This window comes from Rhinolophus sinicus, chromosome 3 (assembly GCF_057876585.1).
Source record: "Rhinolophus sinicus isolate RSI-liver-muscle chromosome 3, RSI-T2T, whole genome shotgun sequence".
Taxonomy (NCBI): domain Eukaryota; kingdom Metazoa; phylum Chordata; class Mammalia; order Chiroptera; family Rhinolophidae; genus Rhinolophus; species Rhinolophus sinicus.
In genome coordinates, this window is record NC_142503.1 from 178,760,076 (window position 1) to 178,831,389 (window position 71,314).

Consider the following 71,314-nt stretch of genomic DNA (forward strand, 5'->3'; position numbering starts at 1 on the left):
AGGCATTAACCTTAAAAGATCTAGGTGAAAACCATGGAGACGACCATGAATGACAACCTGAGAGCCCAAGATAGCGGACAGGTCTGGGAGAGTCAGGGCTGGAAAATGGAGTCTGAGGAGATGCCCTGTTGCACCGAAACTTTGACCTATGAGAGGAAGGAAACGTAAGTCCCTCGGAAAGCTTTGTAAAGGACACTTGCCCCTGTGCCAGTGAGTAGGATGGGCTTGGGACGAGGCCTATTTGGCTGATTTGGCTCAGAGTTTCTGACAAGTAGAGGAAGGTTGGTTCCGATGGTTTCTTTACTGGTCTCATAACACCCTTTAATTCTCCTTTGCACACTTGTAATTAGTCACCAAAGAACTGGGCCAGCCTTGTTCATGATTGTATTGCCACAGCCCTACACATATAGATAATCAAATATTTGTTGAATGAACGTATAAGTCCGGTCCTGTGGTCTAAAGTATACTTTCAGCCAGAGTTCTTGGGGAGGGCTCTTGAAGGGGAGGGCACAAAAATAACAAGTTGGCATTTGAGGAAGTATTTGAAAGGAAGGGCAGGCTTTAAAAAGGAGGAAGGAGAGGATTAGGGAGGTGTATTTAAGAGATAGAGAAACACTGGCGGGAGGTGAGGGGAGGAAAATGTGGGCATAAAACCTGAAAGGGAGCCTGTGAGCCTGGCCAGGGCTACCAAAGAAGCCCTTGTCCAGAGGGGTCCCTGGGCAGGGAGCGTGGCCTCCCTCAGAGCCTCTTCCTGAGGCCAGCCCTGAGATGTCTCCTTATGTAGCAATGAGTTCTAATTGTGAACACTTTATCCTCATTGCCTGAGGAGAGCAGATGCTCCCCGGGTTCTGAGGGTGGGGAAGTTTTCCCGGTCCCTGGCCTGAGTTTCTGTGAGCCAGGCCTGGGGACGCCCCCAGCCCAGGTCCTGAGCTGGGAGAGTGGCGCTCTCTGGAAGGCACTCTTGGGCCATCTGAAGGCCTTGTGCTTAGAAAAGCAGGTGTCAAAACCTGGCCCGGATCGCCTAGAACTGGAAGAGCTTTCCTAGAAGTGCAAATCCCACCCCTCCCTCACCCACCCGGGCCCACACAACAGCCCAGTCATAGGGCCCCCTTGGCTCCTTCCCACACCTCTCTCTGCCACACCACCAAAATTGTTGAGTGTAAGAGGAAACGCCACCTCCCACAGAAAACCTGGGGGACTTTTTTTTCCCCCTTCAATAAACATTTGCTGAAATAACTTTTTATTGGTGGTTGTTTTAAAACACATAGCATAAAAAGAGCCCTGAGAATTAATCCCGTCATAACTTTTGTTCAGCTAGATGTGTGTCATCAATGTGAGCCTCAATTTCCTCATCCATAAAATATAGCTCCTTTCTCACTTCAGTATTCTACAAGTGTGTGCTGTACAAGAAGTGACTGATAATCATTATACATTCTGCTCAGCATCTGTTCAATGAATATTCCTTAAGTGCCAAGAGCCCAGACTGCTTTCGATATTATTGGAGACACAAAAGAAATTTCCTGGCCCCTGCCCATCATTTATTTAAGTGCCAACCAGTATATGGTAGGTGTTATAGGAATTTTAAAAAGGTAAAGTGTTGTCCCTACCTGTAAGGTAACTTCAAGCACATTGGAATGGCGATACATAGCTGAATAAAGAGAATAATTTAAAATAGCGTACAATTAATGTTAGATGGGCAGGGAAGTGCTACTTAAGGTTAGAAGAGGGAGAAATCATTGTGGGTTTGACAGATCTAAAAAGGCCACGTAATAGTAGGGCTTGAGATGGCTAAAATGCAATGTTGATGGTGATGATGATGATATGAAGAAGAATATAGCCAAATTTGGTGAACTCTTAGCATGTGGCAGGTACTGATATGGTGCTTTATAAGTATCACATTTAATCCTCACATCAACCCTCTAATGTAGGCATCGTTATTGTCCCCACTTAACAGATGAGGAAACTGAGGTCCAAACATTTTGTCAAGGAATCTGACCAATCCATAGTAACTCCTTTTGTGAGTGGAGTGGCAGGGATTCAGAAGAAAAGAAAGAGTGGAGAAGGGTCTTCCATCCCTCTAGAAGCAGCATTATGGGTGTGCTAGGTGGAAACAGCTTTGTAGCGTAATGTCTACATTTTCAGATTAAACTCCCTCTTTTAATAATGACTTCAGACCTTTTAAACATATATCCCTAGGGTTACAATGTACCTTCCAGATCTGAACAAATACAATGGACTCATCTCAGATCTTGTATTTCTCTGTGTTATATTTGACAATACTGACAACCTATTTTGGCTTCCATGGCAGTGGGGGAGCCCACCCTTGTGTTAAGAGAGAGGGGAAATGGAGGAGTCTTGAGATTCTGTGATTCTATGTCTGCGCCTTCCTTTCTTCTCTCTTCCAGGGGCACCCTTTGTCTGCTAACTTTTTTGCCTCCCCTTATTTCTCCAGTTTGTTATTTATCAGAATCTCCTAAGATTGAGTCCTAGACCAGCTTCTCTGTTCACTCATTAATTACTCAAAATTTATTTGTTAGTTACCCATGATTTGAAATTTAATATTTCTAACCATCATCTTTAACCTGAAGGAGTTTGGTGATTCTATCTACAATCCTGGTGTCAGCTTCGGGGAACACCTGCAGATGGATGACTTACATCCCCAGCAGGGATCTTTCATCTTCTCACCAGGTGTTTTCAGGACATATTTGGACACATAATATCCTGGAAGCAGAATGCATCAGGTTTTTCCTAGATCACTCAAGTCTTCATTTCCTCACTTTTATGAATATCATCTGTCTTCCTGGGCCTCTTGTCTATCACCCTTTATGGGCAGGGATGATATCTTTTTTTCCTTTGTTTCCTCAAATAGGGTGGCACATGGTACATGGCTCATAGCAAACATTCAAATAAGGCTGTCTGACTAAATTATTTAAATGACTAACTGAGCCTTGAGCTATGAGAAAGCAACTCAGGGCTGTTCTGTATTTAGTCTCAGATGGTGGAGTGGCGTTTGATGGATGAGGCAAGAATAGTAAGCAGATAAAATTCCATGGTGTCAGTTCAGCAGTCCTTTATAAGATTGACTTTGGCCCATTTTACTCATGTATTCTTCAGCCGTCTTTTGGTGGCAAGCGTCAGAAAAGTTAACTCAAACTATCTTAACAGAAGAAGAAAGGGGATGTACTGACTCCATCACTGTGAAGTCCAAAGACCTAATCAGCGTGTTCTCATGGCATGTTAAGTTCAGGGACTCAAATGATGATCGCATGGCTGTTTCTCTCTTTACAGGTCTTGACTCTCTTTTCCTCTGTGTGTTACTTTAATTCTCAGTCAGGGTCTTGTCATAGGGCAGGGAAAATGTCCATGGGAAGCCACAAACACTATCCTTACACAGGTGTTTTAAAGGAAAGATGTTCCCCTCTTCCTTAACATTCACATATCAAATCTTGGGGAAGACTCTGGCACTGTTTGGGTCATGGGCCCCTCCCTGAACCAATCACTGCAGCTTTGGAAATAGACCACTCTAATTGGTCATCCCAGGTCACATACCCACACTTGGCTGGGGATAATGGGGCACCAGGATTGGTACCCCCATTCACCCAGGGCCACAGGGAGAGGGAGAGTAGTGGTTTTCCAAAGAGAGACATGCTGAAAAAAGAAAGAGAGAGAGAGAGAGAGAGAGAGAGAGAGAGAGACAGAAACAAATGCTGAGGAGAACAACATACATCCACTACACCCCTCCTCTCCTTAACTCTAGTGGCCCAGCATTTTGACCAGAGAATTTACTATCTCTTCACCTTCCAAAGACTTACTGTGTTAGGAGATTAAAGAGAAGATAGTGTGCTTTCCCCAGAGATGGCTACCTTTCCCTGGGTGCTGATTTATTATTAAACCTTTAGACATGTTGTATGTTGTTTTATAAAATTCTCATTGGTGGTTATTGGAAGAGAAGCCTTCCCATTCCCAACTCACAAATTTTCTTCTCAAATATTTCAGACTTAAATATACATATCATTTAAAAATCCCCTTTAAATCAGACCCCTCCCTCCCCCAAATCACTACCATGCAACTTCTCCTCCCATGATGACTGATTTTTTTTCAAGATGCTCATTTCTCCTGGCCTCTCATGGTAGATGTATGATTAAACAAGGGAAGAGCAGGAGGAAGAAATCATCATAAACAGGTTCTGTAATTTGCAGAAACTATAACAGCTAGTCTCAACTTCTTGTTTGATTTTATGATACCATCCTGCCCTTCCCCTAAGAATTCTCTTTGCCAGTTTTTAAAATTAGCAAATCAAACAACTGTTTTTGAAAAAAATGGTGACAACTCCATGGATCACCAGGGACACCTGAAAGACTGACATTGAGATTGCCTTTGTCTACACCAGAAGCTGTAAAATCAAATGCCCCCAGGAGCTAGGCAGGCCATGTAAACGACCTGGCAGGCTGGGGAGAGACCCTGTCAAATTGGGACTTAAGTCCCCACTCAAGGGAGCAGCTTCCAGTGGGTTGCAGGCCTTTGTTGCCATCAGGTAGTACACGCTATGGCAGTTATTGATTGTTCACTAATACATGGCTCCCTTCTCTGTGGTGTACCAGAAGATTGAGCTGCTTTTCCCCTTTGAAATTAAGAAAGGCCATATGACTTGCTTTGGCCAATGAACATAAGCTCAAGTGACTTATGTCACTCCAGGAGGAAACATTTAATTGCTGGTGCCTTGCCATCTCTACTTCTCTCTCTGCCCCTGCCATTCTGAGCATGAATACACTTGTTGATATGGTGGTGCAATACTGAGACATCACCTGTAGGACAGACCTCCTAGACAGTCACCTCAATCCACAGTTGTCTTGTGTGGGTGAGAAATAAGCCTTTCTCATGTTAAGCCACGGAGTTTTGAGGATGTTTGCAACTGCAGCATAAACTATCTTAGCTTGACTATGACATTGCTTGACTGATTGTTTTCAAGACACGTTAGAAATTTAGATTTTTGTGTAAAATCTTTGATGTTAAAAAAAAAAAAAATTAAGGTTGAGCCAGCAAAGCCAAAATCAGCCTGCCAAGTATTAGTTTGCAATTTTTGGTCTACACTGTTTGAGTAGAGAGTGCAGCAATGAATGATTTCTCTACGTGCAGCAATCCTGTCTAAACTCCTACAGTGCTTATACTCTGTCACACATTAGCTCTTAGTTACTCTTGGTTCTGCTGTTCATTAGTGTTCAAGTCATTCTACCTAACCAGGTGGGAGGCAGGGACAGGTGAAGAATCATGTCTTAAACATTGTGTACCTCACAAGCACATAATAGAATTTCAATAAATACTAGTACAAAGACTAGCTGATTACTCAGAACTATCACTTCCTCCTTTGATATTGGAGGAGCACATCTGGGAAATTAATCATTTTGCCTTGCTGTTTCACTTCTCCCTGTTTGCAAAGAGCTTGGGATTCATCAATGTCCACTAAGCTTCAAAACATAATGGTCTAAATAAGTCAGAGATGCAAAACTCAGGGTGTTAATCAAGACTTTTCTACTTGCAAGTAATAGGACACCTAAATTCAAATTGCCTTAGGTAAGATATAATTTACTGATTCCTATAATTAAAAACTCCAGAGGTAGGGAGAATGTCAGGCTTGGCTGGATTCAGGAACTCACAATGCTATCTGAACTTGATCTGTCTTTCTTTCCCTTTGTTGTTTGGCTCTACTCTTCTTTGCATTAGCTTCACTTTCAGTAGGTAGACCCCCTACATGTGGCAGCTTCTGGCAATTTTAGGTCCAGCTTCTGGCAGCTTCTCTACCTAGCAGATCCAAAAAATTCCTAGTCTCACTGGACTAACTTGAGATACATGGCAATCTCTGCCCAGCCCATTTGCCAGGGCTGGGTGTATTAGTCAGGACTTTTCTAGTTGCAAGTGATAGGAAACCTAAATTCAAACAGCCTTGGGCTGGGTCACTTGTCCATTCCTACGAACCAGTGGTAGATGAGCTCCATGCAGCAAGGCAGGGACAAGCAGGCCAATGTCTACATAAATGGACCAGCTTATGGCCTCTCACTCCAGCTACTTCCAGAGGCAATGGCAATGTAGTGGGGCCGGGTGGGGGGCAATGTGGCAGAAATGGGGTCTTGAAGCTGAGTTCACATAGCATCCGATATAAAATTGAAAAACATCCACATCAAATAACGAAGGAGACTTGATGGACATTATAGGGAAATGGAGGGGCTAAAGGCCTCCAAGTTACCCTTTTGTGCCACTCGTGTAGTAGGTTTAATTTGTGGGAAAAGCAAAGGCTCAGGAGGAATACCAGTGGCCCAGCCAGATCCAAAGCAAGCCGTGGAGAGGACTGGCTCTACGCACACACACTAATTAGTAGTCCCCACACATAGATCAGTTTAGTTTATTCAGAGTCCCAAAGATGCACAAAGTAATATTGCCCCTGTTCAGTGTTTTCTTCCACATAAATGTCCAGATGTCAGTCTCACGGGGGAATCATTGTAAGGCAGTTTCATAGTAGCCAGCTTTGATCTTTACGCTGCAGTAAAGGTGTAGTTGGCCTTTCTGGGCCTGAGAGTCACGTTCTTCCACAAGACTATCAAATTATTACTAATTTTCCATTGTAGATTGTTTCAGGACTTTACTTTCTTTTTGCTTGCTAACATCAATGTTTTGAGAAAGAGTCTTGACTCCGAAGGTGAAAATGTTCAGGCAATGTCATCAGGATGTGATCTGTCTTTCCCTCCGTAAGATCAGTCCTCTTATCCAGAAAGATTTCGCTGAACTGGGGAGATAAGGAGAATAAAACCTCCTTGTATTTATACTGCAAAGACATGCTCATTCAGCTTTGCTCATTTGCTCCCATCTGTCTCAAGTCTTGTCTCTTTCACTCTGAGCATCTGCGCTCCAAGAAGGCATGAACTTTTTCTTTCACTTCCTTTCTTCTAAGGGTGATGACCTGATATCACTGAGAAGGAGGTTAAGGGTTACTGAATATAAACACTGTCACCTCTATCTGGCTTAGGCAGAAAGGTAGGCCATTGGTTGGCTGAGCGCCCAAGGATGTCTGGAAGTAGGAGATGCCAACCAGGGTGTCAAGGCCTCAGGTGCGACATGTGGGTTTGAGGGCTCTGTGTCTCTGGCCTTTACATACTGGAGGGCACCGTCGAGCACACATTTCCTCTGGAGTCACCCTTACTACCATGAGGATGGAAGTTGTAATGGGGAAGAAGGACATTTGGAGTGTGCAGAGGCATGGGGCTGCTGTCTCCATGAGTGGAAAGGAGAAACCTGCTGGAGTGGCACAAAAAGCCCAGGAGTCAAATTGCAAGCCATCCAGAAAGAAAAAGTGGTGGGCTCAGGGTGCAGCCCCGAGGAGGGCAGGCCTCTTGCAGTGAACCACCCTGGGGCTTAAGGGCCCCTGTGGTGGCCAGGTGGGCTAGTGGGTAGGGGTAAGAGCACCCATATGTCTTAATCTTCTGCCCATCCTTCTGCACGGGAAAAATAAAAACCAGCTTGCGAGATCATTTTCCTCACTGACTCAGTCGTGAAGTGTCCAACGATGAAAATGTGCTGAAATCCTCTCGCTCTGGGAAAAAGCGCTAAGGACTGAGGAAGACGGTTCAACATAGGCTGCTTATGCTTCAAGGGGCTTTTGACTTGTCCCGCCGCCGCCTTCTCATTTCTCTCTTGGAGCCGCAGCTCGTCTCCGGGGTGGGGGTGGCCGCCGGGTGGCTGTGCGCGGGGGATGCTCTTACATAACCGCTCGTCGCGTCCTGCTTTCTCGCGCGCTCCTGAGCCGCGGGGTGGGAGAGCCGGGGGACGCAATGGAGCTCGGGCTGGCGCGCCGGGGCCGGGGACGCCGGTGCGGGGAGAGGAGCGCGCGGAGCCGCGGGAGGAGGGCGCGAAAGGCGGCGGGGGAGGTGAAGGTCAGTGGGTGTGAAGCGCCGGATCCACACACCCCTCCTCCCCTGTCCCCTCCTTCCCTTCCTCTCCGTCCCCCTCTGACGTCTGGAGCTGGCAGCTCGGCGGGTTCCGCATTCCCGACCCCTCCCCGCCGCCCAGGGGCCGCTATATAGCCGGGGCTGATGCAACCGGTCCCGCCGCCCGCCACAGCCTGCGGGAGGGACGCTCAGCGGCCGCGACGGGGGGCGCTGGCGGACGCTGCAGCGGCGGCGGGGCTGGCGCCGCGGCTGCTCCCGGGCCGGGACGGGCCTGGGCACCGGGAGGAGCTCGGCAGCCGAGCGGCAGCGGCGCTGAGTGGGCACGGCGCCTGCAGCGGGGCCCCGGCCCCAGGGGCGCCGCCTCCGCCCGCGGCTTCTGCACGGTGGGTGCGAGCGCGCGCTGGGGGCGCCCGGGCCGGGCGGGGTGGGGCGCGCCGGCCGCAGGCACCTGGGACGACCGCCCCCGCGCGGGCGGAGCGTGCGGAGCCCCGGAACCCGCCGCCCCGCGGGGAGGCTCCCGCAGCCCCGGGACCCCAAGCAGCTCCAGCGAGGAGCGCTGCAGCTCGGTCCCCTCCCGCGAAGCGCCTGGGAGCCGGTGGCTTTCCTTTGGTTCCCGCCCTGGGACGGGAGGCTCGGTCCGTTCCTGGGGCAGCCAGGGCGCTCCCTCAGTCTCCCTCCCGCGCGCTCCTCCCCCGTCCGTTTGCTGGGAGGTGCTCTCTTCGGGCGGCGGGGAAGGCGGGTGAGTAGGGAGAAAACTGCCCGGGGAAGACGGGCTATGGGGGTGCAGATGGAGGGTTAAAGGTCAGGGAGGTGCAGGGTGCTGGTGGTGGAGGGATGACAGGGACCTGCTGGCGAGTGGTGCCACCCCCACTCACCTCGCAGGGAGGAAGCGCGGCTCCCTCAGGACCCGGAGAGGGGTAGTGAGAAGGGCTGGGGCTCTCCATCCAACGAAGAGGGCTTCTCTCAGGGCCATGCTGCGGGATTCTGGGCTGGGAGGGAGCCTAGGGGCGGCCCGGGTCCCCTTTGGGTTTCCACGGCTCCCAAGCCAGGTTACATAAGGAGGCAAGCCGGCTCATCTAGGTAACCGGCTCCTCCTCTCCTGACCAGGCCAGTTTAGAAGGCTCTCTTACTGCCCCTCCCCTCAGAGGAGGCTGAGAGATTTGGGCCTTAAGGCCTGGACCTGCGACCCTGGGGTGGTAGACCCAGGCTTTGCCTGAGTCAATGGGAGCGGCTGGGAAGATGGGGAGACCTTGGCTCTTCTGCAGGGATGGATGGGCCATGCATGCGCCTGGAGATGGAGAGGCTGGTGGAAGGGACATCAGCTCCACTTGCAAGGTTGCCTGACCCTTGCCAAGTGTGCTGCCCTCCCTACTGGCATCCAGGGCATCTGGCTGTGGCCTGACCACATGTGCTCAGGGCTGATGAGCCCAGGTCTGTGTCTCCACAAAGGACTTGCAGGCTGTGGGCATATATACCCAGGTTTAAACCTTAGTAGTCTTTCCTCAGGGTCTTAGTTTGAGGAGCAACAGAAGCTTTGAACCATGATTGGGTGCCTGTTTGTCCTTTAAGGCCTTTCTGTGAACTGTGTTCACCTATCATCTCCCTTCTCCCCAAATCTCTTCTCTGAAAGTTTTTAAAAACACCTCCCATTGCTTTCATCTTTCCAGCAAATCTGGCTGCAGCTTGGCTGATTGCCTTACTTTCCTTTGCAGGTTTCTAGGGAAGAGTTTAACCAGGTATCAGGTGTGAGCATGGCTCTGATTTTACATAAACCTGAGGACCAGGGAAGAGAAGCAAGGTCTATTCTCCTGCCTCTGGCTGGCTAAGGTTTTGCCTTATTTAAAACAGGGAGGATGGATTTCTCAAAGACTCTTCTGTTCCCCTTCTACTTTGGCTTTGGTTCAGAGCTGCAGGCTGCTCCAGAATCTTCCTGAAGAGCTGGGTGCTGTGAGATTTGAAGGGCTGCTGGAAAGCATGGACCTGGAGGCCTCTGACTTTTCTCCTAGGTTGTTTGCAGCCACCTCCAAGGAGATATGTTGATAAGTGGTAACAGTATCCCTTAGGGAAGGATTTAGACAAGGATCTCCTCACTCACTCCCTGCTTTGCTTTTGCAGCCACCAGCTTCTGCCTCCCCCACCTGTTTGCAGGATGTGTGGGCATCTTTTCCAACCTGCAGAACCCTTGGCAGGAGGAGAAAGGGCTAGGCTCTCCAGGCCTTGTTTGTTGTGGGGCTGCTGGTGTTGCAATGGGCTGGCTGTCTCTCGCACCAGTGTTTCTGTTTCCAGCTCCACTCTGGAAGAGAGGGGCCAATGCTGACTCTAGGTTGGCTTGCTCTGTATTCATTCAGCCCCAGCTCAACTTGAGCAATCAGAGCCAGGGCTGAGGGCAAGCAACATTCTTTTCTGCTTTTCTGCTGCAGAATGCAGTTTGCTTTTTTCCATGTGAATGAATTATGTTTGAAACTGAAATGGGAGGAAGAGAAAAATAGAGTGAGTGTATGAATATGTGTGTGCATATACCTATAGAGGCAGGGGGAGAGCAGCAGGCACATTATTTTTCCATTTTCCTTTAATTAAGGCTCTGTGGAGGTGTGTTTGAAAACAGAGGGTCTCCTATGCCTTTGAGGAGGGTGAGAACACTGTTTTGGCTGCGTCCCGGGCCATATGCAGCGTATGGTGGCCAATGAAACTGGGCCTGGCTCGTTCTGTTGCTTGTCTTGGCAGTCGGTTCCGTGGCTTGTGTTACCAGCTCTGGAACTTACGGGCTGCCAAGCTCCGTGTGCCTGTGCGTGAGTGTGTGTGTGTGTGTGTGTGTGTGTGTGCGCGTGCATGTGTGTGTGTACACTCTTGTGCGTGTGTGTGGTTTGGCCTCTCGAAGCTCGGCAGAGACAAATGCCTTAGCGACCCAGGGTTGGAATTTCAGCCTGTGTTTCTTTATACTCATTGCTGGCTGTGGGGGGCCCAGCCAGAGCCCACCGTTATAGGTGTTTTTTTTTAAGTCTGTTTTCTTGCTGCAGCCCATGGGATTCCAGTTGTGGAGCTTCATTTCCAAAGCTTTAGCTGGCCAATGGCATTTATTTTTAAAAAGGGCCGAAGGATTTATCACACACTCTGTGTATATGTCTGGGTAATGTATCATTCTGTGAACTCCTGACACGAAGGAACAGAGATGGGGTGGTGTGGGAAGAGAGGATAGAGGCTTGTTGGGGGGGCAGTACCTTCCCAGCTTCTTGCTGCTCGGGATAAGGATTCCTGGCAGAAGTGACTTAATGTGTATTCACTGAGCACCTACATTAGGCAGGGGAGACAGCTGTGTTTACAGGCAGGGCCTGGTCAAAAGCATTTCTCTGGTCTCTTAGGAAGAACCTTTCCTGGGGAGAGGTTCCAGTTTCTTGTATGGCTGGGATGGCTATGCAGGTATCATGCATGTCAGTGCCATGTGGGTGGCTTCTCCTGAGTCCTACCACCCCTCTTTTTCTTATGAAATCTGAGGAGTGACCCCTCCGAAGCAGTGCAGGGAGAGAGTAGATCGAAGGACACAGAAGATGCTGGCCCACTGCTTCTGGAGGCAGGGGTGGAAATCTAGCCAGTTGTGGTGCCTTGTTTCCAGTGATCTATGCAGCTGTGTTCTGGCCTGTAGGATGGAGGAGACCTTAGGAGAAACTGAGGCAAAGGTGGGTGCTGTGCTTCATTTCTGTACCTTTGTACCCAGCCCTGACCTGGCCCCTTCATTTGTATTCTGCATTAACTGCCTGGATACAGGATGGTCCTGGCCCCTTGGGGTTTAGAGCTAGAGAGTGGGACAGCAGAGACTCCTCTGGGGGAATCCTCTTCATGGCCTTAGGAAAAGGAGGTCACTTTTAGGTGGAAACCATACAGAAAGGACCTCGAGGGGTCATCCAGCACCAGTGTCGCTCCAGGAAGGAAGGCCTCATGGCTATACTGACTTTACATTCACTAGGGGCAGGCACCATTCCAGGTACTTTCCAAGTTTTCACTAATTTAATCCTCTCTGCACCCTTGCAGGGCAAATAACATTATCCCCACTTTACATCTCAGGAAAGTGAGGCACAGAAAGGATAGGGAACTTGCCCAAGGTCACAAGCTAGTAAGGGGCAGAGCTAGTTTTTACACTCAGGCAATCTGGCTCCAAACCTCCCACCCTTAACCTGCCTCCTTCTCCTGCTTGCAGAGCTGGGACAGCCATCTGGAGAGGAGCTTTTGCTGCTTGCCCCTGTTCTCAGTTTTGGTGCTTTCTCCCTCCTTTTGCGTCTTGCCGTCTGGATCTCTGTCTTTTCACAGCTAGCTGACCTACATCATTTCAGATTCCAGGAGAGAGATCATCCAAGATAATTCCTTAGCTCCAAGAACAGGTTTGGTGTTTAATTCTCCAAGATTCATGATAGTTACCGTGTTTCCCTGAAAATAAGACGTCCGGACAATCAGCTCTAATGTGTCTTTTGAAGCAAAAATTAATATAAGACCTGGTCTTATTTTACTATAATATAAGATCATGTATAATATAATATAATATAATATATAATATAATATAATACCAGGTCTTATATAACATATAAGACCCAGTCTTATTTTACTATAATATAAGACCAGGTCTAATATAATATAATATAATATAATATAATATAATATAATATAATACTGGGTCTTATGTTAATTTTTGCTCCAAAAAACACATTAGAGCTGATTGTCCGGCTAGGTCTTATTATCGGTGAAACATGGTAGTTCTGTGCTCTGTGATCACTGGCCTGGCACCTTTCTGTACTGTACCACCCCCCGCCCCACCCCAACTACCCCATATTCTACATATTTTCCTTCTGGGAATCTTCCCAGTCTCCAGCTCCCAAGACCTCCCACCCCCTCATGCTGATGCTCAGTTGCTGGCTGTCTGCTCTTGACTTCCCACCCCAGGAGCACTCCTGGAGCCTGACCCTGGGAACTCCCTCGCTCCTTGACCTGCCCTCACTCACCTCCACTTTCCCTTGGCACCACGCCTTGCAGCCTTAGGCTGCCTGCACTCACTTGCACACCGTTCCTGGCTCCTGATGCCAACCCAGGCCAGCTGTTTGCCTGGAGGGCAACTAACCTCCTGAAAGAGGCCCAGAGATTTTAAAGCCTCCCTTCAACTTTTGTTTCTATGGACAGGAAATTCATGACGCAGATCCTAGCTTTCTCTTAACCTGTCTTTGTTTTTTAATTCTGTCTTTGCCATTCTAGATGAAGATGCCGAGTCTTGGGCACTTTCTAATAAGAATAGCTCTTTATGAGTTTGACCCATTAAAGCAAAACTGTTATTTTTAGATACTCCTATTTAAAACAATTGTGGTACCTTACAGATTTCATACAATAAACAAGAGAAGAAAATAAAAGTGAAAAACTTAAATTATCTCTACCTTTTATCCTTTGGCTAAAATAATTTTTCATGTTAATATCTTCCGATAAGGCCCATTTTCAGGACTTGAAACGTTTCCTGGATTTTCTTCTACTTGTTCAAGGCAGCACCGTGTAACTACAAGTCCCTGAGGAAGTCAGAATAGATATAAGTATCAAATCTTTTCCTCAGGTTCTTTCCCCTTGGATCCATCTAGTCCCTGTTTCTTTTAAGCTAGCTTTGAGGAAGCTGCATCAAATCACCCATAATCTTCAGCTCAATAACAGTTTAGGGTCCACTGTGACCTCCTGAGTGCTTTCTTATTCCTGCCTTGCTTGTCAGGCCCATCTTGATCTGTGCATTACCCAGTTTTTCTGCATTGGCTAATTTCCAGGTTATTCCTGGTCAGTGTCCCAAATTGCCAAAGTGTTTTTGGATTCTGGGCCTGCCTTTTGAGGCACAGGCTTCATTTGCCAGTTTTGGTCTTCTGCCAGGGTATAGCGCTTGCTCTTTATTTATGCATCCTCGTTACTAATGGAGACATGGAGGGTGTTTATCTTCCTTTTGGACCTCCTGGGCCCTGAAGGGGAAAATCCTCTGGGTTCTTCCCCTAAAGCTTTTAGTGCATAGTTCTCCTTTCCCTACTAAATTGTTTCCGTATGGAACAAACAGTTGGGGAGATGATTTCACCTCTTGTCATCTTTCCTATGTCTTCCTTGAAGTGGGTAAATTCCTCCTGGATGTTATTGGTTCCCTGCCACGACCGCCTCCCCTTTTTATAGATCCCTAAATCACATCAAATTGTTTTTATTTTTCCAATCACCAAAGTTGCCTTTCAGCCTTGGATCGTTAGCCAGCTCTTTCCAGTTAATGAGGATCCAATTATGAAAGGCAGCCGATCCACCTCCTCCATCTTCTGCCCCCCTCCCCCCGCAGCCGAGCTGGTTAGGATGACTTCTCGCTGGTGAATGTCAGCTGTTGTGGTTGTCTCCTAGGAATGGCATGTATTAAGGACTTTGTGGTTTGTATTTGAGCAGTTAGGGGCGCCCTTGTGGTAGGGGGTGGGGGGAAGAGGGAGATTTTTGCTTCTGCAAAGGAGAGCCTGGAGTCTGATGCCCTGAGTGAGGCTTGTCATTGGGATGGGTTCACAGGGAAGCAGGAATGGCAAGAATTTATGGCGCTGCTGCTCCCAGGGGGTGGTTACTCCTCTTGGTGTGGGGGGGCTGCACAGTAGCAGATATTTTGGGATCATTTGTTAGTGTCTCATTTATACCATCTGTATGAAAATAAACAGAAGCCGCAAGCTGAGCCCATCATTCCCGGAATAGAGTGGGGTCTGGCTTCCGTCTCTCAGAGATGGCTTAAGCGGGGAAACACACACAGAAGTCTCTGGAGTATTTTTCTTGGGGTCTACTGTGGGAACGAATAATCTGGAGGTAGATAATGAGCATCTAAAATTCCAGAGACAGATCCTCACCCTGCTCACTGAATTTTGCTCTACCATGAATCTGTTATCATTTGTGCATTTATGCATTCATTTATTTATTAATTCAGTGAGTATTTGTCGATTACCCTTTTTTTGTGCCTGAAATGATGCTAAGCACTGGGGGCATATGGGGCAATAACCGGCCATGAAATCTCCCCTCCACTGGCTGAGTGGCCACGTGGCACATTTTGCCGCACAGGAATAAGTTCTTCCAGTTTAGGGAGGCTCTGGGGCTTTTGGCCAACGAGGGGATGTTGCTCTGTATTTTTGCTTCGCTTCATACGTGCGGTGTGGCACCCCAGCCTCTGTCCGGGATTTGTGTTCAGCTGAAGTACCAGGCCCGGAGCATTTCCCAGCCTCCCATCTCCTGTGTTTTGACCAGCTCAGTTAAGCATCCTTCTGGGGAGCTCTGACTCCTTGTAGCATCAGTGCAAGTCTAAAAGAGGGGATTTTGTAGGGTTTTCTCCTCTCCTGAGAAAGAGATGTGTTTCCTTTGTCCGTTTGATTCAGGTGGCCTGAAATCACCCCCTTTGCCTGCTGAGTGTCCACATGACTGGGCCCAGGCATCATTTTGCTACACAGGAATGAGTCCTCACACTGGCCCTGTTCTTGTTTTCCCTGGAGGAGGCCTGGGGAGACAGGCAGCTCATCGTCATGCCCTGGAGCAGCCTCCTGGTGTGGCATCCTGCAGCTTTCTCTGCATTGCAGACCCAGCTCTGGAAGGTGGAGGGGATAACTCTCTCCCTGACCCTGGACTCAAGTCCAGCTCAGGGTTAGGGAGGGTCACAGCACACCGACCAATCACATGTGACACATCTTGGGGGCCATTTCTATGTCTGGGCTCCCGTCCCAGCTGCCATGAGGTTATTCAGGGCACTTCCTAAACATGGATCTTTATGGGAAGCAGAGTAGAGGGTCCTTTGTGCAAGAGAATGATCCTCCACTATGGGCTTGTGTCGGCAAGTCTACTCTTAGAAAGTCATTCCTTCTGCCTTAACATCTCTTGGGGCCCAGGAGGGGAAACAAAAAGGGCAGGCTGAGAAAGCTTTGGTTCTAAAATCCAGGGACCAGAAATCCAACCCTGGCTCTTTCCCTCTCTAGCTGTGTGACCTTGGGTAAATCATTTAACCTTTCTGAGCTTCAGTTTACTCATGTGCAAAATGAGGATGTGGTTTAGATAAGCACGGGGCCTCTTCCAGCTCTAACACTACAACTTGGCGTGAATGAATCTCAGATCCTTTTCTAAGATGGCCTGGGGGACACTGGGTGCTAAGGAGGGGGAGAAAGGATGTGGGGTGGGAAGGAGGGTCTGAGGGGCCAGGTATGGAAGGAAGAGCAGGTACAGCATAGATGAAAGAGCCTGGAGCACCCAGTGTAAACTGGGTTCAAGGCAGGGCGCTATGTGCAAATAACTTCATGGACAGATAGGGCCAGTGTGCTGAGGATGAAATGATAGACCCACTGTCTTCTCACAAGCACCTTTCTTTAAAGAAAGTGATGTCCAGCGGAAACGTTTGTGGTTTGAGGGTGCAAATCACTCCCACGCCTTTCTCCCCAGAGTGCAGAATCTATTGAGAAAGGGACACAGGATTGACTAGGGAACCAAATTTCACCTTTGAAAGTGAAATGAAGATGGAGAATGTGGGGTGCACCTGTGGCCCAAACAGGCTCCCTCATATGCTCCTCTCTTGAAATCTAGACCTGAGAACCTGAGTGGGGGCAGGGGGTTGTGGGTCACCCTCCAGGGCCACTCTCATGGATGAGAGAGTCCAAGACAGTATGGCCATATGAGCACATTAACTCTGCCCCACAGAGAAGTGTGGTCCAATGGATGACACATCTCTCTCCTGTCTCGCCAAATGCATCCCTCTCCATGGGAAGAGACAGGTGAAGACGGAAGGCTAGGCCAAAGTTTCTCCCTCAGGATTTCTAAGACAGTGAGGTTTTGATTTTATGGCTTCATACAAAGAGGTGAGAAGGGGGAGGATTATTTTCTTTGCAGGACTGGAATCCAGAAGCAGCTTTGTACTAAAACGCTACTTACAAGGCTGCTTAGAAGCCAAGGCTATGTACATTTGATCCCCATATTCTCTGTGCCTCCTCGCTCATAGTAGGTGGTCAATAATTGGATGGGTGGGTGGATGGATGGGATCCCTGTAAGGGACCAGATAAGTCTGGGCTTATTGGCTGACAAGCTTTCTGCATTGCCATCTGTACCTTAAAGTGACCATTTCTTATCTATGAGCTTCTCCCCCTAAAGAGAAGGAAAAAAATAACAATTCTCTTGGCGTTGACCTGTCTAATTTATGTCTTTCTTTCATGCCTGAATCTGTCTTCCCTTGCAAAGTTTCTAGGTCTGGCAGAGCCTGAATATGTGTTTGCTTTGAGAAACAAGAGACCCTGGAGGACTTTTCTGGTACTGGGCTCCATTGGGAAAGCACATTCTAATTAATTCCGTCTCCTTTGCCTCAGTCTTTTCCTCATAGATACCAGATACACACACTTACACACACACTCAACTTTAGCTTCAATTTGTTTCATTTCATATTCAGGGTGTCTTAACAAGTATGCAGAACGGGATGTGTGATTTGAGGGGAGGCAGCATGCCAGACCAAAAATAGCTCTCTCTAAAACAGGTGCAAAGGTGCTTGAGATTCCACCGTTAGAGTAATCCATTCTCTTGGGAGGCAGTACATTTCGATTTAAATCCCACCTTCTCCAGTTTTAACTGTACAGTCTTGAACGAGTTATCTTTCTAAGCCTCGGCTTCTTCCTCTGCGTAATGGGCACTAACCCGGTCTTATGGGGCGAATGGAAGGATTACGCAGTGCCAAGCACATAGCAAATGCTGACTCCATGTGGCGTATGGTTGGGCTAAGTGTTACCTTAAGTGGCAGGAATAACCTTGGTGTGAATTAAGTAATTACGTTTCTTTATGACAGCATGGACTTAATGGCAGGAAGAGTAACTGGGTCGGGAAGGGGTTCAGGGGGACGTTGGTGAAAGGATGAGGTCCTGGCAAGACATGGGGCCTAAGCCTCATGGCACCTCTTCTGGCTGACAGCACTTGTCCTGCTCTTCTCCCACCCCCTCCAGGCTGGACTGCTGCTCCTCCTGCTATGATGCCTGGGCAGATCCCGGACCCTTCCGTGACTGCGGGCTCTCTGCCAGGGCTGGGCCCCCTGACTGGACTCCCCAGCTCGGCTCTGACTGCAGAGGAGCTGAAATACGCCGACATCCGCAACATTGGGGCCATGATTGCCCCTTTGCACTTCCTGGAGGTGAAATTGGGCAAGAGGCCCCAACCCGTGAAAAGTGAGGTGAGCGAGCCTTGTTCTCCCAGGCCGAAGCCAAGGGGAGGATGCCTGGGTCAGAGTTCCATGCCTAGCCCTGCACTCACTGCTTGACCTAAGTATTGCTGTTCAGCATGGGGTCTGAGGACCAGTAGCATCCATGTCACCTCATGGCTTGTTAAAAATGCAGAATTCAGCCCCCCACCCCCAGAACTTCTGACTCAGAATCTAAATTCTGATAAGCTCCCCTGGGGAATTTAAGGACACGTTAAAGTTTGAGAAGTCCGAGGCTAGGACAGGATGCTGAACCTGTCTCTGGTTCTTTGAGGGGCAAGGGAAGAGTGATTAATAACAGTAATGAATAATAGTATATTGGCAATCTCTCTGGGGTGTTGGGAGGACCAGGGGAGATAATGGAACGGTGCACGCACTTTGAAAAGTATACAAGAGAATACCAATATTGGGTTATCTTTAAAAATAATCGTTCGTCACGTCATTGCTCGAACCCTCTTGGCCCCAGACTGGAGCTGAATGTGGGAACTTATAGGAAGGGGCATGTGGCCTCCCATAGCTGGGCATGGCCTCAGCCACTCGTAACCAGCTGCCTTAGATGATGTTTGCAGGGGCCCCACACGTGGAGCAGTCCTTCCTCAGGTCCCTGGCAGCTGGAGCTCTCAAGAGCTTTACTTGCAGAAGAGCTGCTTTTCCCTGGGGACTGGTGAGAAGCAGAAGTCCCCAGCTCGGGTGAGCATCAGTGCTGAGCCACTTCCCCAGCCTTGGCGATTCAAGGCTTGAAGTTCCCAGCAGGGCCATTTCTTCAGAGGCCTAACAGGACAGTGGCCCACCTGGAAGGGAGAAGGAGCCGGTGGTGGGTGGTGGAGAGGTGGCTGGGGGCTGGGGTGGAGGGGAGGCTGTGGGAAGCAGCCGAGCATCAAGTGTTTGGCAGCTGTGATGAGGGAGCATTCACAGGGAACGGTGTGCCTGATGGGGGCTCATGCGTTAGGATGGAGCTCAGAGGGCTGGACATTCCTCAGAGGGCTGGCTCTTGAGTGGAGAAAGGTGTCTGGGTACCGTAGGGGAGAGTTAGGTATATTCTACAACTACTGCTCTGCCCTTCCTCCCCCCCCCCCCCCCCCGGGAGTACCATAAAAACTGCAAAGGAGGTCTGCTGGGGGGCTTGGCTGGGGTGGCAAACTGGCCATTTGTGAGCTGGATCTGGCTCTCAGATGTGTTTTGTTTGGCCTGCACAGAGTTTTAAAAGAAACTTGAACCAACATTTCACTTGAAATCTGGATTTTAATCTTTGATTAAAAAATTGGAACATCGAGTCACACCGAGCCCTGTTCGGGCATGACAATAGCTCCATGGAATGGAGAGAGCCCCTCACTCCTTTCCTATCTCCAGTTTGCCACAGCCCCCACCCCACCTCCCTACTATTCTTGCTTTGGTTTACATTGTTGGTTTTGCTTTTGTTACCCCCAGCTGCCTTCATTTACCTTAACTGCTCAGCCCCTACTGTAGAAATTTGCACTTGAGGCACCTGGATTAGGTGCAGTGTAGATGCCCATTAAAGACTGTTGATTTCCAGATGAGAGTTGATGGTAATTATATTGTTCTGAATTGATTTTGTAAATCGTCGAGCTGTCAATAGCACTTCTGGCTTATTTAGTGTTCTCTTTTCTTTATGGAGGGCTCTTGCCTTTAGTTCTTTGCTATTCACCTTCCCAGGCCCATAACTTGAAAGCACCTGTTTCTGGGTCACTCCACAGTACAGTTGTCATTTAGAACCAGTAGCTGAGGCCACGGAGTTGATGAAGAGCCTGGGTCAGGGGCTGGCCCAGTAGGGCTTTGCCTGGGAGGCGGAGTTACCACCTCTTCCCTCAGAAAAAGGCGCTGGAGGAGTGTCCCTTGTTCTTGGCGGGCGGGGAGCCTTTATTTGTGTTGGGTATTTTTACATTTCACAGCCTCCCCCAAATTGGTGGCATATGCCCTGTACCTGACAGTGACGTGCTGTCTTCACAGGCACCCACAAACGCACGCCATCCAGGCGGTGAAAATAACAAGCCGTTTTTAGGGCATATTTGCATGTGCTCTCCCTCCTGTCAGACTGCAGCATTGTGGGGGCGAAGAGGCAGATGGCGCGGGGAGGTTGTGCCTGCGTGGAGTAAGGTCAGCTCTGCACTGGGAACTGACCTCCAAATGTTTCCTAGGTCAGACCCAAGGTGGGTGGGGGTGCTCATTCTTAGAGCAACTAAAAAATAAAGCGGGTAGGGAGAGAAACTTGCTGCTGCAGAACCTTATATCCCGAAGATTTATTTGCATATGGCAAACGGCCTTTGGTGGATTTTTCACATCGGCATTTTAGACTAGTAAAAGTTTGTTAAAAAAAAAAGTCTGTTTCATAGTTTGAATTATAGTAAGATACTAGCTCACATTTATGAAGCATTTACTATGCACCAGGCACTATGCTAAATTTTAAAACGCATGATCTCATTTATTCCTTACCTGATCCTGGTGACCGAGTTCTCCCCATTTTAGAGAAGAGGAATTTGAGGTCCAGGGAAGAGGAGGTCAGGTCCCTCAGGCTCACAGCGCTAGAAAGTGGCAGAGCTGCGGGCAGGGCCTGTGGTGGGGCGGGGCCTGTGGTGGGGCGGGGTCTGTGGTGGGGCGGGGCCTGTGGTATGACGACGCTGCTGCTGTGATAGCCGTGTCTCAGCTGCACTGAGCCAAGCACCAGGCTCAGCGCTGGGTGCTCTTTATGAAATATCTCATTGAACTCGCACACGAACCCTTTGAGGTAATTACGTTATTACTGCTTTTACTCTTATGCCCACATAATGGATGAGGTTAACAAGGCTTAGGGAGGTCCAAGGTCATGCAGCTGGAAAGCTAACTTTTAGAGTGGAAGCTTTCACCTTATGCTGTGGTTGCCTCTCTATCAGGCTGGAGAAGGAGGTGGGGTGGAATGAACCTTGGCCCCAGAACACTGGATCATTTTGATGACATGGTCCAATTAGTGCTAAGCCCTACAATTCTGCAGCCGCATCATTTCCCAGGCCCTGGAGAGGTGGGCCGAGCCGCTGTGCGTGCAGTCCTGTCCAAGGAGGCCCTTGGGCTGCCTGCCTTGCAGAGGCCAGCAGTCTCTTGGGCCGTGTCCAAACACATGAAGCAGTTTGGGAAAAGAAAACTGGAGGAATTAAATGACAGGTTTTGTAAATGATAATGTGCTTTGTGCTGATATGGTTATTATGTGTTTGACACATAATGCTAAACAGTTCTTGTGCCAATTACTTGCCTGTAGTCCATTTGTCCAACAGATATTTGCTAAGCACCTACTATGTGTGCCAGGTACTGTGCCAAGCACTAGGAACTGAACCATAAACAAAGTAGACAAAGTCCCCTTCTCTTGGAGTTGTATATTGTACTGGGGGCATCCAGAAATAAAAATAAGCAAATCAATATACAATATAAATGGTCAGTTGGTAGTTAGTAATGTGAAGAAAAATTAAGCAGACCAAGCGATAGTAAGTGGCTAGACTTCTGATGTTAATGGCTGGCTAGAATCTGGGGATGCTATATTCTGGCTTATAGGATTTTGGGAGTCCATGCGTCTTCCTTGCTCTTTGTTCTTCTTTCCTTTCCAATATTCCTTTTCAAGACAGCTTTGCTCTCTGGCTTTCTCTAGAGCTTTCCTTCCTACACTTTTCATTCTGTAGCCCCTTCCATCTGGACTCCTCAACCAACTAGTTGGCCTAAAGCTTGTGGTCCTTCCTGGGTCATCTCTGAGTGGGCTGCTGTGGCCGCAGGGGCCACACCCTGCTTCTGGGCCTGGAATGCATTTCCAGTAGGGAGTGGAGGAGGTCAGAGCCCCACGCCCCACCTTTGCACACACATACACACGCCAAGCACTTACTTAACCACCTGCTAGATGAGACCCCTCAACCTCTGTGCCACTCTGCAAGGCTCTAGAGGGGACTCAAGTTCAAGGGTGGTTGGATTGGATGACCTTTTAGGAAAGAGGCTGTGAACTGTCATTCCATGGGCAGGAGTCAGCCTACAGATGAATCTCATTTGGCCCTCACAGTGTGGTTTTTTCTTTTTTTTGATTGAATGAGTTGCTATATTTAAAAGCCAGGAAATGTGAACTTTCTGGCTTCTTTTAAAAAACCAGAATATCTGGCCACTCTAGGCCCACACCCTTATATGCAACCAGAAGCTGGCGCTGAGTGGCAGATGCGTGCTGTGTTAGCATGCGGCCTTTAGTTTACCCCAGTCCCTACTGCCCCCTGTTGCCTTATACCCAGCCAGACTGTGTGCTGTGCCTTGCGTAGATTGTATGTTTCATACATGCTTGTTGGTTTGAACATTAATTAGCTATGTCTGCTTCAAAAGTCACTTAAACTTTCCTGTCTCTTGATTTCTGTCTCTCTCAATTCTTACCTCCAAGCATTGTCCATTTGTTCTGTTTCTGAACTCAAGCGACTTCAGGGCAAAAAGAGAACACAATGAAAATCAAACCAACCATTCCCAAACTTGGCTGATCATTAAAACCACTTGGAAAACTTCTTCTAAATACAGGTTTCCAGACCTCACCCCAGGCTCATGGGCACAGAACCTCTGAGGGCAGAATCCAGCTCAGGGATGACTTTAACTATGTATTAGACGTCTTCTCAGGCTCTTCTGATCCTTGTCACGGAACATTCGGGGCGTCACCTTGAGGAGTCAGTGTGTGCATGTGACTGGATCCATAGCCTCGCCATCTTCAGAACAGGAGAGAAGAATTCACTGTTTGTGGATGTCACACTGGTCATTTCCCAGTTTCACCAGGGACTCTGGATGACATTTAGAAAGTTTTCCCCTTTGGATGACATGGGAATTTGAATCTGTGGACTGCAGGGTGGTGGCCTTGAAAGGTGTGTTCACTCTCAGCCACAGGTGGACTTCCCAGAGTTTGTTCCCCAAAAGATCAAAGTGTACACCCATGTTTAGCCTGAGCATAAAAAGTTGCCCGCAACCAGCTGATGTGCTGGGTAAATGTTGCTGTAAACATGCTTGTGTTTTTAGTGATTTAAAACATAAAGGCAGCCCACTGACATTTTTTAGCAAGCCTTGCATAATTGGCTTTTAATTTGTGGCTCCTTGGAACAGGATTGGCCTTCTTCCCCCTGACTCAGACGCCTTTTCAGTCTCATACTTGTTTGGCAGAGAGATCCAATCTGTCCCTTCTTGGAACAGAATCTCCTGACTTGTCTTTGAAATCCTGAATTTCCATTTTAGTGCTGTCACTTTGTTAGCACATTTTAAAAAGCTGTTAGCTTTCTTTTCCCTTTAATAGTTTAATTTGAGAAGAAACGAGTGCTAGCTAAAAGCAGCCATGACTGTGTTTAACGTTGGTCCCTGTGATATTAAGTCTTTTTGATACCATCGCCCGAGCATTCACAGGGGTTCTGAAGCTCTTATTTAACTTCATAGGTTGGTCACACCTGCTGTCGTCCTAGCACGGGGTCCCTTGGACAGGTGGTGGTGGGGACGTAACTGGATCTGTATATTCTAAGCAGAAATCAGATACCTCTGAAAAGTTCAGGAAGTCCCATGCTACCTTTTTAGAGCCTCTGTCTTAAGATGGGAATAATACTAGTACCTACCTCTAAGTGTTGCAGTGATGATTAAATGAACTAATGCAGGTGAAGTGTTTCTCATAACGCCTGGCACTTACTACGATGCACAAGAAATGGAAGACATGACTATGATTCACTTTTCAAATGTGCCAATTATGCAAATTAGTTTTTATATTGATTCAAAAATTGTTCCTTGGGCTTTCATTTCCTTGAGGGCGTTTTGTCCTTGGAGCTGGTGAGTGGCCTGAGTGTGCGAAGGTGCCCAGATGTCGTGGAGCAGGGCACCATCCTGGCTTCCTATCCAGAGGGGCTGCATCTAGGGCCTGGGAAGAGCTCTAGGCTTGGGTTCAAGCTTCTGGGTTCAAAGTCTGGCTCCTTTGCTCACTCCCTATACAACCTTGGACAAGTCAGCCGGTCTTTCTGAGCATCAGTGTTCATCTATAAAAAGAGGAAACTAAAACGCCTAGTTTCATCGTGAAGATTCAGTGAGGCACTGTGTGCAAAGACGACCTTGCCTACAGCACATTGCGTCTGTAAATGATCTTTGGTAGGACTGAGTCCACTGGCAGTGAATGACACTACCAATTCTGACAGCAGTGGCCTTTCCAGTGTGTTGTGCCCGTGACCTAGGTTTCAGGGAAGCGAGCAGATCTTCCTATTTGTGGTTGTTTATACAGTTTAGCTGTAGCCCGGGTCGCGGTTGCCATCACAGACTATAGATGAGCAGGCCCTCCAGCCCTCTGGTTTCCCCTAAGCTGCCGTGTGTGACCCCTTATCTTGTTTCCTGTGATGTTAAGGTCATTGCTGAATTTCCATGAACCATTACTTTTTTAACAGCCCTGTGAAGTGGCCTCTTGTGTCCGTGCTGGTCATCTTGCTTTGGCATGCCCAGATCCACTGGCAATATGGACTCGGAGCTGGGAAACAGGCCTCGCACACGTGAGGCTCCTCTGGCTAAACGGCCAGCACGTCTCTCTCCCCTCTACGCCCAAAGACACAAGACAGCCAGTCCTGAGGATAGAGCTCGGTGACCTGGGAGGACATTTGGGCAGATTCAGGCAGGCTGCGAAGGTGCTGGGAGAGAGGTAACAGGCCTTCTCTGGGTTTTGCAACCCCTCGAGGCTACGCACATCCTGCCCTATGTTAGGGCTCGTTGACTGGGCTCTGCTGTGTGGCTGCAGGGTCCCCTTTACTAAGCATGGTGCACGTGCATGTTCTCGGTGGCAAGCTCGTCTGGAGTTTGCTTCTAACCACCACCCTCCCTCCCACCACCACCAATAAAAACCTTGGCTCTTGGGAAGCAGTGTAGCAAAGCAGGACCACTGCACTGGAACAGTTTAGGTCTGGGAAGGTTACTAAACATTCGATCTTTAATTTTCTCTGTTGTAAAAATGGAAGGAAAGAGACTCTATCTCATAACATACACAAAAATTTACTCAAAATGGATCATAGACCTAATGTCAGAGCTAAACCTGCAAACTCTTAGAAGAAAACAGCAATAAATCTTTGTGACCTTGGATTCAATATGCCACCAAAGCCACAAGCAACAAAATTAAAAAAAAGTAGATAAATTGGACCTCATCAAAATGAAAAACTTTGTGCTTCAAAGGCCACAAAGTAAAAAGACAATCCACAGAATGAAAGAACATTTTTGCAAATTATGGATCTGATAAGGGACTTGTATCTAAAATATATAAAGAACTATTAAACTCAATAATAAAAACACAAATAGTCCAATTTAAAAGTGAGCAAAGTATCTTGATGCACATTTCTCCAAAGGAGATATGTGAATGGCTAATAAATACATGAAAAGATGCTCAGCATCATCAGCCATCAAAGAAATGAAAATGAAAACCAGAGTGAAATAATACTTCACACCCACTAGAATACAATAAAAAGACAGATAATAACAAGTATTAGTGAGGTCAAGGAGAGATGGAAATCCTAGTAAACTGCCACTGGGAATGGAATGGTGCAGCCATTTTAGAAAACAGTTTGGCAGCTCCTCAAAAGGCGAAACATAAACCCATACCATCTGACAAAGCAGTTCCATTTCTACGTATAGATATACCCAATAGAAAGGGGACTATACACAACAATTTGTGCATGAATGTTTATAGCAGTATTACTTAGAATATCTTAAAAGTGGAAACAACCCAAACGTCTATTGGTTGATGAATGGACAGACAAAATATGATGTGTATCCATACCATGGAATATTATTTGGCCATAAAAAGGAATAAAGTACTGATACTTGCTACAACATGCATGAATCTTGAAAACACTGCGTTAAGTGAAAGAAGCCAGTCACAAAGGACCACATATTGCAGGATACCATTGATGTGAAATGTCCAGAATAAGCAAATCCATAGAGTCAGGAAGGAGAACCAGTTCCCTGGTACCTGGGGCTGGGGTTGATGGGAGAGGTGCGTGGGTATTATAGCTAAGGGGTGTGGGGTTTCTTTTGGAGGTGATGAAAATGTTCTAAAATTGATTGTGGTGATAGTTGCACAACTCTGAATGTACGAAAAGCTGTTGAATTGTATACTTTAAGTGGGCGAATTGCATGGTATGTGTGAATTATATCTCGATAAAGCTGTTTTAAAAATGGGAAAGAATGATGTCTACCTCACAGAGGTATGGGGAGGATGAAAAGGGATAAGGTTTGTAAATCACCCAGCATGTATTGGTGCTCCAGAATTAGTAGCTGTCGTTGTTAGGTTAGTGAAAAAGTAATTGCAGTTTAAAAGGTTAAAAATAATTGCAAAAACCGCAATTACTTTTGCACCAACCTAATATTAAAACTCCCTGTCAGGCCAACAGCAGTGAAAAAGCCAGGATCTGGTTAAGGGCCTTTTCTCCTCTTTCCTTTTTATTGCTAGCGGCCATCCAGAAGCAATGAGAGCAGTTTGGCAGGATTTTGTGTGGACCTCAGGAGGAAATATGGAGTAATCCTGGCTAATCTTTAGAGTCCCCTGGGGAGCATTTCAAAAAATATTGATGTAGAGCCCAGAGATTCTGATTCAATTGGCCTGGGTGGGGCCGCAGGTGGTTCTAGGCTGTAGCCATTGGTTGAAATCCTTGGTACAGTATAAACCGGCCCAGGTCTTTGAAAGAGTGAGGATATCTGGGTTCAGGACAGAAGGCTCACACAAGCAGAGCACCTTATTGTTTGCAAACTGCCTTTGTAGACATATCTCCTTCGATCTGTTCAGAGGTAGGTGTTATTAGTACAATCGATTGTTAGGGAAGGGAGGCTCAGAGAGGTTAAGTAACTTTCCAGGGTCTCATTTTTAAAGCATAATTTTATCTAGTCTGTGTTTTAAAAGGCAAGATTCACACACATGCTCATGCCTTTTAGTACTCAAATCTAACACCTTGGAGAGTACCAGCAAAGTGACCTCTGGTGTCAGGTTAATCTGTTTTGCACAGACTTCAGAACAAAACTCTTCCTGCTACTTCTCTTTAACTGATGAGCATCTTGAGTGCAAGGCAAGCTGGTAAAACATTATTTACATATATATGTAAATAATATGTCATATGCTGTTTAACGACAGGGACACGTTCTGAGCAATGCATCATTAGGTGACCTTGGCATTGTGCAAACATCACAGAGTACACTTATACAAATCTGGGTGGTATAGCCATTATACGTACCAAGGCTCTCTGGTATAGCCTACTGCTTCTAGGCCACAAGCCTGTACAGCATGTTTCTGTACAAAACTAGATGAAATCAAGCACAAGAAACACTGATGCAATCAAGTGACGTGGTAAATGCAAAATGTACGAGGCTGCTGCTGCAGGAACATGGCATACTGTTTTATAGCAAGTTTTTTCTTCTAAGTAGGAAGTGCACACTAAAATAATGATAAAAAGTGTAGTATAGTACATACATACACCAGTAACGTAGTCGTTTATTATCATTCTCAAGTGTGACATACTGTACATAATTGTATGTGCTATATTTTTATATGACTGGCAGTGCAGCAGGTTCGTTTTCACGAGCACCACCACAAACACGTGAGTAATGCATTGCGCTGCGATGTGATGACAGCTAGGATGCCACCAGGCGATAGGGAGTTTTCAGCTCCGTTAGAATCTCATGGGACCACAGTCGTAGATGTGATCCATCATTGACCAAAACGTCGTTATGCAACGCATGACTGTGTGTGTGTGTGTGTGTGTGTGTGTGTGTGTGTATACAAACGCACTCTTTGTAACTATTGATCTGTGTGTGCAAGGAAAACATAAGACAGGAATAATCTGGATCCTGAGGCTGTCAGGAACGTGCCACTGTCCCCCTTGACGTCTGAGGTAAAGGTTTTGCATCAGCTACAAACAACGTATTGTTCTCAGTGAAAGACTGTAATAAGTATATAATACAACTGTGATTCCTGTAATAAAGTACCGCCTTTATCTAGTATTTAACATATTGTGGTATCATTTGAACGAGATCCTTCTGCTGCCAAAACCAGTCTGAAATCCACTGGTTTACACTGGCGCTACTCCAAGTGGGGTCTGCAGAGCAGGGGTACAGCATCTGGAAATAAGTTCAAAGTGCAGTTTCTTGGATCTCACCCTAACCCTACTGAAGCAGGCTCTCTAGAGGGTGGAACCCAGAAATCTGTGATGTAATAAGACTTCCAGGGGATTCTTATGCTCTCTACACGTTTAGATGACCTGAGCCTTCCAGCTCTGACTGGCAATGATTGTCTCTGAGAACAGCTACAAGAGTCAAAAATCACGTTTCTCTCCAAACCTGTCTCAAGTTTCCTGGAGAGACCCACACACCCTCAGGTATTCATTTATGTGTGTGGTACCTGCCTCTGTGTAAGGCAAGGTTGCTCTCTGAGTCAGCAAACACCTTAGCATTTCCAAACCAGTTATTTCCAGGTCTTGAGATGCTCCTGGCTGCCAGCATTCACACCCTAGGGACTTCCTAATTAATTACGCTGCTGAGCTTGTCAGTAGGCTGGTTTCTTCGTTGTTTTAGAAGGGAGAATCAAACTGTTCTGTTGCCAAAGGAGCCCCCATTTACTGTATCTGACCCAGAGTTCTTACTGTGTTTCCCTGAAAATAAGACCTAGCCAGACCATCAGGTCTAATGCATCTTTTGGAGCAAAAATTAATATAAGACCCGGTCTTCTTTTAATATAAGACCAGGTATAATATAATGTAATGTAATGTAATATAATATAAAAGACTGGTTCTTATATAAGACGGGGTCTTATATTAATTTTTGCTCCAAAAGATGCATTAGAGCTGATGGTCCGGCTAGGTCTTATTTTCAGGGAAACACGGCGGCAGCTGTAAGAACTGCAGTTGGGGGGAGATCTCCACACCCACCTACCCACCACTCTGCCTGGGTACTGCGAAGCCCTTTCTTCCCCCATTTCCAAAACCTGAATTGCATCCATTTCATTACATATATCACTTGTAGTGAAACCCTTCCATCCTCCAGGCCAGGTACCCCTGGTTGTGAATTTGTCTGGTCACGTCACCTGGGTGGGATTTTTATTAGCGGGCATTCAGTACCCGCAAAGTAGAGGTCGCCGTTTGGCTCAGTGACTTGTCATCTGTGCCTCGTGCTTGAAAGAAATTGGCTGAAATTCGTATTTTAGCTGCACAGCCTGCATACAGATTAAATGGAACTGCGTTGGTGGAGAATAATTAAGCCAAGGACCTTGTTTTTCACCTTCATGGTGAAAGACAAATGACTTGCAAAGCTTTAATCGTATGGTGGTACTTGAAATGTTTTTCTACTTTGACCAACTCGGGACTTTCAGGGCAGCCCTGTTCATAGATATTCTTTGCAATAACTGCATTTTCATTTAATCGTCGATCATCGTTTTGCAGGAGCTCTTGTCTCTGTTTTTCATTTTTATTTTTTTGCCCCAGTGTAATCAAGGCATATTACGCTGCTTCTTATTGTTAAAGACTCAGTTTGAACTGTATTATTAACCCTTTTTTTAGAAGAAAACCGATTTCCCCTGAAGCCCGATATATTCCGCTTCTTACCTGTCTTTTGGGGATGGGAGGGTCTTGTCGGGTCCACTGTTTCTCCCCTTTCCTCATCTTTTGAAGCGATTGTCAATTGGGCAAGAAAATTGATTGATGGCCAGTGGGAAACCAAACCTCAACAACACCATACATATGAAATGGGCCTGAAATAGATATATTTCAACCAAAAAAGAGCCATCATTCTTCAAATAGCCTTTCTCCAGCAAAAGAATTTCCAGGCAATCACAGTCTCTTTTTCAATTGAATGTTAGATTTTCTGCCCATGCCAAGGTTATTTTTCCTATGTCTCTTGGCCTCTACCTCACTTTTGTAGTAAGTGTTTGCTCTTTCCTTAGCAGGGCCATCTGCAGATGGGTGTCACCCTGCCCAGCCAGCTTTTTCAGGCTTTGTTCCAAACACGGTGCTGTCTTTTCTTAGCGGTGGAAACAGGCTGTTCTCCAGTGCTTTCTGAGAGAATGGCCTTTCCTTCTTCTGTTCATATAAACCAGCCTCATGCCTCAGTGGCCTATTGTTTTATGGGTTCTTTTAACCCAGGTGAAGGTTTTTACTGAGGACGGGGTTTGGGACGGCCAAGGTCAGTGCTTCCTGCTGCTGAGATGTGAGCAGGCAGAGCAGTCATTGGGATGGATCCCCCTGTGGGATCTGATGCCCAACAGTGATAGCAGAGTCGGGCTTTCAGTTCATGAAGAAGGCATTCCCTGCCTCTTTCCAGAGAGCAGTGTGTTCTGGTTGCTCCTGTCACTGTCTGACACAGGCACCTGGGCAAACTCACTCCCCTTCTCTGAACTTGAGTTCCCTAGCCTGCGGGGGTGCATGAAGGACCTAGGATCTTTGGGTCTTCTCAGTTCCAGAACCTCAAGATAGAGCTTAGCTTGCAGCCCTGCTGCACCCCACCGTTTCCTGCATATGCCAAGTGCACTGAGCAATTGCTTATCCACCTGCACCCCCAGCCAGGGGAGCTGAGTGAATCATCTTGGCAGGTGGAGCCGTTGCCTCTGCCAGCTCTTGTTCAGAACCCTCACCTGGGGTTGGCTGGGCTGGTTTGATGCTTTGAGTGAGCACAGAGTCCAGTGTGTGGGTTTGTTTGTAGGTGAATGTGTTTGGTTATAGCCTGGCATCAGGGGCAGTTGGAGTAAAGAGGAAAGGGCATTGAACTGGAAAGCAGGAGTTCTTGTCTAGGTCACCAGCTCTGTGGATCAGGTCTCCCTTTAGCAAACATTTATTGAGTGCTACTGATAGACACAAACTTGGTAAGGTGCTGGGCACACAAAAAGTCAACAAGACACAGACTTTGCCCTCATGGAATTCCCATTTTAGTGGAGGAGGCAGGAACTGAGGATAGAATACCACATGGTAGGGGCCAGGATAAGCTCAGAGTTCTGTGGGAGCCTGGAGCAGAGGGACACCTCCCCAGCCTCTCAGAGGGAATGAGAATCACAGAGGGCTTCCTGTAGGTGGTGATGCATGAGCTGAATGTACAGGCTGAAATAAGCCAAGGGGACAGCAGGGGCAATGGCATGAGGCTGGGGAGGTGTAGGGTATATAGAGACTCAGCATTGCAGGAACATGGAGTATAGGGTAGGGATAGAAGGTGAGACCAGAGCAGGTGGGGCCAAGTCATGGGGAACCTTGCTTGAAACATTAAAGAGCTTGGGCTTGAGGGTAATGAAAACCCCCCCAAAGGCCAATAACTAGAGTAGGTTTGCATTTTAGAAAGATCCCTCTGATGACTGGGCTGGAGAATGGTCATGCAAGGTCAGGAGGCCTCCTAGGAGGTGATTCAGGAGAGGTGGTCCAGTAGAGGGGGTGGCGAGAGCTCAAGTGAGCTTGGAAAGTGACAATGCAGATGGAGAGTTGGGAGCAAATCTGAGGAAGATTTAGGATGTAGAATTGCATGGCCTGTATGGTCAAAACTGGAGGTAAGGAGAGGGGCAGGTGAGGGGTAGGCCCTGAGTTTCTAACTGCAGTGACGGTGTGGGCGGTGATGCCAGCTGGGGTGGAGAATAGAGATGAAGTACCAGTTGAGGAGAGAGACTCTGAGGGGCTGAGAGACATCCAGATTGAATGTCCAGCTGGTAGTTGGATATTTTGGTCTGAAAATAAAGATTTGGTTGGCATTAGTGTGTCGGTGGTACATGAAACCACATGAGATGAAAGCGATGACCCACAGGTGGTACATATGGAGTGAGGAAGGCGGCAGGCTGAGGAGAGAACCCTGGGAGACATCACCCTACAAGGGGCAGGAAGAGGGTCCTGGACAAGAGGCAGCAAGGAGAGGTCTGAGAAGTAGGAGGAGGACAGACAAGTACGTGTCTGCATCCAGGGCAGAGAGAATTCCAGAAAGGGAGTGATGCACAGTCAGGCAGAGCCAGGAGGCCCAGGGGGACTGACCCGGCAGTGTCCTTTGGACTTGGTCATGAGGACTCAGGTCCTGCCCTCAAGTGTAAGCCTTGGAGCAATTTGCTTCCTTCTTTGGACCTCAGTTTCCTCCTCTGTAAAGTCTAGGGATTGGCCTGTGTGCTTGCCAAGAGCCCCTTTCTGGTGCTAAGAATGTGTGAAGTCACTATTTCTGAAACTTCTTAAAAGCGGGGAGATGTCCTTCCTACATCCCTCTCTCTCTCCTCTCAGTCAGTCTAACCTGACCCTGAAGACTGGATGAATGAAAACCCAGGTACATCAGAGCGAGGTGGCACTTTGGGGAGATTTTAGTCCAGCCCACTGTTTGGAAGGCAGCAGGATGTCTTTTCCCAGCTCCGTGACCTCACCTAGTAGCCACTGCAGAGATATTTGCGTTAGCGAAGAGTGGGAGCTAGCGTGGTTATGAACACTGAGGATGAGAGAAGTGAACTGACCGGCCCGAGGTCACAGAATATAGGGCGTCATGGTGACTAGAACCAGGTGTCTGAGGACCAACCCTGCCTGTGTCTGTCACCTGCCAGGGGTTATAAATTAGCCCATGGGCTGGTACGGATGTGTTTTGTTTGGCTCACACAGTATTCTTTTCAAAATGGAATTCATTGCCAAATGAAAATTTGGGAGATTATACTTAAACATCCATATTTTCAGCTAATCTTGAAAACCTGGAAAATTTGGCAGCACGGAGCTTGCACTGCACTGGGGCCGATTGGGGTGTCCCCGCGGGGGGCCACCACTCCATCCCACCCTCCTCCTCATGAAGGGTTAACTTGCTGGGCCCCTGGAGGTGATTTGAGTTTGCAACCGCAGCCTTCGGCTGACCATTCGTCTTGAACTTTCTCCTACAGCCCTATCAACTGTTCACAGAAACTGTCCAATATCTCACAGCTGAGGTCCAGACCTTGGCTGTTTGCAGGGCAAGGGCCTGGCCCGAGAAGATAGGAGAGAGAGGAGGGCAGAGAGTTTCCAACAGCTTAGCCCCGGGGGAGATGCTGGTGGAGAAGGCCTGGCCCCTCTGGGCTGTGGGGGGTCAGCAGGGGTATTGGACAAGGGCCCTAGGGTTTCCTAATTCCTCCCTCCGGGGGTAGGAGGAGGCAGAGGGGATCGTGGGCCCAGTCTGGCTGGGCTGCCCAGTGAGGTCTTGTCCTGGGACTGCCCTACTTTTTTTGTTGGTGTGGGGGGGGACCACAGCCCCTGGCTTAGTGAGGCCTGTTTGTATGGGGGAATGTCTGGTATGTTTGGTATTTGGGTGTTTACTTCCCAGGGTGCTCATGGGTCCCTGGTGTTGAAATCTGGTTCTTCTATGCAGTGGGGGAGGGCCCTGTGGGCCTGGCCAGGGCTGTGACTTCAGGCCTGCTTATGACAATTTGCATGCTCTGAAGCATCTCCACTCTGCTACCCCTCTCCCGGGTCTCCTTTTATGCCAGGTTTTGCCCGTGGGCGCTAGAAGCTGGGTGTGCCCTGGGCAGCACGATCTCTGCCTCCTTGCCTCACCTTAAAAGGCAGGTGGGGAAGCTGGCATTTACTGAATCCTTCCTGTGTCCCGGGCTCTGGGCTGGGACTTAGTCCTCATTACAAACCTGTATAGCAGGGCTCAGTGCTTTCCTCCTACAGGAGAAAAATGGAGGCTCAGAAAGGCTGAGTGACTTTCCCAGGAGTACACAGCCAGTTGGTAGCAGAGCTGCAGGGGGACCCAAGCCGCTTAGATCCCAAAGCCCATTCTGCCAACCCTGCCCGCTCTGAACGTGGTGTCTCAGATGCCTGGTCTCTCTGTCCATGCGACAGTTTCAGTACAAGAGAAGCCTTCCTGGCTTTCGCTTGCTTCTCTGATCAGGGCTGGGGGTTTGATTTGTTTTTTATCTTCCCTTCTGTTTCTGCTTGTTGTCTGCTTTATTGTTCTTTTCTCTATTGCTTTGTCCATGTGACAGTTTCTATATTTTCAGTGCCTCGGGTTAAAAAGTGTCATTGCTTTTTCTCATCCTATCACTTTGCGGGGCCCACCAGATACATTTTTGGAAAGGCTTATGAAATGTCAGAATTCACAGTCACATCTGGGCAACTGTTGCCACCGTGTGAAAGCCATGTGGCCTGCAGACAGGGCCTGAGAAACGCTGCCACCACGAGTGAGGGTGAGGCAGGAACAGAATAGCTGAACTCCCTCCCTGAAACCACAAAGCTTTAATGCTACACATTCAGTGTTAATTGTGCAATAAATAGTTTTTATTTTAAAAAAACCTAAATAGGGAAAAACAAAATGGTCACTGCCTTCAGAGCAGAAGTTTCTCCTGCTTCTTTCACTTACAGCCCTATCCACAGATCTGTTACCAGGATGGAGCTGAAAGGGCAAGAGGCCTGTTACTGTATGTGTGTGTGTGGGGGGGGGAGGTGGGGTTCACACAGACCACCCACTCTTGGGGAGCAGGAGGCACTCAGGCCCTGAGACCCAAAGGATGTCACTGTGGAACCTTCCATGCAGCCTTGATATCTTTAGTTTCCTTTTCTGTAAAAATGGGGAGGGTAATAGGACAGTCCTGGGGGGTTTACTGAAACCATTTAACCTGGTAGGACTCCTAATCCAGGGGATTTGATTCCTACAGAGGTGACTTGCCTCAACTTGCTCATAGGCCATTCTGCACTCAGGCTCTGCCACTTTCTCAACTATTCTAGAGGCATGGCTCCTGGGTAGCAGTGATTCTCCCCTGAATCACTGGGGACCACCCTCGGTTCCTCCAGTTTCACCTGGCGTCACCTGACTTCATAAGGGTGGGACCCTGGTGGGCTGGGCATCGTTTCGTGGCAAGAAGCAGAAACCTTTTCCAACTCCCGCTAGGCCAGAGGAGAAATTTCAGAATATATTCAGGGCTGTGTATCATGGACCCCGAGGACAGGAAGCATGTTAGGCCTCTTCAGGAGTGGAACCAGGAGGACCAAGTTTATTTCTCTGGCTGTGCTGTCTGTCTGTCCACTCGGTTTGTCTGCATCGTTGGCCTCTGTCCATGTCTCTGTGTGTGTCTCTCTCTGTGGCTCTGCCTCTTTCTCTCTGTCTCTCTGTGTTTCTCTCTTTCCTGTCTTTCTCATTCTTCACCTTTCTCTGTCTGTAGCTCATGTGAGGCAAGCAAGATGCCCTGGGCATGACATTTAAGGAGGCACTCACTCTTGGGTGCCGATCCTGCCTGTGGCATGAGCGCCTCCTTAAATGTGTGTCCTAGGCACCTCGCTCGCCTCACCCTGGCCCAGGTCCTGTTTTTCTCTCTGTTACCAGTTCCCTCTCTGTCTCTCTGACTCCCTCCGCGAGCTGAGTGTTGGTTTCTCTCTTGCCACATGATCTCTGGTCTCTGCTCATCTCCACATATCCGCAGCTAGCTCTTTCTGCTTCTCTGGGCACATGGCTGAATTTGGTTGTCCCCCAGTCCAGCAGTCCAATTTCAAATTCCCAGGAGGTGAATATAGCCCAGCTCAGGTCAGCCATTCACACTTTGTCCAGTCAGCTGTGGCCAGGGGCGAGGGTCCCCCAGCCCTCAGCAGGGGCTTAAAAACAGGCTCCCTGAGGAGGGACTGCTCAAACATGAGGGCCCTCTCAGCCGTGGGTCCCCAAGTCTGTTCCTTCAATATGAAGGGTGGCCCAGGGGCACCCCTCACTTCCAGAACACAGACAGTATTGCCCAGGCCTTCCTGGGAATGTGGGAAAAGCAGAGCCAGAACTAAGTTTGGGAACAGGGAAAGATATGCTCCCCTCCACCCTCTAGCCCCCACCTCATGGTTCTTTAAATGTATTGAGTGTCAGGCTGCCTCCTCCTCAAACATCCTGGTTCTTTCAGCTGTATCTGTAGAAAAAAAATCGTCATCTCCCATTTTGGGGTTCTGGTTTTAGACGTCTGAACTGTGTGTGTTGAAAACACTCTACAGTCTCTCACCCACTCACAGCCAAATGCTTTGAGAAACCAGGGGAGCATTAAGGAGGAGGGGTAGCAGCCTTGACTCTTGGATGAAAGAAGGTCTGGAGGAGGAATGAGGGGTGTCTCGTCTTAGTGGGGGGCGCAGACCACGCAGGCCCCGGGCACAAGGCGCCAGAGTTAGCCCATGGGGATGGAGAAGGCTGAGTGAGGGGCACTGCCCTACCCATATTTCTGGAGGGACCTCAGCAGCTGTTTTCTCCACGCCCTCTGGTTGGTTCTTTTTTTTTTTTTTCCTCTGGTTGGTTCTTAAATAGCAGTAGGATTTGGGGGAGATGCAGCACAGTGTCAACGGGGAAGGAAGGTGTGGCCATGGGGCTTTGGGGCCATTTCTTGCCTTATTGGGCCATGCCAGCCAAGGCGGGGCGTGGGTGCAGGAAAGGCTGGGGACGGGCTTGGAGGCTGGTAGTGGCTATGGAACTGAAAGCTTTAGGCTTCAGTGCACAGCCTGGATACTTTCAGGGCCTGCTCAGGATTTGCCCTGCCACTGCCATTAGGGGCCTGCACCCCTGAATCTAGGCTCTGTCTTTGGCCAATGTGCTTCTGGGGAAGGCAGGACCCAATCCCCAAGCTTTGCTGGCCTCCTATAGCCAGAAGGAAGAGGCCATCCCAACAGAGAAGGCTCTCTATGAGCACTGGGGAAAAGGTAATGCAGATACAAACACAGGCAATAAATCACGGTTATAATTATAGAACCCAAGCCTGTGTCCTCTTTCTCCAGAATCCTTTTTTCCTTTCCTTCGACTAACATTTGCTGAGCTCTTACTAAGTGCCATGCTCTATGCCAGGTGCTGGGGAGGCTCAGGTCCCCAGAAGGGAAGTCAGGTACCTACATAAACAGAACTACAGTGGGATATGATAGAGACTCTTACAGCGGGGTCCTACTCAAAGTGCTGTAGCAGCACAGAAATAGCAGTTAATTCTATCCTGGAGTCAAAGGAGCCTTCCTTGGAGAAGTTGGCATTTGCTCTTGAAGGCTGAGTAAGAGTTTACCAAATGTGAAAGGAAGGTCATCTCCGGAGGGCCTGGGGGCTTGGAGAAGGGTGAAATGTGTGGAGTCGGGGTGATGGCAGGAGGGGCTTGATGCACCAGGAGGGCAGGATGGAGCAGCCCTCTATCTGGGCATCAGCCTGGCCCGGGTGAGCTCTTAAACTTACAGCGTTGAGCCTCTTTGCATCTGCTGCTCGAGCAGCTTCCGTTTGCCCCTGACTTTATGTAGGAGGAGGCCCTGCACTGGGGTGGGTTGGGGAACTGAGTCTAGGAGGACAGAGGCTGTGTCTCCTCGGAAATGGCAGCTCTGCCAGAACCCAGGGTGCTCCCAGGGAGGGGCTCGAGGCCCTGCAAGCCCGCCAGTGCTCAGGTTGCACACATCACCTTGGCAGTTTGTGGGCAAACCCTCCTGGCCGAGGGGAGATTGCACTGCCTGCCACTTCCTCCCGTTCCTTCCCTCTGCCTGTCGTCACGGTTACCTCTGCCTTGTTGGGGGTGAGGTTGAGGTTGGGCGGAATCAATTTTGTCCAGGTTTCTATTTTCCCAGATGCGGGTCAGCCAGAGGAGCTGTCACTTCTGGTTCTGTTTCAAAGGAGGCCACGGGGCTGGGAGGTGCTTGGGTGCGGCAGTGTTGACAAGGTACCTCTCAGGCCAGCCTCCCAGGCAGGGTGGGAGTGGGTCCGGGAGACGCTCAGACATGGTGGAGAAGGAGAAAGGGCTGCCTTGCCAGGGCCGGTGACGATGGCCGTAGGTGCTGGTCTCTGGCCCCAGCCCTGGGTCCTGACCTCCTAAAGCATGCTGGGATTGCACAGAGAGAGGCTGTTTATTTTCCTGGCCCAAAGCCCTTTCAGCTGAGACCTTGTTCCAGGCCTGAGGCTGCCAGAATCACCCCCACTGGCTCGAGAAGTGAGAGAGTTGGCAAGCCCAAGGCAATCCAATGACTTCTCTAGTGGCTTCTCACTCTAGGCTGTCCCCAGCCCAGTGGGTTGTGGGTGTCCTCCAGGTTCTCCTGTAGGTCATGGACAGCAAGAGACACCACAGGAAAGTGATCCTGATGGGCTGGGGCTGTGTGGGCCAGTGGTCAAGAGCAGGAGGGTTAAAGTCAGAGGAATCCAGGTTGGAAGGCTGACTCTGCCATTTCCTAGACCAATGGCCTTGGGTAAGCTTAACTGGTGAGCCTTAGTCTCACCATCTGTAAAATGGGACAGTAATAGTACCTTCCTCATCAGGCTTTGATTGTGAGGATTATGTGACCTGTGTTTAAAGCATTTCGCAAAGTAGGCAACATGCAGCAGCTCTTGTTGTTATTATTCATTAAACAATAATAACTGCCACTTTGATGAGAAACCAGTGTTGGGGGGCAGTGAGTTTCCTCTGTCCCATGTTATGGGCCCTCTTTCATTTATAGTGCATTGCCTAATGCGTCCTGGGGAAAAGCAAGCCCAGAGACTCAGGATGCCCTTTGGCCTGTGTCCTGTTCAGGATGCTGGGATCCTGGGATACAAGTGGGTATCCTGGGGGAAGAGCATACAGAGGCAGGGAAGAGGCAGAAAGCCAGGTGAGGAGGCTGGGAGACTGTTTAGTAGTCAAGGGCATAGATCTGAACATTTGGAAGGACCAAGAGGGAGGGTGAGGTACCTCAGGGAGGTGAAAATGAGTGGGGGCAGAATGCAAAAACTGTGCCCATGCCCAAGGTGGTTTTAAAGGAAGTGCCTGGGAACCACTGGTCTGGAAAACAGTGCCCAGAGGTCTTGGGCTGGGCAGGAGAATAGACCATCACCACCTGTTGGGTGCCACCTCTGTGCGAATAGCTTCTCCAGGCATGGCCTCCTGAACTCTGGCAGAACCCAGGCAGCCCTGCCCTCCTGGGGCCCTGACTGCCGCTGGGGTACCCACCTGCTCTGAGTGGATCCGTAGGCTGGCTGGGAAGCTTGTCCATCTCACCAGCCGAGAGGCCAGCAGGCTGGCAGGCAGGGACGGCTCGCTCTGCTGAGATGTGGCTTAGGATGGGGGTTGTCCATCTGTCTGTCTGTGTGTCAGGAGGGAAGCCGTACTCCTGGCCGGCCTCAGCGCTAATCAGCAACTTTCTGCCCTCACAGCTAGACGAGGAAGAGGAGAGACGGAAAAGGCGCCGGGAGAAGAACAAAGTCGCAGCGGCCCGATGCCGGAACAAGAAAAAGGAGAGGACGGAGTTTCTGCAGCGGGTGAGCAGGGCGCTGGCCAGGGCCGGCAGTGGGCCTGTGCACGTGTGGACTGGGAGACGTCATTGAAGCCTGCGGGATCAGTGTGTACCTGCTGGCATCAGCCAAGAGCCTGGACCCCTCTGCTCTTCCCTCCTTGCTGTCCCCTCCCGAGTCAGGACAACCAAGGGCAGCCTGCAGCAATTCCTGCCCACCCAGATCTCCGGGAGCCCAGTTCCTCCCACGGAGGTTAGGCCCTTGGTGCTGACTGACTCAGATGGCCCAGGATTGGTACTACCCATTTTAGTACCCTGGTGGCTGCCCAGGTTATCTAGGGTGGGTGCTAATGAAAGAGATGACAATGCCATGTATGTAGGCAGTGGACACAGCGCCTGGGCAGAGAAAAGCTCCTTCCTTGGCGGCAGGAAGCCCTTCCAGCCCTGCCTCCCAGCTGGCTCACTGAGGATGACCCTGGAGCACTTTGCTCCTGCCACTGGGGATGCAAAGGTCAGCAGACAAGTGCCTTTCCTCGTGGCCCTCAAAGCGGGTCCCTGCCCTGTCATTTGGAATGTGCCAAGCAGGTGTTTGTTCTTTCTCTGCGGAGTCCCATCTCTTAGGCCTTCCCGGCTCCTCAAAAATGGTAGATGGCAGTGAAGGAACATGACCAGAAAGCTAATTAGTCCAGGCCAGTAGTCTCCAGCCTCCCCACCCCCAATCCCTTCTTCATTTCTAAATAATGATTGTAACACCATATAATGATAACAACATGGGTCAGGCTCTATTCTACAGTATGCAACCATTAACAATAGTTGCTAACATTTGTAAAGTTGGGCAGTGTGCTAAGTGCTGTGTGTGTATTATCTCATTTTATTGGCACAATAACTGTACGAGGTAGGTGCCTTCATGATACTCTTCCTGTAGATGGGGAAACTAAGGCACGGCAAGGTTAAGTAACTTGCCCAGGTCCCTCAGCAACTAAAGTGGTAGAAATGAGATCCGAACCTTAGGCTAACTTCAAAGCATTTGTTCTTAACACTTTGCTGTGCTGGCCCGCATTCACTCATTCATTTGTTTGTTCATGCTTTTGCTCATCTGTTGATGAGCTGACAAGTATTTTTAAGCATGTACTAAGTGCCCAGCACTGAGCTCGGTGCGCTGGAGGACACACAGGAAGGAGCAGACGTGATCCCTGCTATGGGAGCTGGAGAGACAAGGCACGTTGGCTTTGGTTTTCTCTGACACTGGGGATCTATGGGTCTCTTCTTGGGCTTCCAACAAGCAGAGAGCAAATCTGAGGCCCCGGGTGTAATCAGCATAGGGCAGTATGTATGCCAGGCTGCACGCATCCAGGTGGGGGTAGACTCCAAGATCTGGGAGCCCCTTGGAAGAGATGTGGACCAACACTGGACTGGAAGTTTTCAAGAAGTTTCTAAGACACAGGTTCCACATGGGCCTTTAAATGGATGGGGTGTCACATACTCATGTCCAGCCCTGAGTGCCTATAGAGCTGGGTGAGGTACAGCTGGGGACAGAGCAGTCGCACATCAGATCCCTGACTTCAGTGGCTTGTCAGCCAGTTAGCATGCAAGATATGCCAAGTGAATGTAAACCGATAACACACTAGTGCAGTAAACAGACAGTGCCAAATGAATGGTGATAGCTGCTTCCAGTAACACTTGCTGAGCACCTACTGTGTGCCAGGCATTTCACGTGTGTCATTTAATCTTATAACATTCCGGTGAGAGAACTATTGCTTACCTGCACGTTGGACATTAACATGTAGGGTCAAGTTACTTGCCCAAGGTCACACTGCTAGCAAACGGTGGAGCCGGGATTCGTTCATTCATTGGCTGATCCATCTGTCTATTCAATCAGTGTTTAGTGAGTGCCTGCGGCACAGCAGACAAGCAAATGATGTCTGCCATGGGATGGCAGAGGGAAGCGAGGAATAGTAACATGTACTGAGTGATATGTTAGATAAGCCCAGCAAGCTGTGGGAAGATTCAAGCTGTGAGAATATTGTGAGAATGTCCCAGACTACGCTGAGGAACGCCTGCTTATTGAGGCATAAAAGGACAGGGATTGGGGGGCGGGGGGCACAACCAGGAACAGCACAAGCAAAGGCCAGAGGCGAGAGCTGTTTAAGAATGAGATTGAGGAATTGAAAAGGATGGTTAGAGTTTGGAGTACAGGTGGGAGAATGGAGAGGCAGGCAGGCCCCAGATCCTACAGGTGTCAGGTGGTCCTCTCTGCTGGGTTGTCTGCCTGTTGTCCTGGCTTAATAGCACTTTCTTTCACTCTCATAAGTATCCCCATTAGGGCGATGAGTTGTATGGTCATGGAGAGCCATGGAAGGGTTTCCGAACGAGAGAGAAACACCTTAGAAAGATCCCTCTGGCTGCAGCATGGGGCACAGATTGGGGCAGCCAAGGACAGAGCGGGAAGATAACTGTGGCTGTGGTGGTGTCCCGGTGAGAGAAGAAGGCAGCTGCGAGCATGAGGGCGAGTGTATGGCCTTGGGTCGAGGAGGGAGGTTTGGGCAGGTCCGTCTGAGCCCAAGCCCAGTCCTCACCCTCTGCCCCATGCGACTTCCTCCCCTCTGGCCTTGGAACAGAGGTTGGGTGTGAGCTTTGGGGCACAAATGCAGATGGCTGCGTTGACAGTCAATGTCCGCATCCCTGGGGGGTTCTCTGGGAATTTATTTTTTTAACAGGTAAAATATTTACAAGTCTCAGAGGTACAAAGGTGTGTGTGTGTGTGTGTGTGTGTGTGTGTGTGTGTGTGTGTGTGTATGTGTATATGTGTATGTGTACATATAGTATATACACACTCACATACACACATATGTAAAAAGTCATTCTCCCATCCTTGACCCCTGGACACCCAGATACACCCTGGGAGATTTCTGTAACATCTCAGAGTTCTCCCGCCTAGACCACCTGAGGCCCTGAAGACGCAGGAGGCAGGAGGTGGTCCTTTGGGTGGGTCAGATCCTCTCCCCAGGGGGGCCTTAGCACCTCCTAGCTGCAGTCAGGAACAGCAGCCCCCAGGCTTCTCCCTGCTGTAACGCCAGCCTCTGTAGCTGCTGTGCCTAACAGGTTCCCTGGGTGCTCGTAGCTGTAACCAGCTCACATTCCCATGGTGCTCTGTGTTCTTCTTCACAGCCACTCTGTCCTTGACAGTCACAGTGACTCTTGGAGGAGGCAAGGACTCGGAAGGATTAAAGTTTGTTCAAGGTCACACAGTGGCCAAGTCAGGACTAGACCCCTGGGCTTCCTCTACTGCCAGCACTCTATTCAGGTTGCCAGGCTCAGGGAAATTGAGAATCTTGTTTGCAGCAAGCAGCATAGCCAGCAAGGGGCAGACTCAGGATTTTAATTCAGACAAGTCTTTTGGGCTCAGAAGGCTGCATCAGGCTTCTTCCCAGCTCTTTTTGTAAAGAGTTGGGCAGTGGAACCCTATTTTAACTGTATTAGGATAACTTTTTTAAGAAAATAGAGTCTGAAAATCTTAATGCTTGAAGTCCCCTGGACCAATCATTATATTTTCTGGGAGGAAACTTAGGCCCAGAGAAGGGGAGTAACTCGGCCAAGGTCACACAGCCAGGACGCTACGCCCCTCACTGTGTATTTTTTCTATTGCTTTTGCTGACCACCATGGAGGAGATCGAAACTTCGTGTGCACAAATTCTATTCTAAAACAACAATGGTTTCATTTTCTCTAGGGCAATAAATATCTACCAGAAGGCAAACTGATAAACAAAAATGCAAGTAGAGTTACTCACTTCATAATTAACATGTGAAGCTCCTAGCCCACATTCCTTAGTTGATTAGGAAAACAGATCAGGTTATTGCTATTATAAAACCATAAACCACTTCTACAATCATGGTTAAAAAGAGATTCTTCTGAATTCAACTTATACAATAAATAAATATGTGGCACCAACCAATAAACCAGAAGGAAATGAAACAACAAAGCAGTTAGTTACATTCTGACAGCCAGATGATATTCCATGATCTACCGTAATTTTTAAATCCAACAGAATGCAGTGGCGTTCCTCTGATACGTGCACGTGTGAAGAAAGTTGCCACATGCCTTCTTGGTCTTTCTGTGCGCACAGAGGTTCACAAATAAGGCTGGTTTGACATGCAGGCACTGCAAGGAGCTGGGTCATAACAGTTCTGAATGCTGTGTGTCGGACACGGCCCCTTGCACCCCTTGTTAACTTCCTCTCACTGTGCCTACAACCGAACCCCTTCTTTGCGCTTTCCCAGCACTCCCCAGAACAGCCCCTCCCCCGGCACACAGACAGCTCTCTTCCCTGTCTCCCATTCTCCAACTCCAGGCAGTCACTAAGACCTGCTAAGCTTTCTTTGACACGTCCTCCTTCTCTTCCTTCTCTTTCTTCATATTCTCTTGCTCACAGTTTAGAGAAAAATTCCGTAAGACTCCCTAGCCCATCGGTTTACAAAGTGCCTTTCCCATTCGAGTTCATTTAATCCCACGATCATTATCTTTTTATAGATGAGCTCACCGGGGCTCAGAGAAGATAAGAAACTTTCTCTAGACTCTGATTTGAAACCCTAAAGCTTTTCCTGGTCTGGCTCTATATCCACCTGCCCAGTTTTCTACCCCATTACATCCTGAAGTCACCTATGGTCACAATGGAGGATCTTATCTCCTAAACACATCTTAAGCTTTCAGGGCTTCTTTTCTGAAATCCCTCATCCCCACCTACCTTCTCTATTCAAGCAGAGTCAACCCGTTTTTCCAACCCAAGATCAGACCTGGCTATTGAGCCCCTCTGAAGGTCGTCCAGACCCTGCCTGGCTGATGGGCACATCGTAAGCGCTGCCTGCTGTGTGGACCCTTCCTCCCCTCAGAGTGGAAGCAGCACAAGCACTGTGTTGGGGGCTCATGGGTCTTTGGGTTTCCCTCAGAGCATGTATTATAGTCGGCAGGTCCTTAGCAAATACTCACAGATGGTACATTGAACTGAGACTCCTAGAGGCAAAGACTCAGAGGATTCAAAGTGGGAGCCTTGGCTGGGGAGAGAGCCATGGTCAGAGGGTTTGGAGACGTATCCAAAGTCACCAGCTCGTCAGACCCAGTGAGCCGGTGGCTAAGATTAGCACCTAAGTGCCCCAGACTAATGGGTCACTCACTGACTCATGGTTTCACGTGGGGTCTCTCCTGGCCCTCAGAGACGGCCTTGTCTTGGAATTCTGAGAGGAGTGGACGTGGCCCATCTGCCCATCACACCTCAGCCTGTTGAATGAAAACCCACCATAGCTGGTTTTTAATATTTTCCGCTGAACATTTTCTCTTCTCTTCTCTTCTCTCTTCTCTTCTCTTCTCTTCTCTTCTCTTCTCTTCTCTTCTCTTCTCTTCTCTTCTCTTCTCTTCTCTTCTCTTCTCTTCTCTCCTTTCCTCTCTTCTCTCTCTTTTTCTTTCTTCCTTTCCTGTTCTCCCTCAGCGTCTGGTCATGAGGACTGCACATCTCAGTAGACCTGAGGTCCCCAGGCACTGACACTGCCCCCTCAGAGACGAGCACAGGGAGCAGTTTAGTCAAACAGGCTGGTGTGAGGAAGACAGCGACAAAGGGTGTGTGTGGGCCCCACGGAGGGCCCCCGAGACCCGCAGAGAGGTGCCCAGGCCCTGCAGGTGGAAGGGCATGGCATAGGCCTGATCCAGGGCCACACGCCGTTGTTACACACACAGCTGCAACCGTGTGTTTTTCGTCTTACACAGTTGCTCAGCCTTGGCACTGCTGACATTTTGGACAAGATCTTGTGGGGCCATCCTGGGCATTGCAGGGTGTTTATGAGCATCCCTGGCTTCCACCCATGAGATGCCAGTAGCAGCCCCTCCCCAGTGGTGACAACCAAAAACATCTCCAGGTATTGTCCTGGGAGGCAAAACCGCTCCTAGCTGAGAACCACTGATCTCAAACATGGCTGGCGCTTGAATAAATAAACTGGTTATAAGGTTTTAGATATGGTCCAAGAAAAATCACGCAGGAGCTGTTGTTCTGTTTCACTGTTTTGACCCCTGAACCTTGACTTGGTATGACTGTTACTATCCACACTATGAACACGTAAAGCCCCCAAATCAAACCTACTTTCTTTCCTTTCCCTGGAGCTGCAGTGGAGCTGCAGAGTTCGCTGGAAATCGCTCCTGAGGTCTATTTGCGACCTCATTTTGGATCCAGAAGGAAGACTGTTACTGCCTCCAAGTGGGCAAAGCTTCTAGATAACGGGATAAGGAAGAGGCTGTGTAAACAATTATAGGCTAATAACCAGGAAGCACATGTTTTAGAAGGAATTACATGACCACACGGGGCACACACATCAAAGCACTTTGCCATTGTCCTGCCACCTGGGAGCCACCTGTAACCCCTCTGTGGACACTCCATGTACCTGCTCTAGATCCAGTTGGCCTCTATTCTTCTCCCACCCTTTGTTTCTTGTGCAAAGGCTCTGAAGCAGGAGAGTGTTTGGTATATTTGAGCAATAGCAAGGAAACCACTGTGGCTGGAGTGGATTGAGCGAGGGGAGAGGTGGGACATGAGCTGAGCTGGCCCCATGATATGATGGGTTTATTCCACGGGTGGCACAGGCCAGGGTCACAGGTGTGAAGGACACTGCCTGCAGGAAGTCAGTTATCCTGGGGGATCAAGAGCAGATTCTGGGCTTCCTCCAGTGGGAATGGAGCAGACAGAAAACAGGCAAATGCCAGCCTTGTGCCTACCCAAAGGCAGAGCCTCTTCCCAGAGCTTAAAAGCCATGACTCTGTGTTCTCGCATAGGAATCTGAGCGGCTGGAACTCATGAACGCAGAGCTGAAAACGCAGATCGAAGAGCTGAAGCAGGAGCGGCAGCAGCTCATCCTGATGCTGAACAGGCACCGCCCCACCTGCATTGTCCGGACCGACAGCGTCAAGACTCCCGAGTCAGAGGGCAACCCGCTGCTGGAGCAGCTGGAGAAGAAGTGACCATAGGCTGGGAGGTAGAAGAGAAGAAGGAAGAGGAGACAAGGGAGGAGGAGGAGGGGCCCAGGGGGCCCTTCTTTGCTGAGTGAAAAACTTTTCAAGGAGGCTCAGCACAGCCAACCCTGGCGGGGCTTCTTGGTGGAACTCAGATCAGCCACCCAGGGGAAGGACAGGCTGATGAAACCCAGGACCAAGCGCTGAGACCAAAGTAGCCCCACGGGTGGGGCTGTCCTGCCTGGGGCCAGGCTTGAAGGAGGCAGGACCAGAGACTCTGGGCCGGAGGGAGAGATGCCCAACCTGGCAGCCGAGGGCACTTCTCTGGCCTCTCTGCCAGGGCACCCACCCAAGGGACCTCCGAGCAGCCAGGAAAAGCCATGAGTTGCAACTGAAATGCGGCTGAGCATGGAACTCAGAGTGAACCTGCAATCTGCCTGCCCCCAGTCCTGACCCCTGACCCCGACGCGAGGCTAGAGAGGGGCGTGATGCGGGGCCCCGACCCCCCCCCCCCGCCCCGCCCACCTCCGTCCAGCGCGGCCCTGCCCAGGAGTGGCAGCCGGGGCGCACCCTCGCCGGCCCTGCTGGAGTTGCTGTGGGCACGAGGCGCGGGCGCCCTTCCAAAGCACATACTCACTGAATGTTTACAGACTGGCTGTCCTGGCAGGGCTTTCAACTGCACATGTTTTTTATACTTTTTTTTCTTTTAATATTTTTTACAAAAAAAAAAGATTTTATACAAGCAATATATATATGGATTTCTATAATCACTCGATGTGATACAGTATAAATATGCTATGGTTTGTTTGTTACGAACAGATATCCAGCAGTTATGGCCGTTGTGTGTAACTCCTAAGTACTGTAGTCTCTGGGTGTTGGGGGTGGCTGGGCGGGGGTGGGGTGCATTTCCATCCTGGTAAACCCTTCATAGTACTCAGTCCTGTATCGCTCAGTAAACCTTACTCTTACTTACCCAGCTGCCTCTTGTGGTGTGTGCTTAGGGAATGGGGTGTAGGGCAGGCACCATGGGGCTTCCGGTGTGCCGTCTCCGAGAATGTTTGGAGCATCTGTGTAGGCCCTTGGTTTTCACAGCAGCCCTCACAGGTAAGTGTTTATGTACCCATTTTACAGATGAGGTCGAGTCTCAGAGAAGTTAAAGAAATCTGCAGTACTTACTTTTTCATTCACTCCACAAATGTTTACTGAGCGTCTCCATATGTGTACCAGGCACTACAGGGCACTGAATTGTCACTGGGAAATAAAATAAACCTAAGCCCTGCACTCATGGACCTTCTGGTCATGAGCTATGTCCGTACACGGTTTCAGTTCATCTTCATGACAGCCACTCCAGGGAGCAGCAATTGTCCCCAATTCACAGAGGAGGAATTAGAGGCCCAGGGAGATAGAGGTAAACTTGCAGCCACCATTTGTTGACTTACTGTGTAACAAGCATATATAGTCTCATTTACTTCTTCCAACAGCATAAATCGGCATCATTACCCCCATTTTACAAACGACTAAACTGAGGCTCAGAGAGGGTAAGGACTTCTCCAGGGTCACCCAGCTAGCGAGGGGCAGAGCTGGTGTCTGAAATCTGCCTCCAAAGGCCCGTGACTCTCCACTTGTCGCCAGCTGACTATATGGTTATCCCAAGGTTGACTGTCTCACCTAATTAGACCAGGAAGCCTATGAAGCCGTGGTTACAGATTTAGTTTCTGGGAGGGCTGGAGAGAGTTCCAGGCTGTGCTGTGATCATGGAGTGAGCCAGGCAAATGTGTGCCTGACCCAGGAGAGCGGTGTGGATGACTCAGTCACATGCTCACCTGCACAGCTGAATACCTGACTCAGAAGAGCAAGGATGGCTCAGTATGATATGCGGTCACTGCCACTTACTTGGCAGGCAATACGTCACGAGGCACCTTCATGCGTGGAAAATGCATGAGATCTTTCTTTAGTTGGAAAGTTCATCCAACTAAAAAGAGGTAGGCCTAGGAGCCAAATCCTCCTCTCTTACCTTCTGTTGTGTGTCCTCTCTCCTCCATCACTGGGGCTGGATAACTACCTGTTGATGAGGAGGGTTCATGTCAAGGACAGCAGTGACCTTGAGTTGCTTCCCAAATCGTGGCTGAGGTCTTCTGGGATGGACCGGAACTGAGAATAGGTCATTAATACACCCTTTGGTTCCTTACTCATCTCAGGTCCCCTTTTCCCAACACGCTTGGTGTAGACCCTTGAGCCCTGCATTGGAAGAAGGGCCTGGTCAGCTCACTGTCTGCTGTGGCAGCCATGGTAAACCCTCATGCTGTAATCCTTTGACATTTTTCAAGCCATGAGAGAAACGAAGACATGGACGTACCAGGGTCCCTCAAATGACCTGGTAGTGGTTCCTGCAAGACCTCTGCCTGCCACTGGCTGCGGTTCCCCTGGTCCTGTGCTACGGTTCAGAGAGCCTGTACATCCAGAATAGAGCCCTGCTAGCCTCTGTGGATGGGCTGTCTCCCCGAATCAGTGACTTGTGCTGTGCTGAGGCCTGCCCTCGGTGTTTCTTCCTCACCAGGACCAGGGGTGGCCAGAAGTCACAATCGTGGTTTCCCTTCTAAGAGCTAACACTTGTGTGTTTTCTGTGTGCCTGGCACTTTCGATGTGTTACTGCAGCTGGTTCATGCGACCTTGCCGGGAGACAGATGCCATCATCCCCATGTTATAGATGAGAAAACTGAGGTACAGAGAAGTGACTTGCCCCAGGTCACACAGTCCTGTTTGGTGGCAGAGTCAGGATGTTCTTGCAGTCTTACTACCGGTGTACAAGAACTGGGGCCTGGCCTCACCCTGTGGGGAAATGCTTCATGTTTGTGATGTGACCTCAGTTGCTGCGAGAACTAGTACAGGGGGCCAGAAGAGATGGCACATATGAGAATTCCCAACTCTCAGACTCCCATCTCCAAATGTACGCAGGAAGACATATTTCAAAGGCAAATAGGTTCAAGACCAATCTTCTACTGACTAGCCACTAGCCTCACTTTTATCTGTAAGGTAGGATATAATACAAATCGTTGTTATGGGGTTGTCTGGGTCAAATGAGGAATGCAGGTAAAGGTGTCATGTGAAATATCAAACTCCATACAAGGGTAATGTCTTGCCCTGTTAGTGTGTATAGCTATTGATATTTACTACATCGTACAAATTATGTGAATGTCTTTTATTCTCTAGAAGTGGCTGCAGAGTTTGTGTTCTGGCCATGTACCTGGTTCCCATGGTGATAAATGACTGGAATCCAAGACTTCTGGGTTCATCCAGCTTCTGAATGACCACAACCAATGGTGTGAGGCTCATCAGTCCCTCCCTGGGCCTCCCTATGTCCTCCTGACAGGTAGGGATAAGTAAGAGCTGCCACCTCTGTCCAGGGTCATTATGAGAATCAACTGTGCAACCTGAGAAGGACAAGTTTCATTAGCAACGAGATGGACAGATGTGTTGGTCAGGAAATTGGTATGACTACTGTGTAAAGCAATTTGGCAAGAACCAGTGACACTAAAGCTAAATACATCCTTTGACCTAGCAATTTCCTTCCTAACTATATACCTTGGAGAAACTCTAGCATAGGGGCACAAGGAAATGTACAAGAATGTTCACTGAAGCTTTGTAATGGAGAGGAATTGGAAAAACAACCTAAATAGCTAGGAACAGAGGAGCAGATAAATTATATTTTCATAAAATCGAATATGTATTAGGTTGGTACAAAAGTAATTGTGGTTTAAAAGGTTAAAAATAATTGCAAAAACTGCAATTACGTTTGCACCAACCTAATTTTATTCAGCAGTTTAAAAGAACGAACCAGAGCCACAGGTATCAATGTGGATGAATCTCAGAAACATAATGCTGAGCTGGAGGAAATGGGGGCAAATTGCAGGCGGATATATGCAGCGTACCATTTATGGAACCTTTCTAAACATGTAAACTGATGTTTTATTGTTGATGGGCACACACATAATAATCTCACAAACATAATGCTGAGCTGGAGGAAAGGGGGGCAAATTGCAGGCGGATATATGCAGTGTACCATTTATGGAATCTTTCTAAACATGTAAACTGATGTTTTATTGCTGATGGGTACACACAGACCTGAGTAACAAGTGTAAAGGCACGCACAGGAACGCTGTAAGTATCAAAATCAGTAACAGGGGATGGTCCTGGGGGTGGAGACGTGGGGGTTGGGGATGGCGTCTGCGAGGCTAAGGAGGACACTGGGCTTCAATGATATGTGTAACGTTTCATTTATTTTCAAAAATCTGAATTAAATGTAGAATAATGTTACATTTATTGGGGGAGGGGCCATGGATAAATGCTTTCCCCTTTCATCCTCCAGGTAGAGAGTTCTAAAATGCTTTTGCTAAGGTTTCTTCAAAGGTCTTGCAAGACTAAGCAAAAACTGCAGAAGTGACCAGTAGAGGTGGCCCCACTTAGTAGTGCATCCTGTATTGGTTTCTCTCCTGTTTCACCTCTTCGTTCCCCAGAATCACTTCACACAACCACCTGAGCACAAGCACTTGTCTCAGGCTCTGCTTTTGGGGGAACACAGGTGAGAAGTTGGTATCGGAAGTAGCCCTAGAAATGATCCCCTGAGGATGGGATGTTTGGAGCTGAACCACTTGGCCAGTTGGGCCTGATGGTAAGTGGGGTGGGGCTATGCTGTGGCATCAGTTACTCAGTCTCCTGTGCGGAATAAGCTACGATACAGGTGGAAGGTGAAGCGGTATCTGTGGCACCTGAATGGTATGGGAATAAGTTATAAAGCTTGAGTGGGTTGCCTTTGGTAACGTCTTTGGAAGCCTTGGAGAAAGAAAAGAAAAGCAACTGAGCTCAGCCAACTATAAACCCAAGACGTGCTGTGAGAGCCAGAATACATATCTCTGGCAGCGTTTAAGGAGACACTTGTCTCGTCCAGCCCCAGAGCACCCTGTGCTGAGAATCAGGCCCAAAATCTAATTGTAAGGGGGGCAGACCCACTAAGGAGAATGAATGTCCAACCTTGACAAATTTTCTGTATCAAAATCAGGGTGCTAAAAGGGAACAATGCAGACCCTTGAGACCTGAAATAGAAGCATTTGGGTAAATGAGACGCTTGAGCTCCTAGAATGCCTTGAACCCTCTGGCTTCGTGGATCTCTTTGAATTTTGGAGGCAACACTTAGGAACACTGCTCTAACCCATCACTCAGTGACGTGGAAAGCTGCCAGTCTTGAGTGGGACTAGAGCAAAAATGGGCTCTGCATAGGTCCAGGCTGCAGCACACGCTCCTCTGCCACCCACCATATAGCCGTAGGCAGTCACCACACCACCTGGCAGACCCAGTGGGGCTGGTATCACAGTGCATAAGATGCTGGCTGTTTTAAATGCATAACTCATGATACATTAAAATACAACTTTATGTTATCTCCCATGGTCCCTTTGAAATTTATCCAATGAGGATCTTTTTTTTTTTTTTTTTTTTTTTTTGCCCCGGATGAAAATTCCAGGAGGCCTGGAACTTTGCTGCTCACATTCAGGTGAGAGACAGTCCTTTTGCCATTCTAAGTCCCACTTTGTTGATATGCAGGTCCAGTCTAAGATAAAATCAAAACCCCAAATCTTCAAATCTTCTCCCCTCACCAGCACAGGCCTGCTTCAGCCTGACAACCTGCAGGCAGGAGGGAGAATTGGGCGCCTCTTCCCCATTTCTCCCCGTCTGTCTCTCTTCTCCCTTCCTCTACCTGAAGCTGACCAGCCAGTTTCTGGTCCCTCCCAGGGATGGAGCAGGAAGTGGGAGCAATGGTGAGGGGACATCAGGAATGACCTGATGACCTTGAACTGTTTGGATTCTAAGCTGGTTTTGGGTGCACTGGCCGTGGCAAATGTTTAATGCTGATTCTGTCTTTCATAGGTTCTTTTCTGGATCCTTCTGAGGCATCTCTCTCCAGGGAACTCCCTCCTGCATGTCCTTCCACCTGGGCAGATAAATCTGCAGGAAGCACTTTCCTCAAGTACAGGAAACTGTCTCATCTCCAGCTTCTTGCTGGTACCTCCCGGCATCCTCTAGGCAGCCTTATCAGACAGACACAGGCCAGCTCATACCTGCCCACACTGGCCCCAGGAATCTCTCAGTCATCCTTTGCCCAAAGACACTCAGGGCATATAGACCCAGCCCAGCACAACTGTTTCTTCAAGGGGCCCCATGGCAGCCCCCTCCTATGTGCCTTGAGGGAAAGGAGGCAGCAGACCCTCCCTCCTGCCTGGGGGAGAACAAGGACTCAGCACTACAACAGGTCTCACCAAAGACAGGGCTCCACAAACGCTCTTCCTATCTCTCCATATCTAGAAACTTTATATCCTCAGGTTGGACAAGGGTTCAGTTATCTTAGAACCGGTTCTTTAAAATTCGTAAAGTCTGTACTTGGTGATGTGGCTTCACATCTATTGTGCTTTGGTGTCTCAGTCAAAACTTTAATTCGAGTATCCTGATACACTGTTTTGGGAGTTAAAGGGTAGATAATGATTATAAAGGTGCACAGACTGTCTATAATGCCAAGCTTTAAAAAAGAAATTGCTGCACCCGTGCAGCAGACATTGTGCCTCCCCAATGAACGAAAGGGCAGATACTAGTTTTTATTATCAGCCATATGCTGGGCTTTCATAGGTTCTTGGGAGGTGGATGTGATAACTCTAAGTCCCATTTTATTGATGAGGAAACTGAGGCAGTTAGCACCATTGGATTCAATCCAAGCAACATTTATTGAAACAGACTGGAAGGCAAACGTGGACCCGAGATGAAATCCCTGCATTTAGGGAGGTCACCGTCCCTTGGGGAGGCAGATAAGGGCAGGTCAAGGACAATAGGTTAAGGAGCAGCTACCTTGTCTTCTGAGGGAAACTAAAACCCCATTTGGCTGGTTTTGTGACCATCTTACCACTTTGCTCTCCCAAAGTTTTCTCTCATGTTAACATCTTAATCCACACCCGTTTTTATTTATTTTAAATTATAGTTGACGTACAATATTGTATTAGTTTCAGATGTACATCAACATTTTAATCTTTGACAGCAGTCCTGGCCCCTCTGAGCCCCGATGGTCAGCTGGCGGTGCATGACTTGCTTTTTCCTCAGCCTTCTTGTGGTTGCCTCTCTTAGGTGACCAAGAGGCTACCCCGGTGGTGGCTATCACGTCCTCAGGGAGCCTTTTCTAATTGGTGCCCATTACAGTCACTCAATCCCAGCTTTTACCATCCTTCCTGTTAGTAGAAACCCTGGCAAACCCGCCACTGGCCTCACAGCAGATTTAAGCTCCCAACGGCCCCCAACCCTTTTTTTCCAGCCCTATTTACTGTGGTATTTATAGCCCAAATGTGAAGGGTGTTATTATTCTCCTTCTCTACCTTTCTTTGCTTGAAACGAAGACTCAGTCCACCCTTCTATTAAGCTAGATTTGCATAACACCTCCTGGCAAGAAACCTCTTCAGGGTCCAGGGACCAGAGCCTCTGAACTCTCAGTCTTTACATTATACAGGGTTTCTGAAAAAGCTCTATTCTTTGAAAGCACAGGAAACCAGGAGAGACTTTGCTCAAATGCATTCCCTTCAAGCAGCTGAGCCTTTGCATTTCTGAAGCAGCTTCCAGCCCACACTCTAGAGACTTCCTTTTCCTCGTTAGAGGGGAGTCCAAGGTCACCGCTTGTGGGTCTCATGAAATAAGCTTGAGTGAAGCATTCAGCTTCTCAGGGAACTGATTTTCGAGGCCTGATCAAGTACCCCACTCTGCATCAGGTAGATGGAGGTGTAGGCATCCCCCTGCAGTTAGCCTCCATCCCTGACTGGGCGCCCCACCCCTTGGTGACACATATGGGTCCCCTGGAGTCCACAGTTTCTACCCCTCCCACATACTGGACTGCACTTCTTTAATAGGGCCTTGCAAAAGGGTTTTCTTTCATCACAAACTATAGATAAACAATGGGATTTACTAAATCAGTTACATAAATACAAAAACTGTTTACAAGTATAACAGGTAGGTGTGAATTTCATTTTGCTGCCAGTTCCTCCTCTCTAGGAATTAGTAGTAGTCATCTAGCCAGGCAAGGGGGGCGGGGGGGGGGGGGTAAACGAAGTCATTCCTGTTCACCTTCATCTTCTTTACTTAAACATTTACTTGAAAAACACAGAAGTGTTGAGAATAACCTATAATTAAGAGGAGAAAAAGACAAGCCATACTGGGAGAAAATATTTGCCAAACATATATCTGAAAAAGGACTTGTATCCAGATTATACAAGGAACTCTTAAAATTCAACAATAAGAAAACAAACAACCCAATTAAAAATAAGCAAAGATCTGAACTGACACCTCATCAAAAGAAGATATACAGGTGGCAAATGAACATATGAAAAGATGCCCCATATCATATGTCATTAAGGAACTGCAAATTAAAACAACAGTGAGATACCTCTACTCACATACCAGAATGGCTAGCATCCCAAACACTGGCCACGTCAAATCCCGATGACGCTGTGCAGCAACAAGAACTGTCATTCATTGCTGGTGAGGAACCAAAATGGTACCGCCTCTTTGGAAGACAGTCTGTCAGTCTCTCACGAAGCTAAACATGTTCTTTCTACAATCCAGCCATCATACTCCTTGGTCTTTACTCAAATGAGTTGAAAACTTATGTCCACCCAAAAGTTTAGAGTGGTTTTATTCACAATTGCCAAAAATTGAAAGCAACCAAGATGTCTTTCAACAGGTAAATGAATAAACAAACTGTGGTGCTTTCAGACAATGGAATAGTCAGCAATAAAAATAAATGTGCTATCCATTCATGAACAGACATGGAGGAACCTTAAATGCATATTACAAAGTGAAAGGAGCCATAATACATATATGGTTTCAATTATATGACATTTTGGAAAAGGCAAAAGTATAGAGACAGTAAAAAGATCAGGGATTCAGGGAGGAAGGAGGGAGAGATAAACAGGAGGAGCAGAGGGGATTATTAGGGTGGCAAAACTCTGTGTGATACTGGAATGATGTATATATGACATTATACATTTGTCAAAACCTGTGGTAGTGTACAACACAGAGTGACCGCTAAGATAACTATGGACGTTAGTTAATAATAATATATCAATATTGGTTCATCAATGGTGAGAAATGTAGCATATTGATAGAAATATTAATAGTGGGGGGATTGTCGGGAGGGAGAGTGGGGGGGAGAGGAAGGAGTAGATGGCAACTTTCTGTACCTTTCTGCTCAATTTTCCTGTAAACTTGAAATAGTCTATTCATTTTTTAAAAGACCTATAATTCCATCCTTTTTTAATCACATAATGTAAGAAGTAAATTTTCAAGCCCATTTCATTCATCCACTCTGCACACCCCCAATAAGGTAACCATTGTTTATAATTCGGCATGCATGCTTTCTGATTTTTGCCCATAAGTTTCTATAAATCTACCTACCTATCTACCTACCTACCTACCTACCTACCTACCTACCTACCTACCTACCTATTCGGCCTCACACATTAAAAAAATAAAGAAGAAATCATGTCTTACATATTAGTCTGCAACTTGCTTATTTCCCTCACATTTATGGACTGCACATGCATCATTTATTTCCGTAAATCAACTCATGCCACTTCCAGGCCTTCTGGAATCAGCCCTCACAACACACCACGGTATGTATGAACCGTATTCTATTCAACCATCCCCATATCGCTGGGCATTTAGGTTATTCCTCCCCCCACTTCACCCCCGCTGTTGCTATAAACCCAGCCACTGAACATTTCATACATATATGCCTTCACGTACTCATACATTTGTTTCTGTCGGAAATGACCCTCAGGTGAAGATGTTGCAAAGTCACTTTCCTTTGCTTTTCTTGATCTGTCTTTTGTGTCTTCTTTCCCTGTATTTTAGGAGGCTGGGGACTCACGGTGCGGCATTGCTGTGTTCAGACGCTCACATTCCTTAGGGTTTGGTTGTGCTCACTACAGATCCCCTAAAGTGCCTCCCCCTAAAGTGCCTCTGTGCACTTGCACTGGTACCCCACTGTCTTCTGGCTTTCTGTGTCTTGATTCTCTTACCCTCTTCCTCCAAACCAGAAAGATTAGGATTACTTCTCTCTGGGGTCAGAGCTCTCTGCACAATGAAAGGGATAATTTCTCTAAGGCAACTCTATTATTTTGAAAGGAGGCTGTTACCTGATAGAACAGATACCCGTAGGCATAAGCCTAGGAAACAAAACAAATGGACTTTAGGTGCAGTAACAGATAAACTCCAAATCTCAACTGCTCGACTTAAGAGTTTGATTCCCTTCTTCTAAAGTCCAAATGGCTGCAGAGTAGGGAGCATTCCTCAGTGAGCCAGCTTCCTTCCACTTTGTGCCTCCCTCCTCTTCTAGGACTTTAGCGTCCTCTCCATTCAGCCAGACTAGGGGGGAAGAGAGAGAGAGAGGACTGCACAGGACTTATTGTGGCCAAGCCTGAATGTGTAGCAGATTGTGCTGCTTTTAAGATATATCCATCGATTCTTTGATATTCCATCCTTCAAGAGATGGAGCTTAATTCTCTTCCTTTGAATGCAGGCTGGACTTAGTAACTCACTTCTAACAAATAGAATTCAGAAATGATGGTCATTTCTGAGATTCGTTTATAAAAAGACTGCAGCTTCTCTCTTACGTGTGGTACTCTGTCTTGGCTCACTCCCTCAGGAGGACGCCATGTCTTAAGCAGTCCTATGGAGAAGCCCATGGGGAGAGGAACTGAAGTCCCCACCCCGCACTCGCCACCGACAGTTACATGAGTGATCTTGAATGCAGAACCTCCAGTCTCAATCCAGTCTTCAGAAACTGTCGCCCTGGACAGTACATTGACTGCAACCTTGTGAGAGACCCTGAACCAGAACCATCCAGGTAAGCCCCTCCTAGGTTCCTGACTCTCAGAAACTGTGTGAGATAATTATTTGTTGTTTTAAACTGTTAACTTTGGGGACAATTTGTTACGTAGAAATAGGTAACTAAAACACAGTTCCACCCGTGTTTCATTGGCCAGAACTCAGTCACATGTTCTCACCTAACTGCAAGGGAGGCTGGCAAATATAGCCTACTTGTGTCCTTCAAGAGGAAAGGGATAAAGACAGTCTATTCAATAAATGGTGCTGGGAAACTTGGACAGACACATGCAAAAAGATGAAGCTGGATCACCTCCTTACACCACATACAAAAATAAATTCAAAATGGCTTAAAGATTTAAATGTAAGATCTGAAACCATAAAATTCCTAGAAGAAAATATAGGAAGAAACTTCACAGACATTACCCGGAGTAAGATTTTTACTGATATATCCCCTCGCGCGAGGGAAGTAAGAGGAAAAATAAACATGTGGGATTACATCAAACTAAAAAGCTTTTTCACAGCAAAGGAAACCATCAATAAAACAAAAAGGGATCCTACTGATTGGGAAAAGATATTTGCCAATGATATATCTGATAAGGGGTTAATATCACAAATTTATAAAAAACTCACTCAACTCAACTCCAAAAAAACAAACAACCCAATTAAAAAATGGGCAGAGGACATGAAGAGACATTTTTCTAAAAAGGACACACAGATGGCAAACAGACATATGAAGAAATGTTCAACCTCACTAACCATTAGAGAAATGCAAATAAAAACCACAATGAGATACCACCTCACCCCAGTCAGGATGGCTATCATCAATAAATCAACAAACAACAAGTGCTGGCGTGGATGCGGAGAAAAGGGAACGCTGGTGCACTGTTGGTGGGAATGCAGATTGGTGCAGCCACTATGGAAAACAGTTTGGAGATATCTCAAAAATCTGAAAATGGAACTACCTTATGATCCAGCAATCCCACTCCTAGGTATCTATCCGGAGAAATCCAAAACTCCAATTCAAAAATCTTTATGCACTCCTACGTTTATTGCAGCACTATATACAATAGCCAAGACCTGGAAACAACCGAAATGCCCATCAGTAGATGACTGGATTAAGAAACTGTGGTACATTTATACAATGGAGTATTACGCAGCCATAAAGAAGAAAGAAATCTTACCATTTGCAACAACATGGATGGACCTAGAGAACATTATGTTAAGTGAAATAAGTCAGAAAGAGAAAGACAAATACCATATGATCTCACTTATATGCGGAATCTAAAGAAAAGAATAAGTGAATGAACTAATCAGAAACAGTTTTGGAAACATGGAGGAAAAACAGAGGGTTGCTAGAGGGGCGGGGGGGTGGGGATAAGGGGAAGGTGAGAGGTTTTGGGAACGTACAGAGGGATAGTGGATGGGGGGAGGGGGGTTCACACAGTGTGAGGGATATAAATGATAAACGTCTAAGTTTTGCTTTGTCTTGTGCACCTGAAACTAATTAATTAAATAAATAAATAAATAAATAAATAAATAAATAAATAAATAAATAAATAAAAGAGGAAAGGGAAAGAATTTGATGAACAGCTAACTAATGTCTGCCACACCGTGGAATTTCTAGGATTTCCACTCCCATTTAGCAGAAACAAAGGTCAATTCCATCAATTCCTGAAACATGACAAAAGCCAAAGGTCTCACTTGTGACTTCTTGTTTCCTGTTTTATGTGCACCACTACAGCCTTGGACATCTAGAGGAAAGTAAGGAATGCTGAACCCAAATTAACTTTCTATTTCATATATTTTGATTATAATAACCATAATTTTATTTTGTGGATTATTTTTCTTAAAGCTTCTACCAAATTGTTTACAAAAAATAACTGTATTATATATGATTTCAATGTTGCATGGGGAAATATGTGTTCATATATCATGAAAAATGAGTGGGAATAAACCAAAATATTACATAAGGTTATTCCTGCCTGATGAGATGGTCAGTGGCTTTCATTTATTTTGTGTGAGTGTATTTGTATTTTCCATTTTTTCTCAGATGAAGATATGTGTGTTATTTTGTCACCAGAAAAGATCATTATTATAAAAGTAAAGATAATAATTATTTAAAATAATATTATAATATTATTATAAAAAACAAAAACGCAATTCCTCTGTATGTGTGAGAGCCCCATAAAGTGAGCAGACGGAGGGCGACGGCAGTTGAGAAGCACCTGTTCTGTTCAGGTTGAGCCTGGACAACACTTGAACTCTGGGGAGCCCCCTCTGCATTTGTTAGTTCCCCGGCCTCAGGGAGAACCCAGTTGACTGGCTTCCCAGGGTGACTGAACCATTGATCCACTGCTGGGAGAATCACATTCGTGCTTGATGTGGTCAGATCATTCTCTTTAGTTACACTTTTCCCCCTTTGTGAATAGAAAACATTTGTCTGCTGGGAAGACTTCTCCCTAATGACTCCCCGCCCTTTCGATTTCACAGCCACCTACTCAGAAACAAATCTTCCTTTCAGTTTATCAGAATCGCACTGAGTGGTAGCTTCCTCTGGGCTATGTACCCCTCAGGTACCTGCTTCTTTGCCCTTCTTGTCTGCCAGGCTCTGGGTTGAGCATCACAGCTAGAGACTGTGGCTAAACACACAGGTCCCAGGTTCCAATACACACACACACACACACACACACACACCGCCACTTCCTACTGGGTGAATTTGGGCAAGTCACTGAACCACGTAGCCTTAGTTTTTTCCTCTGTAAAATGGGGTTAAAACCTTTCATAACCAATGTCATGCATTTACAGGATTGAGAGCAATTCATGGCACATAGCAAGAGAACCATAAATATTATGCATAGGAATCGTGAGGTTAGACAGGATTCCTGCCCTCATGGAGTTTACAGCTTAGTGGGGGAAAGACACACACCAAATACACAATTAGGCATGGAATGAGAGATTAAAAAGAAAAAAGGAATAGCATTCGACAACCGAAGAGATAGGATTTATCAGATGAAAAACTAGGGTCTTTAAAACATTAAGTACCTTTCTCTAGGTCACCCTCTTAGCTAAGTGCAGGAGCTGGGATTCGCACCTGGGCTGTTTCACGCCACGTCCTTGCACACAGGGCCATCCTGTGAACTTCATGCACCGAAGGCACTTTGCCTCCATTAAAAATATTAAAATTTATATTTTTACAACTGAATTGATATAAAGACAAAGATAACCCTAGCTGGGTTTTATTCAGTTGTTTTCCCTTCTGGTCCTAAAATAATTAAAACATTTCCAGAGGATCCTAAAAGTATCATGGACCCTCGCTACTGTTCACACTGCTTATCCCAGGAAGCTGAATATGATGTGATTCTGCCCCCCCTACCCAGGAGCTTCCAGTCCAGTGGAAGGGATATAAAAACAAAACAATTACCATGAATAACAATATTTCTAGTTTAGATGTATTGAGTGTTGCTTATCTCATTTAAGTCTCTCAATAACCTAAGAATTAGGAACTAGTATTTTTCCTTTGGCAGGCAAGGAAGCTGAGGCCCAGAGGGTTTACGTCGCTTGCCCACAGTGAGGTGCTTGTCAGGGACAGGGGCAGGAGTCAGACCCTGGTCTGCGACCCACATGCCTGCCTTCTTTCCTGTCTGTCATGTTGCCTCCCAAGTATAGTGGAGAAGGCAGAATGGAATACCTGTTGCAGTAGAGGTGTGCATACAGTGCTCCGACTTAATGCCCCATGCCAACAGAGCAGCCTCTAACTGTCGTCCCTCTACGCAGCATCCAGATGTCCCAACTGCCAGGAAAGAGAACACTCTGGCTTACCTCCCCCTCTGCACCCTACTCACCCCACCTTGGCTAGGCTTGAGTATGACTGAAAGAGGTTAAGAAGCACCATCTGAGCTGTGCACGTGACCGCCGTGGATCTGAGAGGGTGGGAACCATGCACTCTGGAAGTGGTACACGGCCATGACTTGGATGGAGAGTTGGGTTAAGGAACCCTCCAGGCTGTACCTGGGAGCCAATAATGGTCACCCAAACAGAAGGGAGGGAGCTTTCTAGTTTACAATGTCCTTCCTCAAATGTGTTCTGTTGGTTTTTACCATAACTCGTGGGAGACTGGTAAAACAGATAATATTGTATATTATTGCATGATTTAACTCTTCCTTAAAGACCTGCCATGGCTCCTTGTGGCCATCCCTGGTGTGGCATTCAAGACCATCCTGTGGGCTCCCTCCTGTGCTGTCTCTTCTCATCTTATGCTCCAGCCAGACTAGCAGATGCTGCCCCCAAAACTGTTCTGACATGTTCACCTTGGCCCCACCCTAGAGTGGCCAGGTTTATGTGACTTGCCTAAGGACACAAAATTAGAAAATGACGGAGTTGATTCAAAACCAGATTTGTCTCACTCCAACGCACAAGCCGAAGAGAATTTCCTTAGGGGATCAGCGGTGTCCCATCTAGTTGAGTGAACTCAGCAAGTGTTGCTTATAAATCCAGGTGGTGCGAAACCCCTCCCCTCACCTGGTGAACACCAGAGTCTTTTTAAAGACTCAATTCAAGCACCACTGCACTTTCAATGGGTTTTTACACGTGATCTTAGCCAAAAGGCCGAGAAGCGATCCAATGGGTTTTTTAGGTTTGAAGCTCATTTAACAATGATCAAGGGGATCACAGAGCAAGAACGCTGATGTTTTTCATTGGAAAGACATGGTCACACGTGAAGACAAAAGAAATGGTGTGGAGGCTGTGTCTGGAGAGAACAGGCATACGCACATCTGCTGCCTGGATTCCCACCGTTTCTGTGCCTCTGTCTGGGGTAAAGTGATGATGTGCTGGTGTGTAACCAGGAAGTGGTAACTCCTTACACCTTGTCATTCCTTCACACCTTCAGTGTGACTCATTTTGATGAAATTCAACGAACTCTGAGTATCTGCCCACTGAGTGAAACCTTTTTTAGCTGGAAGTTTCCACAACTGCCCTCCTCCAAGATTTCAAGATACTTAGACCCAGGTTGTGAAGAGACGCCCCCAGAGTGAGGTGGACCTCAGAGGACCCTGCGCCTGGGCCCCCACGGTGCCACCCTTTTGCTGGGTACAGGAAGGGCTGATCTTCCAGGGGCTCACAGGTGAGCAGACTTGGGCAAAAGAATACTGTATACCTGTGTATATACATATATATATGACTGAAAGAGGTTATATATGGTTATGCGTAAAAGTGGACCACTAGTGTGTATACTGACTGATGTCAGTTTCATGAGGCCAAAAAATACGTAAGTGAATATCTACGCGTGTATAAATCTAAATCTTTATCTATTTCTACATCTATCTAGAAAGATATTCATTAAAATGGCAGTTTGCTCTGGGTGGTTGGATTATAGTGGTTTGATTGATGTATTTCTGTATTTTCCAAATTTTCTACACTTACCATGCATTAGTTACATGATCTGAAGAACAAGTTCAAAGCCCACTGTTTTTTTAAATGGCTGGGTCCTAAATTTAGGGGATAATCCTTGAGTGATAGAGGAGGCCCTTTCTCATTTTTCCTGTCCATCTCCCATGTTGTTGAACATAATTCCAGGAAGAGCCTCAAGCAGGCCCCTGCCATCTCTGATCAATGTCTTTGCTGCCCTCTGGTGGTCATTTGGGACTTCGGCTGCTCCAATGACCAACCCCTCTTTCTTGGAGGGCAGTTACTCCCTCTGAAGTCTCATTTCTTAGAATTGTTTTATTTTTTTCTAAAGTTGTGCAGCCTTTTAAATTCGATGAAGTTTGCGCCAGTGTAAGCTTCTTTGAAGCTCTAGTAAAAACCTCATTCTTGTAGAAACCAAAGCCCCTCAGCCTTGATTTCACAGCCAGAGGGGCTTGAGTTTCATCACTGGAAGGGCACTGGGAGGGGCGCAGGGGCTCTGGGGGGTGTTCACCTGCTGCTTTTTCACAGTTGACTGAAGCAGTATTTGGTTTTGGTCAGCATCATGACTGCCAAAGCCACCAGCACACCTGCTGAAATGCAAATGGCTGGCGCTTCTCACGGCCTGAGAGTGCCACTCTTACTCCCACAGAATCACATTCAGTAATGGCCGTTTCCAAGGTCCCCAACCTGGGACACTTTGAAATTGTGTGGCTTTAAGCAAATTGTGTTACTTCTGTGTTTCTTTATCTGTAACGTGGGAATCGTAACCATGCCTGCCTGGATTTAAACCCTGGTTCTACAACTTATCAGCTATTAACCTTGGGCAGCTTACTTAACATCTCTGTGTCTGTTTCCTCACCTGTAAAATTGGGAGGAAATAGTGCCTAATTCATAGAGCTGTGAGACTGGGTTTAATTAATACATGTGAATGATTAGAACAGTGCCTGGGACATAATTAGTTCTCAGTCTATGTTTGTTATTATTGTTACTATTACCAGTTACCAAAAGCATATTATTAGTTAAATGTCATTCTAAGAGTGCATATAGTTAGGAGTAAGAGATTTATTATTTGATGAGCCTTTTATGTTTTAGGAAACATTCTAGGTATTATTTATTGAATATTCACTACAGCCCTTCAAGGAAAGTGTTATTATCAATCCTCATTTTACAAATGAGGAAACTAAGATTCAGAGAGGTTAAGTAACTCATCCAAGATCACACAGCTAGGAACTATGGAACCAGAGTTTGACCCCATTGATTTGGCTCTAGGGCCTCTATTCTTTCCTGTCTATTTGGTTGACTGCTACCTCCTAAGATTAGGTTGTTTTTATTAATATATATTTTTTCTGGAATACTTTACCCCCCACTCCGACTTGGTTATAAGTTAGGGTGATGCCAGTTGCTATAATAGATAAACCCCAAATCTCCATGGCTTTACGCAATAGAACTTTATTTCTCATGTACGCAATAACTCGAATGAGGGCATTCCCATTTGATGGGCAGGCCTTCCACAAGGTGATTCAGGGACCCAGGCTCCTTCCATCTTGTGGTTCTGCTCTGCCCTGGGGCTTTGGAGTTCTCTGCATTTAGCTGGTGAGTGAGCAAAAAACATGGATGAGGACTGGAAGTGGTGCTTATCAACTTTGTCTATATTCCATTAATTTAAAGCTCAGTCACATGGTCACACCTAACTACAAGGGAGGCTGGGAAATGTAGTCTTGTTCTGTGTCCAGGAAACAAAGGAAATGACCTGCAAGTCAGTCTCTGCCACACCTGGCTTATGTCTTAAACAGCCTTGAGGTCTTGGTTTAAGTTTTAATTCTTCCAGTAAGAAATCCTAATCTCTGGTGACTGGATTGGGTGCTCCTCCTCTGTAATTCCTCTCATGTGGCATTCAGTGCATGGAATTATAATTATTTACTCATCTATCCCCTCTTTCTCCATTATTCTGTGGGCTGCATTAGGGCTGGGCCTATGCCAGTCTAGGTCACTGCTGAATTCCCAGCTAACCCAGAGCCTGGAAAACAGTAGATGCTCAATAATTGTCGAATGGGTGATGTCTCGGGCAAATAGCAGAAAGGCAGAGGAAGTGGTTGAGAGTGGTCTTTTGGCCCCCCACTTTCTAGCATCACTAAGTTTCAGTATCACGGACGGCTAATCTCGGAAGAAGGCTAGAAAGCCCTTTGAGGTTGAGGTCGAGGTTGGGGAGTCCGTTCTTTAAGAGTGGAACTGAGACAATGCGTGTGGTCACAGGTTGTCTGGGCCTCTGCACCTGCCCCCAAGGAGTATGTCGTGGAGATAACTCCTCCTTCAGTCTGTTCTGGCACATGTACCCAACAAGGCCTGGCTTCGACATAGGAAACAACCCATTACCATAACGATAAAAACGGTACATCACATTTACTTGTTCACGATTTATATCTTATCCATGTCCCAAAAAACTTTGCAATAGCTTACCAAATGAACATGATAAGTGAAAGAAACTTGAATAACAGAGAAAAAAACAGTCAAGGTGATATTAGATCATTGAAAATCTGGTGACTCCGGACATAGTATGATAAGTGTTTTTTTCCTCACAAGCCAAGTCTTTATTTTGGGACAGTATTTAACATTTTTTATGTTGATCTCTTTTTGCTCTTCTTTCCTCTTCCCTGTTCCTTGGTGTTTGGTATTCATGAGTCTTGGTCTGTAGCTGAGATTGGGATTGGGAGGGGACTGTGAGCAGCTCATAGTCTCTCTTTTTAGAGTTTCAAGCCCCTTCTTTTCAGTTCCAAACCTCGAGCTCATCCCATGCCACAGCTTGACATTAAAATGAGGGTTGTAGCCAGGAACAAAAACACAGTCCCAATATAATATAACTGTCCTTCTATTACATGAAAAAAACACATTTAACAAGACAAGGGGATGGTCCAGCATGGTGATAAAGCCAGAATCCAAGCCTGGTACCTCCTGGATGGTGGCCTTGGCAAGTCACTTCATGGTGCTTAGCCTCTATCCTCTTATCTGTGAAATGGGATAACTGAACCCAGATACCCTGGATGGGTATGAAATTTCGATAACACAAAATGCCCTCAGAGGGCAACACATTACATCAAAAACACTTTAACAAGGGCAAGTGTATCAGGCAACTACCGGCAGTACCAGCCGGGGGTGAGGGGCTCTGAGTCTGGAGGAGGTAAGGAGAGTGGGGTGGAACTATGGGGGCTTTTCCTGGAGAGGATGCCAGGGTGCTCTCATCATGCCCCAAGGGAAGTTGAGTTGGGGGAGGGAAAAGGACCACTGTTTCCCTACTGACTTCTCCCTTCATGGGGCATGTAGATTATAGGGGCCCTCTGGGATGGGGGCTAGGATTCTCATTTCTGGGCCCAAGCTCCTGGGGGCAGGGAAGGCTTGAGGCAGCTTGGAGCCTGGACTGAAGCAACCCCAGGCTAGTGAGTCTGAGGGGGGAGGGAGAGCCTATAGGCAGAGAAGCACTAAGACCTCAGCAAGATTTGTATTCCAGAAGCTTCTCTGGCCTACACAGGCCAACTCTGTGCTGATTCATAAAAGGGAAGAAAAAAAAACCCTAGGCTCCAAAGGAGCACATTTGCAGTACGTTTGAAAAAGAACCAAAGTCAATCTGAGCTGGAGAAGGGGTTTCCCCCAAACTCTCCCTCCATATGCGCAGCAATTGCAAACATGCTGAGAAAGTGCTGGGAGGTGAGCCCAGAAGGAGGAGGGAGGGGCAGCTGGGGATGGGCACTTATCTCCAGGCTGACAGTCCATAGCCCTTTCCCCACAGGTTTCCCCGTCTCTGTCACCCCTGGGGTGTTAGAAAGCAGCTTCTCTATCCTGCAGGACAGAGCCCCACTGCAGGTAAACAACCGACATGTTTACCAAGGAGAAAAAAAATCCCTGTAATCTTATCTCCCCATCAAATCAACTGTTTTTATTTTTCTGGGCTTCCTTCCATCCCAATCTTCACAGTTTAATCATAGCTCCCCTGCACTTATGATGTTAACTTTTTTTTTTCTTTCTTAGCGTTGAGTGATGTTGGGCAAGTTTCAGTTTCCTCATCTATAAAGCGGGATCCTCACAGCACCCACCTCACGGAGGGGTCTGGGCCTTAAATGAGGTCAGGAATGTAAAGTGCATGACACATACTAGGTGCTCAGTAAATGGTAGCTGTGATGATTGTTTCTGGAAGCCTCTTTCTGGTTTTCATTATAAGTTCTTCTGCACTATTAGAATTTTTAAACTTTCTCTATGTATGAATGTGATAATGGACATTGGAACTACTTATTTTAAAAGAAGCCTAGACACAGCAAAATATTTCATAGGATTAGTCTTTAAAGATTTGCATCAGCAGGTGTGTGGGCCCCACTCCTCTCCAACGAGAGGACCCAGGCCCTGCTCACGGGTTCATTCTGACCTGAGAAAATTTTGCTGAGGCTCAGGGTGGGCTGAGGCCTTTTCTGGCCTGAGTGGTCGGTAGCAGGCCATGCTGACGTCACCATTCTTCAAATACGGGTCCCACCACCCCCTGTCCCCGTTTCCTGTGATGGTCTGGGAATGAAAGCCGCAAGGCCCCTGGGAATCTCAGCTCCGTTGCACACTCACTACATGTTGTTGGAGAGGTGAACTTTCGTCCTTGGTACAGGGAACTCAAAGTGCTGGAGTCTTTTTCTATCACGCTGCAGCAAAGGGGCCATGTTGGGAAATTGTTAAGTGGTACCTTTCTGCATAGGTGAAAGGCTGAGCTAGGGGCTTTTTTTTATTTATTTAAAGTGTAGCTTTGGCAAGTACGAGTTTCCCAGGATTGATGTCTATTGCAGGTGTTCCATATCCAGCTCACTTAAGGCTGAGTGGGAAGACAGGTGTATCTGGGAAGCTAATGGAAAACAAGACAACAAGATATAGATATGGAATATAAGACTGCAGGTGGTTCACCCAGACAAGGTCCGTCTCCCCTAGGGAACTCAGTTCTCTCATCAGTGAAATTCAGTCTATGAAAATGACTAGAATTAAATTGCTCTTGCCTCTGGGGAGGGAACTGGCGAGGGCACTAGACATTTGCTCTTAAGATTTGTCATGCCATGTGACATCTCTTCATTCCTCGCCCTCTAAGTTGGGGGCCTTCAGAGGGTCAGGGCCAGCGGTTTGGTCCAGGGCTTCCTCAGTGCCATTCACCAAATGAGCGGTGCGTGCCTTGAGTGTGCTGGGCACTGCCGCAAGCAGCAGTGTGACCCTGGCCGGCCCTGCCCTCAGGGGGCACACAGTCGATTCTGGAGAAGAGACAGGAGAGACGTGTGGACATATTATTCATAACAGTGGCAATGGTCACTCACCAAGTATACCAAATGTCAAATCTCATGGAATGCTTCAAACAGCTCCGTGATGTATATGCTGGTAATATCCTCATTTCTCAGGTGAGAAAACTAAGGTGCTGAACCACGAAATAATTTGCCCCAAGTCACATAATTAGCGAGCGGTGGACCTGTGATTCCATTCAGTCTGTCTGACCCTAGATCATCAACCACCCCACACATTATTATTATTACTATTATTATTATTGGTTATATTAGTAAAACTTTTCTTGATTTCATTTAACACAACTTCAAATTGAGCCTGTGAATAGACGGGTAGGAGAGATGGCTCAAATCGCAATTAAAAGGGTTTGCTTTTGTATTATTCCTCTGAGTAGAGTCTCAAGGCCACTCGATCTACTGACATCTGGCATTTGACACCTTGAGATTTCATCTTCAAGTGCAGAAAGCAGACAGCATCAGTACACAAAGACCCAATAGCATGAGGTCACAGTATTTTGTATCTCAGCCACTGCCCTGTCCTGAGGAGTTAACTATTGCTTTATTTCTTTGTCTCACATTTTGGTGCCATTTTCTTTTTTGTTGTCTCCCTTCTCCCTTTCCTCCTTCTGCTTCTTCTCCTTCTCCTCCTCCTGTCTCTTCTTTCTCCTCTTTCTCTTCCTCTTCTTCTGTAAAGTATCAAGATATTGGAAAACACATAGGACCTCTGTTCTCATTTCTCTTTCATACAGTAAAGTAATGGAAGCTGACAGATTTCGAGCCCCACAACAGTGCAAATGGCCACAGGATACCATGGATGGGATTTAGTTAACATTATAATCCCAAGTTTGGCCACCATCCTGGTATCAGCAATAGAGGCTGCAGGCTTAAGTTTTCCAGCCGTAGAACCTTGCGCCATATTGCCAGTCTCAGATGTAGCTAGGAAAGCACAGAAGTACGTGGATCATCCAGAAATCATTTCCGGTGGTTTTGTACACCTCCCAGGAAGGCCTTCTGCTTTTGCAAAGCACATTATGATACCACAGGAAGCAGTCAAACAGTCCATTCTAGATCATTCTGCAACGAGAAGAGACTGCAGAGCACGGGCATGGTGTATCCTCAGAGCCCATGCTCTTAACAATGCACCACATTGCATTTTTCATCTTGAAACATTTCACAAAAAGACAATTACAGAAGGAATCTTATCACATAGACTTTACACTCTAAAGAAGTTCCAAGGAGTTGGAGGTAAAAAAATTTCACAGGTTCTTAAAGTCTAAAAGCTCCGCCAAAGCTTCCCTACAGTAGACTGAGCGTATTTAGCCCATAGATGAGGCAACTGAGGCTGGATGAATGGGGCCCTCCAGGTCCCACAGAGGTAGCACCAGGCCCTTTGTGACTGAATTTCAGTTCATGGCTCTCCACCACACCACACTATGTCTCTCTCTCCATCCCATCAGGTGTGGTGAGAGAAGGCTTCATTGAGGAGGAGAAATATGACCTGGGCCTTGAATGGGGTGTGGGTGGGTAGGCTTGGAGGAGGGCCAGGCTTCCGAATGCCATTTGAGGTTCTTTTGTGGCTTTCTCAGCTGAAATGTTAGCTCATTTAATGGAGGCATTTGTCTCCTCCGCCTTCTGCCCATTTCAGAGTTCCTGGTGTGGGGCTGGCATGGGTGGTAGGGAAACTGGATGAGACCTGCTTCACGTGCTCTCCAGAAAGTTGACTGTTTCAAGATACTTCTAAAGCACCTGACACTGAATAGAGACTCACCTTATATTTCCTTTCTGCTTCCTTCTTCTTACGGACGACACTTTTGAGAGTGTATGCCTAGCCACAATCAGAGAACTATCCAGCACTTACTCCCCAGGAATGGGCCCTGGCAGCTATGTTTATATGACCAGTCCCTGACCGCTATGAGGGGCTGAGTGGCTTAGAGGTGGAGCCCTGACTCAAACTGGGCCCAAAAAAGCCCCTTATCCAATTTGGAATTTCAACTTTGTGGGGCTCCTCAGGCTTCTCTGATGGTTTGAACTGAGGCAATGTTAGCTCAGGAGCTGGGAGTTGTCCATCTTCAGACATGGAGAGGCCAGTGCAAAGAAGGAGGGCGATGAAGCAGAGGCTGAGAGGCTATAGCAATGAGAAATCCCAAGACTCCAGAGAGAGACCCTGAGAGGCCAACTACCCTGCCCCTGGGGAGGATCCTGCCCAGAGGAAGCCTTCACCCCATTTGAAGGCCTCCTCTTCCAGTCACACGAGAAGGACAGTTTGATGCCTGGAACCCTTACCATACTCTGATGTTATCGAGTTTCTGCAGAAGGAGCTCGCTCAGCCCGGTCTCTGACAGAGCCACCAGGGGAAGTCCTTGGTTACGCTTTGTGCTGGAGGAACCACAGTCCTAAAGGGGGGCATGTTGTTGAAGGGGAACTTTTTTCTCTTTCTTTGAAGGGAGACCCTTGGCCTGATGGTTGCAATTTGACCCAAGCTCTAGAAGGAGTGGGACTCTGGAGAAAACATTCATTCTTTTTTTTTTTTTTTGCAAAGGTCTTTAGTCAGCAGTCCTCACAGTGGCATGAATAGGAGAGGAGAGACCCTAGTGGTCACTTTGGTCATTGTGCTAGCCACCGGAGAACTGAAACGAAATAAGACCTCCCTGCCTCACAGTGAGTGAGGTGAACATGTGGATAGAATTTCACAGCAATGAGAGGTAACCACCATCATAAAGAAATGTACAAGTAGGGATGGTCCCTTAAGAATATCCAACCTGGGGCATCAGCAAGGACAACGATTGAGTGGAAGCCTGAAGGGTGAGAAAGAGGTGGCCAGGCAGGAAGGGGTAAGGGACAATCCAGAGGAAACAGCAAGAATAGAAGAGCAGAGTTGAGAAACAGAATGGTGGCCGCTGAGAAGCACAAGTGGCGGAAGCAGCCACAGCGTGAAGTCTCCAGGTTCTGACCAGAGAGCTTGCCAGGAAGAAGAGTGACCACATGAGGGAGGTGAGGCTTTGTCCTGCAGAGCTGTGCTCGCCAAACCTCTTTGATTACACGCTCCATCTGTTAAATTTTTCTGAGCGTGCAAGAAATTTTTTTATATGTATATTTATAACATAAATATATAGCATATGTATAATTGTTTACAAAACAGTATTGTATGTTTATTTACAAAATAGACATTTGCTCTTGTATTAATATGTTAAACGTTAACTTTTTAAATAAAAAGTAAATACACATCGACATTCTAAAATATTCTGTGCATCCATATGGGGGCATGCATATGGAGAACTAGTCTGTAGATGTGATCAGGAGCCCCTAGAGAATTTGGGGTATCAGCTCCCTCCTCAGAAGGAGCCAGATGTGTAACTGTGGCTTGAGCTGACAGCCTGTGTGCTGGGTGATTCAGATCAGGAAACTTCAGTAGCAGGCCCAGGCTCTGTGTTGCCTCAGCCTAGACT

At 47.5% G+C, this 71,314-nt stretch overlaps 1 protein-coding gene across 3 annotated transcripts; it reads left to right on the forward strand.

Moving 5' to 3' along the window:
- Positions 1 to 7,766: 7,766 nt before the first annotated feature.
- On the forward strand, positions 7,767 to 47,242 carry JDP2 (Jun dimerization protein 2). Of its 3 annotated transcripts, none has more exons than XM_019733654.3 (4): positions 7,767 to 7,922; positions 17,909 to 18,132; positions 39,202 to 39,306; positions 46,090 to 47,242. In XM_019733654.3, the coding sequence occupies exons 2-4, from the start codon at positions 17,932 to 17,934 to the stop codon at positions 46,273 to 46,275; spliced, it is 492 nt and encodes a 163-aa protein (XP_019589213.1). In that variant the 5' UTR covers positions 7,767 to 7,922; positions 17,909 to 17,931; the 3' UTR covers positions 46,276 to 47,242. The 3 variants fall into 3 exon arrangements, with proteins under 3 accessions (XP_019589213.1, XP_074183299.1, XP_019589215.1); XM_074327198.2 differs by lacking the exon at positions 7,767 to 7,922 and adding an exon at positions 8,183 to 8,320; XM_019733656.3 differs by lacking the exon at positions 7,767 to 7,922 and adding an exon at positions 8,421 to 8,676.
- The last annotated feature ends 24,072 nt before the right edge of the window (positions 47,243 to 71,314 follow it).

Excerpts from the sequence above, each read along its gene's own strand:
- JDP2 (XM_019733654.3), top strand. The coding sequence starts at position 17,932 with ATGATGCCTGGGCAGATCCCGGACCCTTCCGTGACTGCGGGCTCTCTG. Across the intron at positions 18,133-39,201 it reads CCCAACCCGTGAAAAGTGAG|CTAGACGAGGAAGAGGAGAG; the intron begins GTGAGCGAGCCT and ends CTGCCCTCACAG. Across the intron at positions 39,307-46,089 it reads GGACGGAGTTTCTGCAGCGG|GAATCTGAGCGGCTGGAACT; the intron begins GTGAGCAGGGCG and ends GTTCTCGCATAG.